At 43.3% G+C, this 69,737-nt stretch overlaps 8 protein-coding genes across 9 annotated transcripts; 2 read left to right on the forward strand and 6 right to left on the reverse strand.

Annotated features, from left to right (window-relative positions):
- Positions 1-10,635: 10,635 nt before the first annotated feature.
- Positions 10,636-20,141, reverse strand: dnaja3b (DnaJ heat shock protein family (Hsp40) member A3b). 2 transcript variants are annotated; one of them, XM_012833865.3, is made up of 12 exons: positions 19,871-20,141; positions 18,984-19,120; positions 18,591-18,674; positions 17,987-18,184; positions 17,306-17,458; positions 16,767-16,914; positions 16,363-16,427; positions 14,949-15,077; positions 14,392-14,507; positions 12,742-12,833; positions 12,021-12,136; positions 10,636-11,588 (listed from the first exon to the last, which is right to left on the reverse strand). In XM_012833865.3, the coding sequence occupies exons 1-11, from the start codon at positions 20,070-20,072 to the stop codon at positions 12,030-12,032; spliced, it is 1,431 nt and encodes a 476-aa protein (XP_012689319.2). In that variant the 5' UTR covers positions 20,073-20,141; the 3' UTR covers positions 10,636-11,588; positions 12,021-12,029. The 2 variants fall into 2 exon arrangements, with proteins under 2 accessions (XP_012689319.2, XP_012689320.2); XM_012833866.3 differs by lacking the exon at positions 12,021-12,136.
- A 461-nt stretch (positions 20,142-20,602) lies between these two features.
- On the reverse strand, positions 20,603-23,179 carry LOC105896343 (heat shock 70 kDa protein-like). The gene is made up of 2 exons (XM_012823090.3): positions 23,056-23,179; positions 20,603-22,651 (listed from the first exon to the last, which is right to left on the reverse strand). The coding sequence occupies exon 2, from the start codon at positions 22,641-22,643 to the stop codon at positions 20,700-20,702; it is 1,944 nt and encodes a 647-aa protein (XP_012678544.2). The 5' UTR covers positions 22,644-22,651; positions 23,056-23,179; the 3' UTR covers positions 20,603-20,699.
- Positions 23,180-24,735: 1,556 nt separating this feature from the next.
- On the reverse strand, positions 24,736-26,891 carry LOC116219761 (hatching enzyme 1.2-like). The gene is made up of 7 exons (XM_031563591.2): positions 26,823-26,891; positions 26,645-26,726; positions 26,397-26,537; positions 26,193-26,310; positions 25,617-25,795; positions 25,450-25,531; positions 24,736-25,324 (listed from the first exon to the last, which is right to left on the reverse strand). Exons 1-7 carry the CDS (start codon positions 26,889-26,891, stop codon positions 25,135-25,137), a joined length of 861 nt encoding a protein of 286 aa, XP_031419451.1. The 3' UTR covers positions 24,736-25,134.
- A 1,983-nt stretch (positions 26,892-28,874) lies between these two features.
- On the reverse strand, positions 28,875-32,897 carry LOC105899170 (hatching enzyme 1.2). The gene is made up of 7 exons (XM_042703854.1): positions 30,972-32,897; positions 30,788-30,866; positions 30,540-30,680; positions 30,336-30,453; positions 29,760-29,938; positions 29,593-29,674; positions 28,875-29,467 (listed from the first exon to the last, which is right to left on the reverse strand). Exons 1-7 carry the CDS (start codon positions 31,032-31,034, stop codon positions 29,278-29,280), a joined length of 852 nt encoding a protein of 283 aa, XP_042559788.1. The 5' UTR covers positions 31,035-32,897; the 3' UTR covers positions 28,875-29,277.
- A 120-nt stretch (positions 32,898-33,017) lies between these two features.
- On the reverse strand, positions 33,018-34,875 carry LOC116219730 (hatching enzyme 1.2-like). The gene is made up of 5 exons (XM_042703853.1): positions 34,683-34,875; positions 34,479-34,596; positions 33,903-34,081; positions 33,736-33,817; positions 33,018-33,610 (listed from the first exon to the last, which is right to left on the reverse strand). Exons 1-5 carry the CDS (start codon positions 34,840-34,842, stop codon positions 33,421-33,423), a joined length of 729 nt encoding a protein of 242 aa, XP_042559787.1. The 5' UTR covers positions 34,843-34,875; the 3' UTR covers positions 33,018-33,420.
- Positions 34,876-40,264: 5,389 nt separating this feature from the next.
- On the reverse strand, positions 40,265-42,991 carry LOC105905815 (heat shock 70 kDa protein). Its single transcript, XM_031563557.2, has 2 exons — positions 42,839-42,991; positions 40,265-42,418 (listed from the first exon to the last, which is right to left on the reverse strand). Exon 2 carries the CDS (start codon positions 42,408-42,410, stop codon positions 40,467-40,469), a length of 1,944 nt encoding a protein of 647 aa, XP_031419417.1. The 5' UTR covers positions 42,411-42,418; positions 42,839-42,991; the 3' UTR covers positions 40,265-40,466.
- A 1,563-nt stretch (positions 42,992-44,554) lies between these two features.
- On the forward strand, positions 44,555-47,702 carry LOC116219755 (heat shock 70 kDa protein-like). Its single transcript, XM_031563556.2, has 2 exons — positions 44,555-44,717; positions 45,496-47,702. The coding sequence occupies exon 2, from the start codon at positions 45,497-45,499 to the stop codon at positions 47,438-47,440; it is 1,944 nt and encodes a 647-aa protein (XP_031419416.1). The 5' UTR covers positions 44,555-44,717; position 45,496; the 3' UTR covers positions 47,441-47,702.
- Positions 47,703-49,219: 1,517 nt separating this feature from the next.
- Positions 49,220-52,029, forward strand: LOC105896340 (G2/mitotic-specific cyclin-B1-like). Its single transcript, XM_031563826.2, has 9 exons — positions 49,220-49,373; positions 49,503-49,601; positions 49,673-49,753; positions 49,954-50,139; positions 50,316-50,474; positions 50,560-50,796; positions 50,880-51,020; positions 51,103-51,213; positions 51,584-52,029. The coding sequence occupies exons 1-9, from the start codon at positions 49,353-49,355 to the stop codon at positions 51,701-51,703; spliced, it is 1,155 nt and encodes a 384-aa protein (XP_031419686.1). The 5' UTR covers positions 49,220-49,352; the 3' UTR covers positions 51,704-52,029.
- The last annotated feature ends 17,708 nt before the right edge of the window (positions 52,030-69,737 follow it).

A 69,737-nucleotide genomic window follows, 5' to 3' on the forward strand; every position in this document is an offset into this window, starting at 1 on the left:
AGGAGGTGGTGGCTGAAGAGGAGGTGGTGGAGATGCTTGAATATGTTCATGTGGAGATGACTTCGAACGAGAGAAGCATAAATCATCGATAGATTTTTTTTGATCTGGTAGCGCAGACCTGCACTGTGACAGCTCACCATACCACAAAGCTCCCTCACAGGTAAGTATAATGTCCCAAACACTAAACAGACACCGTGTTACACCATATATATATATATATATTTAACTTCCTTGATTGTGTTTTCCAGTGGTAATTCCACTGGTGGCAATTTTCACAGGGCTTCACTGATGATGTTTCCTCCTTTGGCTGAAGGTGGAGGCAAAGCAAAGCCATGATTGGCCACTGTGATTGGCCACTGTGATTGGCCACTGTGCCACAGCAAGAAACATTAGTCACAAGAGATGTTTGGCATAAACCAAAACCCAATGCACAGGCCCTGCCCTTGGACCCTAATGAAAAAGGATGGTCCTGGGTGTGCACTTCTGTCGCTGCCTCTCATTGGGTCCATCTGTAGGAAAATTCCATCAATCAACTTCATTTATTTCTCTCCGCACGGAAATGCTGCCAATTTGTATCTTAGGACTCAACCAATAGCAAGCTCTGTCAAGCCACTCATTCACTTGCATTCATTTCTAAGAGCCATTACAGTGTTGCACCTTTGCTCCCAAATGGCAAACTTCCCACAGTGGTAACGCACATGCGAGCCACCCGGCTCATCAAAGGAGGGGTGGAGTGGAGCTGAGGGGAGCGCAGGGGAGCGCAGGGGAGCGCACATGAGGGCAGAGCAGGAGAGGAAATACACGTGGGGAGACAAGACAATTTATGGAGGGATTTGATGGGATTTCCAGTTTGGTATCTGAGGATGGGTCAGAGGGCTAGGGTGGGGTGGAGGTTGCAGTAAAGCAACTAAACTACGAGCATGCACACACACACACACACACACGCACGCACGCACACACACACACACACACACACACACACACACACACACACACACATAAACATACGCACACACACGCACGCACACACACACACACACACACACACACACACACACATACACACACACACACATAAACATACGCACACATACACACGCACACACACACACACGCACGCACGCACGCACGCACGCACGCACGCACACACACACACACATATAAACTTACGCACACACACGCACGCACACACACACACACACACACACACACACACACACACACACACACATACACACACACACACATAAACATACGCACACACACACACGCACACACACACACACACACTCAAACACACGCACACACGCGCGCACACACAAACACACACAGACAAATACGAGCACACACACATACACACACGCACACACGCACGCACACACGCTCACACGCTCACACACACACACACGCACACACGCTCTCACACACACACACACTCACACACACACACACACACGCTCTCATGCAAACTGCCGTGCGGCACCCTAATCTCTGACCAGATGTGTGCCTGGGAGCGAGCCCACGCCGTGTCAGCACCCTTAACATCCTTCTTCCTCCACTCTCCTCTTCTTCCTCCTCTCTCTGCTTCCCGACCACCTTTTATCTCTCGCAGCGGTCTCAGCCTCAGTCTCAGCCACCTGCTGTCAGGGAAAAAAGCATTTGAGGCCAGACACAAACGAGCAGAAACGGAATGGAAGTTCGGGGGAACTAATGTGAGTAATGTTGCAGCTGAGCCATGCATGACCTATATCGAGTGCACCTCGGAAAAACAAATAATTTACAGTATCTTTTATGACTAACCCAGAGACTAATACTGAGACCTCTGCATAACTATTAGTCTGTATAGCTCTAGTTAAAACTCGAATGACAGTTCGATGTTGTATGACAAATATTCCCCTACAGTTTTCTGTCTGTCTGTTCATTCAAGTAGGTCGTTGGTTCAGTTCCTCCACGTTAGAACAAAGGAATAGTCTGTGCCGCACTTTAAAGGCACCACGGCGGGGTTGTGATGGATGAACTTTGAGCTCGCGCCAACCGTCTCCCATTCCTCAACCCCGAACAGGTTCCCCTCTTGTTTTGACAACGGCGCGTTATTGTGACAGGCGTCACGTTCCGGTGCCAAGCGTGAGGAGCGTGGGGGGGGGGGGTGCAGGGGGGTTAGGGGAGGGGGGCGAAGGGGATCCTTCAAGTGCCGGAGAGGAAGTGAACTGGGAAGCGTTCAGACCGTGACAAAGACCCCAACAAGATAAACACAAAATCAGGTATGCGAGTCTCGATTCGCACGGACAAAGCAGCACTCTCTGGAACCACTCACTGCCCAGAAATGTCTGTTGTTCTTGGCCATCCAAAAGCCCATTCCCCCCCCCCCCACCACCACCACCACCTCCACCACCACCACCACCTCCAACACCCCGCCCCTCTTTTTCTGTCTTCCCTCGCCTGCTTTCAGTCCATTGAGATACACCAGGGCCCAGAGTCAGACCCACAGCTTTTAAAAAGTGAAGTGTGACCTCTGCTGAGTGGAACTTGGTCCACCCCCCCCCCCCCTTCCCCTTTCCCCTTTCCCCCTTCCCATGACTATCCAAAGAGATCCCAACCCCTCCCATCCAAAGGCACAAACCTCTGGTGGTCCTGATTGATCTAGCAACACTCACAGGTCATCCTGCATCATCCAGACAAACGAGACTAACTGACCCATAGCTAGAGGGCCTGGAGAAACAACCATACCCCCCCCTTACACACACATAACCCCACAGGCTCTAACATATAAGGCATTTCAAACAGAAGGGAGGAAGGTCAGACAGGGTGGATATACTACCTGTCACAGAGTTTTGGGACGATAAGCCCCAGGGCTTTTACCTGGGCCTTTTGGTCTTGAGGACAACCCCATTGTGTCAGGTCTGATGGGAAAAGATATGGGACTTCCCGCGAGAGGTGCTCCCATCTGATAACTCTTTGTTGCCCCACTTTGTTCCAAACGGGAGAGAGGATGGGAAATCATTGACCCCCACAGCTCTGTGCTCTGGTCACATTTGTTGATTTGCAGGGCACTGTTTTCCCTGGCTGTCTAGCGGGGCTCAAAATACCCCCCTAGCACACACACCCCCGACTGCTTTTTCCACGAGCTTGTCCCTGTTACTGTTTTTCTGTAATTATATTTACTTTCTTAAAGAGACTTTACTGTCATTACCAAATCAATCCTAATCTGATTTTCTATTTACTGGAAATTCTCATTCGATGATGTTTGCGTTCTTAAAACAGTGTTATTGGTGTTGGAATTCCGGATTCTCAGTGCCAGTGAGCAAATCACAAGTTCTCGAGCACCAACAGCAACACTGTATGAGGACAAATATACATAAAATTAGTCAAAACGGGGTCTGTGACTGGCGCCTCCATGGCTGCTTGTCTGTGCTGGCTCACCTCCATCCCCCCACTGGCTGGGCTCAGATCACCCAGTCTCTGGCTATTTCTCCCATCACAGACAGTGAGTCCCGTGGAGAGCAGAGTGGTGCAGTGAGCCCCGACATGGGTGAGTTCCCCTCCGGGGGGTGCGCAGTGATTTTGAGGGGCTGTTGCTCTAACCTGAAAAAGGGCCCTAGTGAATAACGTTCAGTGCAAAGATCTTCCCATTCGCTAGCCAATATCTTGTGATGTAAAAGTTCAACGTTCATTTCTTGGATGCACACCACATTTTAGGAATTTGGTCCAGGGGGGCCTGCAACCGACAGATTTCAATATATCTCAAGAACGGCTTAAGAAGATCGATGTGCTTATATTTGCATTTGGCTTACTCAACAAAATGGTTACCTGTGGCCAATCAAAATTCATCAGCTAATAAATGCTTGTGTGAAAGGCCAATCTAAATGGAATTATGTAGGCTCATTAATAACGGCATATTGAAGCTATTTCAAACAAATCATCCATAAGACATCACTACAACAACTTACACCATGTGTTCCTCAGTTCCTATGGTCTGATCTTCAAAGTTCATTTTGACATGATCAATGATTGCTGCTTGTGTTTTTTTATTAAATTAATGTATGATAATACATACTCCTATACGCGTACAGGAGGTAATATAGTGTTACTGCTTCACACCTTTTTTAGTGTATACAATCTAACACAAAGTTTAGTTCCTTACATTTTTGGAAACCTAGGGATCTTTCCTATTTAGCACTGACTGAGTAAATAACCTTGGTGTATTGATTCAAAAGATTGGTAGGGTCTGAAATATATGGGAGTCAAAATGTGGGAACGGTAAGTAACTGCACATTTTTTTTTAATTACTATTCACTGTGTCTTCAGAGAACGATGAAATATGGCTTAACATTACATTACATCTTAAGGTCAGAGTATTTTTCAAGTCTTAGGACTAGAGGTTGCATATTGTATCGGTTTGCCAATACAGGGGCCACTTTACATTTACATTTAGTCATTTAGCAGACGCTTTTATCCAAAGCGACTTACATATGTGTGACTTACAATGTATACACATTTTACATTTGCACTGATGGCACACTGCACATCAGGAGCAATTAGGGGTTCAGTGTCTTGCTCAAGGACGCTTCGACAGGGAATCGAACCAGCAACCTTCTGATTACTAAACGACTTCTCTACCACTGTACCACTGTCGCCCCTACAGTTTAGACACTTAGCAGTCCGTACTGGTGTCAGCCTCCTCATATGAGTTTTGCCCATATAAGTTCCACAGTGTATTTTTGTGACTGCTAGGAGACATGATGTTGTATCTCGAGTGTCAGTGATTTGCTTACCTTATCGAGTTGACGATTCACTTTGTAGATGTGATTGAGGAAGCCTTTGAAAGGAAGAAGCTAAGGTGTGCAGAACTGGTAGAGGAAGTGAGGGTACAAGGTTGGCAAGCACACACAAGACCAGTGGAGATAGGTGTTAGAGGCTTTGTGGCTAAATCAACCACAGCACTACTCCTGAGGAGGTTTAACCCCCAACTCCCCCACCCCTTACCCTGGATAGCCTGTGCCATGCCAAAGTATACAGAGATTGATGTTTAGATAATTAGGTAGTGCACCGTTCAGACACTGAGATATGCATGTGAAATCTTTTTGAGGTGTATCCTGAGATGTATCTGTTGTTATCTGGTATTGCCATGTGTCCTAACACATGGTGAGTATGGAGGGGTTGGGTCTGTGTCCTAACCCATCGTGAGTATGGAGGGGTTGGGTCTGTGTCCTAACCCATCGCGAGTATGGAGCTGTTGGGTCTGGAACTCTTCATCCTGTATATCTCACACTTCCAATACAACTCAGAGTCCTGTCATCAGCAAAACAAATCTGGAGTACAGCGAACTGGTGGACCACTTTGTGGCATGGAGTGCCTTCAGTCAGAGGATCCTTCACTCCGCTGCTATAGGGACCGTTACAGGAGGTCATTCCTGCCCGCGTCAATAGCCAGCTACAATGAATCCCCATTGTGCTAAGAGAGAAGACTCATCCTCTCAGTGGCAATACACAATGCACAATTTACATTACATTTGCATATTAAAAGCAATATTATTTATTTATTTATTTATTTTAGCAATCTCAGGCACATCTTTGGCGTGTCTTTGGCAGGATCGCAACGCAATGGCCGACCGTGTGCAACATGCCCACATCGGTGGCATCCCTTTGACTGGCTCGCTGCTCAGCCCACATCGGTGGCATCCCTTTGACTGGCTCGCTGCTCAGGACACTGCAGGGGTTCCATGCTGCCTGACGAGCCGCCTCCATCTCCTCCTTGCTCTCACTCAGCTCAGCTTGTCTCACTCAGCTCAGCTTGTCTCACTCAGTGTTTCGGCCCTGAGAAGAACATTTGACACCCTCCACCCGCTCCACCCGCTACACCCACTCCACTCTCCACTCCAGGGAGGGCTGGGGGAGCTTAGGGCGGATGTGCAAAGAGGTGCAGGTCAGCTGCGTAAGTGGCCAAGCTCTCTCTTTCACTTCTCCGGCAAGTGACAAGCTTATCCTGGGCTTCATCAGCAAACACCTGGCGGCCCAAGCAATGCGGGAGGAATCCTGTAATGATGGGCACAGCTTGCTTGATCCACTTACACTAGCGCCACCTGTGCTCCTGTGTATAACTGAAAAAATCCGAAATGTATACTGTGTACCTAACCAGAGAGGGACAGGTGGTTATCATATTTGATGAAATCTTGACATATTCCCATAGTCTTGAAAGGAACAGTGGCTTTCTCTGGGATAAACTTGATAAATTCCATGGTTCAATAACAGTGTAATCTGGAGAACTTGGAAGCTGGCAAGCTAGCCCACATAGTATTAGAAACAGCTAACATTAAGGTTAACAACCATTCTGTCTATGTCAGAAAGCAACCTCCATTATCTTTGACTAAAGAAAGAAGTACTTACCTCAAAACTCAACAGGCTGGTTTCATTTTAGACTAAACCAAATGTTACCATTGTAGGCTAATGTTACAGGCCTACAAACCTAAATACACGTAGGAGTATTTAATGGAGGAAACCAACGTTACGCTTTTCGTTTGTGTCCTTTGTTTCCACTTAGCCCAATATTGTTTTATATCGGGACACCTCGGCTGCCTTTACCCCTTAGATTACTTTATTCCTTACTTAAATCGTACCTTAAGACCCTGATGCATGGAAATGTAAATCTTAGCTGTGCTTGGGTCGACGGGCTAAGCTGAGCGACGCCATTCTTATGGAAAAACAGCAACTGCTTCAACCCGGGGGACCTGTAGTGTGAGAGTAAAATGACAGCTGACAGCAGAAGTCGCTAGCGGGATCTATAGTGCTGTTGTGGACATCTCTGCACAGGATTCACTTGAAGCCATGACGACTGCAAAAACCTTTACCAGTCAAAGCACAACAGCACAGCACAGTGATTTTCTCTTTTAAAAGGCATCATTTAGTCAAGTTTCCATCCACCCGCTGGACTTCGAACAACTGGCAGTTTTGTTTTGGATGTGCTGACGGAGGCAAAATTATGTTTTTTGGTCACTTCATTCATGTGGGTTCACTGTGTACCCGCAGATACACACAAACATCCACGCTCACGCGTCCAGACAGAAGACAGACACACACACACACACACACACACTCTCTCACTTACCATCTACATGTGCGGGTGGGAATGGTGAGCAGAGGGTAATTTGTTGCCGGCCTCTCATCATCCCAGGAGTCCCACTAAAAAGCCTTTAATTATAGCTGAGGCCGTATGGTCTGCAGTGGCCCATGCTAGTCTAGCAGACCCGGGCAGATGAGGGGGAGGCGTGGGGTGGTTGACCACGGGTCTGGTCATTACCCTGATCTATGACACAAACCTCCAGCCTCCAAGACCAATAGCATGGCATAAAAGGAGAAGCAAAACCTCACCAATGCTGTTGATTGTATGACACAATCATCCCACAAAGGTCTCCATTCTCCGGCGGGGAGAAGGTGGGGCTGAGACGGTGCAGTGTGGTCCCCCTGGTGCTGTGGCCTGCCTCAAGTCTGGGGTCTCACCATGGAGAACTGAGGCAGGGCAGTGGTGGAATGGAACCGTTACCAAGCCACATGTCAGTTTGCCTCCATCCTCTCTCGCTCTCTCTCTCTCTCTCTCTCTCTCTCTTCCCCCTGTTTCTCCACCTCCGTCCAGTCGCCACTGGGGTAATCATTTACTGCAGACAAGACACTTTGAGCCCTAGAGGCCACACATTCACAGTCATTTGGCAAGGCTTAATATTCAAAGCAACTATAGGCACATTAAAGGCATGTTTTTACAAATTCTCAGTATTTGTGCTTCTTGGGAACTCTATCGGTGGAGTTGATTGCAGACAGCTGTGTGGCTGTGCTCCCATGCAAAATTGGATTATTTTCATTTTCAATAGTGAGTTCAAACTCATTTTTTTAAAACCAGTCTTTCTATGGGAAGAAATTCGCTTTTGGATGTTTACTGCTACAGCTCAATCACCCATAGCAAAATGATTCTATGTACATGCTTCCTCCTTGTATCGGATGGGATAATCCACTCCAAGGGGTTGATTAGCTATTGGGAGTAACCTTGTGAAACGATGTAGCTACGCATTTAGGCATTCATCAAAAACTGACAATGTGTGGATAAGAATATGCGTGTAAAGAATATGAAAACAAATGCCGGCATGAAAAAAGTTAAGATTCGATTCCTGGGAGGACTCCGTCGCCACTGTTCCAATCAGTGCCTTGGGAAAGACACACAGCTGCATTGAAGCACATAACACAAAGTTTCAGTGCTTTATTAGTGTGTGTGTGTGATTGATACATAGAGACAAAGGACACAGAGGAGTAGTGTGTGTGTGTGTGTGTGAGAGAGAGAGAGAGCGATAGAGAAAAAGAAAGAGAGAGAGAGAGACAGAGAGAGATAGAGAGAGAGAAAGAGAGACAGAGAGACAAGCCTGTTCCGCTCATCTGGTTGTTGTGACTTTACTGAGCGTGTTTGTGGGAATAGCCTCTGGACAGACAGTCAAGTGTCTGTTCCCGAGTTCTCAGGCCTCTCGGGGGTCAGAAGGGAGGGGACAGTGACGAGGACGAGCGTGAGAGCATCAGCCACTGTCTGGTTGTGTCTGGTGTCAGCAGTGTTTACCGGGGTCACTTCCTGGATGAGGTGCCATAAGTGCAGGGCAACAGCTCTCCGCTCAGCACCATGCAGCATGTTATTGCCCCAGGATCAGCAGTATTGCCTCTGCGGGTTGCCACATTACGCCCTGTCCACTGTGCACGCATCACAGGGGAAATGAACACCTCACTCTGAGCATATGAGATTTTCAGAAGGGCTCAAGATGCAGGCCTTATCCCTCCCTCTCTCTTTCCCGCTCTCTCTCTCTCTCTCTCTTTCATCTCTTTTCCTCTCTCCCCTCCTCTAGCCAGTGCGTCTCTCCCCACCTGATTCCCTCGGAACTCTTCTGGCCTTCCCTCTTTCTTTTCTTTCCCTCCGCTCCTCCTCCTTCCTTTCTCTCTCCCTTTCATCTCTTTTCCTCTTTAACCTCACTGGGTTGCTCCCCACCTCATTCCCTCTCAGTACTTTTGGCTTTCCCCTATCTTTCCTTTTCTCCCTCCCTCCCTCCCTCCCTCCTTCCTTCTGCTCCCCCTCCTTTCTCTTTCTCCTCTCCCGCTCACAGGTGGCTGCTGGCCCCGGGGCCAAAGCTACCGTGCCTTATCTCCATCTATCAGCGTCCGTCGGCTTCTTGAAAGCAGAGAGCAGCGGCTCCCTGTGTCTCCGCTGACACCAGCCCCCGCTCTGTTTTGGAGATGATGCCGATGTTTTGGAGACGGGCTTTTGACTGGCTTTATTATTTACAACAAAAAAAAAAGAAAAAAAGTTTTCGGGGGGAAAAAAAAAGTAGCTCTGTGTTCTTGCCCCCTCTTCAAAAGCCTTATTCATCGTTTGGGAGAAAACAATCTGCCATACTTACACATCCAAAAGGTTATGAGGCACTTGAGGTTGGCTTGTCAGCTGCTCGAGAGGATCTGTGGTGAACTGATCCAAGTGGTTGACAGCTGGAGTGATGTGCCTGTGTGTGCTTGCGGCGTGGTTTCGCAGTGATAGAAACAGAGAAAGAAGGGATATAATCAGCACAACGATGGAGAGAGAGGGCAAAGGGTTTTCACCCTGGGGGTTCGCCATTGTCCAGTTATAAGCTTTGGCCACTTACATAAAGCAAGACACTCACAGGTCTACTGTCCACTAATCTACGGAGTAGTTTTACACAGACAACTCATGTGTATGAAATCTGTCAAGTGCAGCTGTGGAATACTGGGAAATGTAATGCTATCATCAAGACTATCGAGGCATTATCAAGGCAAAAACTGAGGGCCCAAACTAACTAATGTCCCTAACTAATGTCCACTCAATAGTTATAAAGAGCACCATAACCTTAAGCAGTGTCACTGCTCATCATGTTGAAACAACTTAGAGATCCAGTGGTGTGTGTTCACATTCACTCTTGACATTTACAGGTGTTCATTTAGCAGACACGTTTATCCAAAATAGAGTGCAGAAGAAAGAGCAGAGGTCCGCCCAGACGTATGGGTGATGTCCAGCTCTACTACTCAAGCTACTCTGACCATAGATAATCAAGTTTCAGTATCAGTGCTCGGACATTTCCAAAACGGAGACGCGCATAGCGACCACATCCGCTAGCTTACATGCCAAGAGGGTGCCAACAACCTGACGCAACTCTTCACAATCGTTGTCTTCATCGCCGGCACTGAATCTACCTCATGTGGGCAAGGAGGAGACGCTGTCTGTGCCACAAGTGGATGTTGGAGGTTTGAAAGAGGGCGAGGGCCTGCTGTTCAACATAGTATTTACACTGCTGAATGGCAAATGGCAAAGGCATAGAATGACTACATTCCAAACAGTCAGGCACAGCTGGGATGCTGTTTTGATGGTTACCATGGAGACGATAAGGAGCAGGCTGATAGATAGACAAAAGAGCACCAGAGAGAGAGAGAGAGAGAAACAAGCGGAGTTCTCTGGCTGCAGGATACATAAATATTTTTTATGAACTATTTTCTGCCTCTTTATTCTTTGTTCTCATAATCTGTAATTAATCATTCTCCTAACTCCGTAAATGCTCCCATATTGTGGTTTAATCCAACATGAAATAAACTGGGGACCTCCCAGGAAGACCATCTGCCAAGGTCATACAGGCAAATTCCAATCTTTTATTCCAAAACACATTGTTTTAATGGCTGGATCTTAAACATAGCATGCTATTGTTTTCCTCTGTAACTAAACTAACCAGTAAGGTTTGATCCTGAAATACCGTGAGACAATATACAATCCATTAGCACCACCTAGTGGCTACTGCTTTGACATGAAACACTTTGTTGAGTTTCAGAGATGCCAAACAGTGGTTCACTTTCTTCATGCATTTTTTGATGGTTTAAAGACATTTTAGTTATCCTTAGTTTAATAACCTATATTAAGTTAAGTTTAGGCAAAAATCATCTTTTTTATGCAGAGGATTTTTATTAAATGGTGTGCTTTTCCAAGAAAAGAAAAAAAACATTATCACACAAAATATATTAAATATGTACACATTATACAGAATATATTAAAACACCACACAAATATGCCTAGATTTTTGCCATTTATATAAAACACCTTTCAGTCCCACAGTGTAAAGTGAATGCTTCCAAAGACATATGGTACAGTACTGCCCCTAGACACTCCAGACCACTCCAGCCATAACATCCACCTTCAACAGACCTTCTGCCCTCCTCCTCCTTCCAATCCTTCATGAGGTACTCAGTTCTCTCCTGATCTCTCGCCCTCTCTGGATCTCTCGCCCTCTCTGGATCTCTCGCCCTCTCTGGATCTCTCGTTCTCTCTGGATCCTCTTCACCAGTGCGTCTCGGCTCTGTTAGGGGCACTGTAAACATTGCGGTGTGGGCTGGGCACCCGTCCACCGGCTGGGGCTGCCCATCTGGAATCGTCACCCTTTTACGCATGTGTGCCCACCACCACTCCCCTGCCGGCGCGGCCGCGGAGGGCGAGGGAGGGCCGAGAGGGATGGGAGGGAGCTCTATCAGCCCCTCCTCTTGATTAGCCATGTTTGGTACCTGCAGGTCTCTTGCCTAGAGAGAGGAAACGGAACAGTTACATAAATCACTGCCATCCACGTCTAACGATGAAGAGTGCTGTGAGTGCTTTCTGAGTGCTTTTTTCAGTGCTGATGTCAGTTAGTTAGTTCAGTCGTAATTACCTAATTAAGTCGTAGATTTCATTTTACTTAACCCATTCCATTTTGTGCACTGTTTAGTTGAATTCCCTTCTATTTATTGTTCTACTTAAATATATCTTACGTTCTACTCATGCAATGTCTGTAAGATGACTAGTATCTGATGAAGACAGGAACCCCAAGACCTTAACTTTCTATTATTATAGATATTATCAATATATTACTATTTATATTTTGCCCTTCATTGTATATTAAATGTATACATGTTTATATTGACCCACCCATTTTGATTTAAACTCCCCACTGCCTCATTATACAGGGGTCTCACCTGCGGCAGTCAGCTGAACATGTTCTTCAGCTTGGAGAAGAAGCCTCCTTCCTCCTTTTTCCCCTCGTCTTTCTTGCTCTGCTCTTCTCCTGAAGACTCGCTACTCTTTGCCCTGGCTGGGGTACAAACGAGACTAGTCACGCCATCTGTCACCACAAGCTCAACACTACAAGGGAGAGGGAAAGCTCAACACTCCAAGGAGAGGGAAAGCAAGAATTTGGCTCATCTGTTTTAGATCCCCCTGAAAGGTTGCTCTTGCCCTATCAGCTTCAAAGCAACATCATCTGAAACCATTAAGATTTTTTTTTTCAAAGGCTGTAGCTCATTTTGCATGAGGTAAAAGCTGATGTGCATTCAACACTTAAAGTAGAAGCAGATGTGAGCTTCGCCACAGATTACCACAATTATAATGAAATATGTTGGCACTGCAATCAAACATTTTGGAGTGATCTGTTTCCTGAGCTCATCGGAGTGGAGAGTTATTTCTATTTGGGGGGAATCAGCATTCATGTCTGTGTTGGTGTGAGCATGCTGCAGTCTGGTGTAGTTGTGTGTTCGTCCTAGCATACAAATCTGTGTTGGTGTGAGCGTGCTGCAATCTGGTGTAGTTGTGTGTTCGTCCTAGCATACATGTTTGTGTTGGTGTGAGCGTGCTGCAGTCTGGTGTAGTCATGTGTTCGCCCTGGCATACACGCACACAACCCCCCCCCCCCCACTCTACCTGCTGGATTGACACCAGTGACGGTGCCCTGCACATCCACCTCCTCCTCAGCATACTCCAAAAGGAGGGACCTCTGCCTCCGACTCAGTTTTCTACACAAGATGGAGGGGAGGCGAGAGAGAGGGAGAGGGAGAGGGAGAGGGAGAGAGAGAGAGAGAGAGAGAGAGAGAGAGAACGTTTATTTATATAGCACATTTCATACACAGAGGCAATTCATGTGTGTGCTTTACATAAATCACAGCAAAAGGAAGGCCCAAAGGAAAGGACAAAAAGAGTGCAAAAGATAAAAATGTAAAAAAATATATAATTGAAAGAAAGTACATAAAGTAGTAATAAAACAGTAGTAATTAAAATATATTCAAAATTAAAAGACTATGCACTGTACATATTTAAAATATAAGTAATATAATTAAATTCAAAGTAAAGTGCAGTAAGAATAGAATGCAATTTTCAGAGCACAATCATAGGCTCAGGTAAAGACAAATGTTGTATCCTGGATTCAAAAGCTGCTACATTTGGGGCACATGTAAGATCTTCATCAGTTTGTTCCAGTTGCATGACAGCTAAATGCTGCTTCACCTTGTTTAGTTTGGACTCTGGGCTCTACTAGCTGACCAGATATGGTCCTGAGCTGATATATATCAGATGTATTCTGGGCCCAAACCATTCAGTGATTTATGGACTAGTAGCAGCACTTTCAAATGTATTCTGACAGTGTAATGTGCTGTTTTCTTGGTCCTGGATAAAGATGCCAATCTGATTCCTCTAGAGTATTGTGGTTAGTTGAATTAAATTGTGGCATAGTCGTCAAATTATCCCTAGGTGGTCTTAAAGATGGCACAGTTTCATCGTTTGACTGTGTGGTGAAAGGAAAAGGCCTTTACTTGAAAGGCAAGCAAATTCATTTAAAATTCATTTTTTAAAAAGCAAACAAGTTAATAAAATGTATCGGTGGAAAGAAGTTCTGGGGGTATCTGTTTTGGGGGGCGTTTGTAGGCTTGTCAACCATAACAAAAAGAGTACAGGTGTTGTTGATGTTCCTGTAAATGAACTTAGAGACATTTTCTGACACTCTCCCATTGAGGACAGTAGCACTGCTGCCTTCTGTGAACCACGTCTCACTAAAAAAAAGAAAATCTAAAATAGTAGAATCTTATGTCATTAACTAAAAATGATTTGTTGGCCAACATTATGTAGAACTAGCTTTGTAGATCATAGGAGCTCCTGGGACAGTCTGCAGTTCACATGATACAGGTAAGGGATTAGACTGGTTTACCCCTGGTAAGTCAAGTGGACTTAAGATGAATGCATTTACATTTACATTTAGTCATTTAGCAGACGCTTTTATCCAAAGCGACTTACATATGTGCGACTTACAATGTATACACATTTTACATTTTACATTTACACTGATGGCACACCAGGAGCAATTAGGGGTTCAGTGTCTTGCTCAAGGACACTTCGACAGGGAATCGAACTAGCAACCTTCTGATTACTAAACGACTTCTCTACCACTGTACCACTGTCACCCCAATTCAAAGTTGGAATGCATCTGATTCTTTCTATTTCTAATCAACAATAAATGAATATATACAAATCCCCCATAATATGTCTCTGCTGGAGAGTAAGTATGGTCAACATCTCTCTTACTTTGGGATTCTGATCTTGATGTGGACGTAGTGGTCACCAAAGCTGTAGCTGTTCACTCGCTGGATGCCCTTGCCCTGCAGTCTGACGCGCTGGTCTGGCTGCATCCCAGGAGGAATCTGATGGTTTCAAATGGCCACAAATGACTTTACTCCATAATATAGTATTCACTTTCACACCCTAAAATTGCTTTTAAGTTCACTTAACAGACTAACAAGGAAGCTCGGTATGGAGCTATATATTACGCAACATGTTTTGACATGCCTGCAAGAGAGGATTATTGTACTAGCATGGCAAGATCACTGTTTAAGGTACTTTAAGCAGAACCTTTTCACAAAGCACTCATTACAGCAGTCTTTATACATACTAAATGACACTTTTGTAGTATATGTTAAATGTAACTACGGTTTCACCCCCCATCAGATAGGATACCAAAGCTAGGACAGCTGTGCAGTTTGTCCTGAAATGAAACTTCTTCTCTGTTCTTGGTCAAGTCGCTCCATGAACAGGGCATGAAGTGAAAGCAGAGTAAGTGTCCCCCATGTAGTTCTCAGTCCCACCTCTATGCTGATGGGGTCGTGCAGCCCCTGCGCTTTGGCCGAGCCCCCGAGGATGGCCTGTGCCACAGAGATGTGCACGTCAGAGTGGATGTTAGGGCCTTCACGTCTGAATACCGGACTCTTCTGGACCTAGGCGTGTGAGGGAGAGGGAGAGGGAGAGAAAGTTGTGTCATTATGTCAAGAGTAATTTCCACAGGTACTAATCCATTGCACCTTGCTGGCCAAGCATGCATCAGACGACAGGTAATTGCTTAAGAGCTCCACTGAACGTTCTTGCAGTAGTCTTATTGTTGATAGTGGCTCTCCAACTTCAACTCCAAGTCAAGTCAGCTTTGACAGATTATCTCTACAATGTTCACATCCATCGAAGTAAGGGCTTTGCAATGGCAAAGCTAGTACTGCTGGGATAACAAGGATTTCAAGGTCCAAAATGGAATGGAACCGCTATTCAAAGCTAATGACTCCCTGATCACCAATGACCAGCGATGAACATGTCTAGTAGTTTAGTACTGCCTTCACAATGAGTCTGAGAGTACAACAGAGAGTAAAGCTGAAGGCTGGTGCTGAGGAGACAAGCGTTGGGAGGGAGGAAGCTAGTCTGAAGGAAACTGCAATACACAAAACAATCAGATAGCTTCTGCTTGTGCAAAGCACGCGAAAGGTGTGAAGCTGGTAAGGGTGCACAGGGATCGAGGAACTTCAGATGTTAAGATGTTAATGGGTATGACTCCCTTCCTTACAGCACATAAAGGTTTTCCCTAATTAACAGCTTATAAATAGCTGGGTCAGCACACAATAGTAAATCAATGAGATTAAGAAACCAAGCAGATGAGGATTTCAGAGAAAGGAGGCTACTCTAATTACATTTACTTAATCCAAAGTAGTGCCGTTAGCAAGACAATAGCCTCTGCACCAAGTGCATCATAAAACTACTCGCTAACTCCTTTGTTAAAGACTATAAAGTGGCAAGAGATAACTCATTCTCAGAAATGATTTGAAAAGGAAATGTACAAATTAGGCTTAAATTTAGTACAGTAGACGTCCACTTATCAGAAAAACGCAACCCCCACATATACAGGGAAGAGCCTTTTCATATGTTTGGGTGCAGCATCAGCGCTCATGCCAGCATGGGGACAGAACAGGAGGTCTGAGAAGCAGGAGCAGGACCATGTGCATCGGCAGCTTATTTGATTGTAATGTCAATACAATACTTAAAGCTGTCTCCCATAACTATTCAGCGCATGCCTAATCATAAGTGGAAATAAACGTCAGTGTTTAACTGAAACAAGGTATAACACATTTCTTAAAAAATAGACTTTTTTTTTAGCTGATAAACTTTGCATCAGCACCGTGACTCAATGACGAGCGCCGCCTGAGTAGGAGACACCAGTATTAACCATGAAGACAGACTCACTCTAAACGTGATGTACATCTCCTTCTTCCCAACCGGCATCCGTACAGTCTGCCCGTCATCCACACCTGAAACAACCATGACAGACACGAGTCAGACAGCTACTCAAAATGACTTCAAGTACTGCTGTTGAAGGAAGAGTACGTCTGACTAACTACGGCATTACGCATTTACTTTAGTCATCATGATGAAATATGGAGATTCAGCTAAATGAATGTTTTTCTAGCTTTTTACCAAATAACTCCAGGTAATGTTTGTTATTTCTCCAAACTCTGCTGTTTGAATGCACAAATCACTTCAGCAGCATGGAAGCCGACAGACTGAGAAGTTGAGCCGTGGCACATCGAGTTATCCTATGCTACTCCACCATCTACTCCACCGTTTTCTACCGACCGGCGGCGCCTCACCTGCCGGTACAGGCACCACGACTGTGTGCTTCTGTGTGGTCTGGCCGCTGCTCCGGCACAGGACACAGGGTGTGATGATGATGGAGCCGCGGCCTCCACAGCGACGACAGGTGGTGCGCATCATGAAGGGACCCGTGTTCACGGACTCCTGTAGAGGGCAGCAGAGGGCGCATTAAAAGCAAACCTTCATTCAAAAACACACAGCGCACAGAGCTGGGACACTAAACAATTTCTTGTTTTTTACAACTATTTTCAAACATTAGCAACATAACTGCACCGAACAGGGAGCCACCTTTAGCTGCATGTGTTACATTATTATTTGGCAAGTTATGACTATATAGCTGGTCAAACATGATGATTAAGCTTTCATATACATATAATAACAAATCCTGTCCCATAACCCATGTGTGGTGTACCTGATATCGAATAGCTGAATGATCATTACTGAACAGGAATGGACTAGTCATAAGTACATCAATTTGAAAGCGATGATTAGACGCAAAAATGGAAGGCCCCTTAAATGAAAAGTGCTTCCTCACCATGCCGGTGCCATTGCAGTAGTGGCAGTGCTGGACTTTGGTGCCAGGCTCACTTCCTTTGCCGTCACACCGCGGGCAGGCGTCCTCGACGTTGACCGTGATCTCCTTGTTGACACCCTTGGCGGCCTGAGTGAACGTCAGCTCCATCACAAACTGGAGAACAAAAACAGAGAGGGACTTGAAGTTTTCCCAGCAACATGAACCATCACTCACCATACTAACTGACGGTCAGAAATGATGTCCCTGTAGCTCAACTGGCACAGTAGGGTGCTCAACTCCATTCCCGGGAGGCACCCAGAGATTAAAACTATACCTTCCCTATAGTGCCAATCACTTTGGTCAGGTGTGTGCCCAATAAAAAAAAAAGGCAAATTAATCTGCACTGAACTACCAGAAGTGCTGTAATTAGCAATGAGCCATCAATCTTCTGCAACTCTTCCTATAGTTCAGTAGGCAACAGCTGCAGCCTGCAGCCTTTTATCTTATACACATTTAACAATCAATATGTTGACACAGATTTAACTTATAACTGCATGGATATGGTTGTTCTCTCTGTGTTACTAATCATGATATGCACTTGATTTCTGACTGTACTCAAACTTGGGACAACAAAGATCTAGTTTTCCCTGCCTCTGCCGGGGCCTATAGTTCTAGTGACACGTCAGTGGACACAGGACAGACCTCTGGAGGCTGCTCGAATACGGAGCTGAAATCTCCAAATCCCTGGGCTCCACTGAAATCGCCAAAGATCTTGCGGAACAATTGCTCAGGGTCCACGTTGGAACTTCCTCTGTACTGCTGTTCTCTTCTGCTCTGGCTTGGGCCCTCAGCCGACCCGTACGTGTCATACTGCACCCTCTTCAGCTCATCACTCAACACCTGGGGGGAGAAGTTAGAAAGTGCCACATGACATAAAAATGTTTACAGCGCATGTTTGAAAAGGTGCAATCTATATAAAGCTTATTATTATTTGTATTATTATTATTACATAAAAATGTATAGCAGTTGAGCTTGTCGACAAGAAAAGGAAAAAGGCTCAGAATCTGATGATCATTGAGTCCCTGCAACAATTCACCTCCGCACTAGCTGATCTATAGCAAATAAGAACACTTAGTGATTTTAAAAGTCCATTCAGATAATGAACTAAGTAGCTTAATTTGATAAATTAAGAAGCCTGCATTTCATTGTACCTCTTCCGTTTTTCTTACGGTGCGGAGGGATTTGCTATGGCTGCGGTGTGTAATGATTTGGGCTTCAGCCATTTCTACACTGCAGGAAAGTTTACCTCATAGGCCTCTGCTAGTTTAGCAAACTTCTCTTTCGCCTGAGGATCATCTGGGTTGGTGTCTGGGTGGAACTTCTTTGCCATCTGAGGGACAGAAACGCAGTAGTTATAACACAAGTCCAGTAGAAAACTGTAAGTCTGAATACTCCATTCTGTCTAAAACTAGTCTAAATACTTCTTTCACACATTGTGATATAAATTATATACAGATGATTCAAATTACATGTTCATCACCAAAGGTGATAATGTCTGTAACTTTTACTTCCTGTTCATAGTCTGATGGCAAAGAAATAATGAAGCCATCAAAATCATTCATTTGTAACACAACCATAAACCACAGTTATAATGTAAGACTCTAGAGCCTGCAACTTTAAGAAACAAATATGACCTCACCTGGTAATACGCCTTCTTGATTTCCTTCTGCGAAGAATTGCGAGGAACACCCAACACTTGGTAAAAATCCTCCTTGTTCTGGCAGATGGCACTAGTGTGGAAGGACTGGGCACTCAAAACATGCCTGGCCTTTGACCCTACAATCAATGAAAAATAGCTAGGCTAAGTTCCACAACTCAATCAGTTGACAAACTACAAGGGACTGGCATTTTTGGATTACACTCACAAGAATGCAACACTGAAGTTTCATCGTGTACAACATACAACAAAATATACAGTTCTCAAGATGTTGGCACGTTAGAATTTCTAGCAAAATTACAATAGGATTTCAACTGTAAAACGGACATGGCATGCATGACTGTCACAGTATGGCAAATTAATTCACATAAGACTTCTCAAAGCATGGAAAATTCTCTCACATCAGTCCTCATATAAGCCCATATGTCTTTACCAGTTAGGTGTGAAGGCTCCCCTATCTCTACTACCCGTTTCGAGCTTACAAAGGTAGCTATATATTGCTTCGCATAAGTGTTCACCTACATCATCAAATATAGACCTCCCACTGCTTAGTCATCACAAGGCTGGTTGCGTTCGATGAATGAAACAGATCTCCTGTACTTATGGGGCAGACTAGGCAGTTTGTTCAACTATGTTGCCCTTGTCTAGGTTAAAGACTGTTGCATCACCTTAGCAAAATGATGGATTGCTAACGTTAACTGACACCTACTCAGACCACCTAAATTAATGGCACACCAGGCATTTACGCCATTTTTTTCTGCCTAGCGAATAAATAGAAAAAGTTTACTTGATTGCAAATCATACTGAGATCTCAGCACTTCAGCATTAGCTTACTTGCTAGCATAGAAACTATTAGCCAAATTGCTTACATGACAGCCTCCTCAATGTCACGCTGCTTGCCGCTTTCCAACATCTCTCGTGTCCAACAGCTGAATAATAACGCATTCCCTTAGATGACAGGACCTGCCCATCGAAGTAAAAAGTACTGACAATACGAGATACTTTAAAAGGTCCTGGAGTTAAGGCAACTGATATTAACCGTGCCGCACGATTAGCTGTGGACGCCGCCATCTTTACGGCTTGAGCACCGGGGAAGTGTACTGCGCATGTCAAAGACGCCAGCTGGATCTGGTTGAGGGCAACTATGTGTTAGGTTACTATACTCTGGGTCTCAGAAAGAAAGAGAACAATATCACCGTATAAAAGTGTTACATACATTAACATTAGGTATCAGAAGTAAGTCACACTATCAAATATTGTCAGTTCTACCATAAAATTATTTTATCGTTTAACCATATGACAACTTCATGACCATTAAGCCAGGTAAAAAAACTACCTTAATACCAAAGTATCATAGTTTAATTGTTTATAATCAGTATCCGCATAACCCCCCTTCATGGTTCCTTTTGTATTACCTGTAGATTTGATTTATAATTGTATGTTATGTTTATGTTGAATTGAAATTGGTATACAATTAGTATGAAAGACACCTGAGTTTTCATTTTGTAAATGTTTATTATTCATGTTCAATGTGAACATGAATGCATGCACTGACATTTATTTCCATTTAAAGAAATGAAGACAAAAGTTACAGGCACTGCATCAATATATTACCAGGTAACAGTATATAGTAGTACAAACATGTGTATTATTTATAAAGAATGATTAACTTATGTGCATTTTGACCAGTCACATACTCTAGTCTACCTCCTCAATGGTGGGCCCCTGTGAACTGGCACCTGCGCCGCTGCATGCCTGGGCACCACAGCCTCCTGCTGGCATTCCTCCGGGCATTCCTCCTTGGTACAGTTTGGAGATGATGGGGTTGCACATCTTCTCCAGGTCCTTCAGCTGGTGCTCATACTCGTCTTTGTCGGCCAGCTGGTTGTTCTCCAGCCAGGAGATGGCCTGGTTGCACTTCTCCACAACTGTCTTCTTGTCGTCCTCACTGATTTTGCCTTTCATGTTCTCATCCTCAACACTGCTCTTCATGTTGAATGCGTAGGACTCCAAGGAGTTCTTGGCAGCAATCTTCTCTCTCTGAGTGTCATCTTCTGCTTTGTACTTCTCTGCATCCTGTACCATTTTCTCAATATCCTCCTTGCTCAACCTGCCTTTGTCATTTGTGATGGTTATTTTGTTCTCTTTGCCAGTGCTTTTGTCTGCAGCTGACACATTGAGGATTCCATTGGCATCAATGTCAAAGGTCACCTCAATCTGAGGGACACTGCGTGGGGCCGGTGGAATCCCTGTCAGCTCAAACTTGCCCAACAGGTTGTTGTCCTTGGTCATGGCTCTTTCTCCCTCATACACCTGGATCAGGACCCCGGGCTGGTTGTCTGAGTAGGTGGTGAAGGTCTGGGTCTGTTTGGTGGGGATGGTGGTGTTGCGCTTGATGAGGGCAGTCATGACACCTCCAGCCGTCTCAATGCCCAGAGACAGGGGGGCCACATCCAGCAGCAGTAGGTCCTGGACGTTCTCAGACTTGTCACCCATGAGAATGGCAGCCTGAACTGCAGCACCATAGGCCACTGCCTCGTCAGGGTTGATGCCCTTGTTCAGGTCCCTTCCATTGAAGAAATCCTGCAGCTGCTTCTGGATTTTGGGGATTCTGGTGGAACCTCCCACCAAGACAATGTCATGGATCTGTGCCTTGTCAAACTTGGCATCTCTCAGGGCTTTCTCCACAGGCTCAAGGGTTCCCCTGAAGAGGTCGGAGTTCATCTCCTCAAAGCGAGCTCTGGTGATGGAGGTGTAGAAATCAATGCCCTCATAAAGAGAGTCGATTTCAATGCTGGCCTGGGAGCTGGAGGACAGTGTCCTCTTGGCCCTCTCACATGCTGAGCGCAGCCTCCTCAGTGCCCTCTTGTTCTGGCTAATGTCTTTCTTAAATTTCCTCTTGAACTCCTCCACAAAGTGATTCACCATGCGATTATCAAAGTCTTCCCCACCCAGGTGAGTGTCTCCAGCAGTGGCTTTGACCTCAAAGATGCCATCTTCAATGGTTAGGATAGAAACATCAAAAGTACCACCACCTAGGTCAAAGATGAGGACATTACGCTCACCGGTCGTGCCTTTGTCCAGTCCATAAGCAATGGCTGCTGCCGTGGGCTCGTTGATGATCCTCAGCACATTCAGTCCAGCGATCACGCCAGCGTCCTTGGTGGCCTGGCGCTGGGAGTCATTGAAGTAGGCAGGAACGGTGATGACTGCATTGGTTACTTTCTGTCCCATGTAGGCCTCAGCAATCTCCTTCATCTTGACCAGGACCATGGAGGAGATTTCTTCTGGGTTAAATGTTTTGTTCTCACCTTTGTACTCCACTTGAACTTTGGGCTTTCCCCCATCACTGATGACTGTGAAGGGCCAGTGCTTCATGTCAGACTGAACAACGGAATCATCAAACTTTCGTCCAATGAGACGCTTGGCATCAAAGACGGTGTTGTTGGGGTTCATGGCCACCTGATTTTTTGCAGCATCACCAATCAGCCTCTCTGTGTCTGTGAAGGCCACATAACTCGGGGTGGTTCTGTTGCCCTGGTCGTTGGCAATGATCTCCACTTTTCCATGCTGGAACACCCCAACGCAGGAGTAGGTGGTACCCAGGTCAATACCAATGGAAATACCTTTTGCTGATGACATCCTGATTTCTGAACAAACACAAACACAAAATCAGAGTTTGTATTGATATTACTGATATACTATCAACAGTATTTGTCCCCCTGCCTAGAAATTGTCCAGATATATTAATTAAAAGACAATACACTGGTCATAAACTTTTGCTTTTGCCCTCCATAAATGGGTTTTCTGTATTACGGCATCAGTAGTTTATAAGCCTACATACAATTCAAGTTATTTTATGTTGGCTAATAACCTACTAATACTGGAGTTAATGTTCAATGTTGTTGTAGCCCATATAGCATTTGTTTACATTTCTTAATTAGACAAGTAAGATTTTATACACAAATCACTGCTATAAATAGACCAACACTACAAAACCATCCACTCGTATGCCTGCAGTAAAAATATTTCAAGTAGTATAATCTTTACTCACAGGTATTGATTTGATCTTGTCTGGTGTCTTGATGGCAAATTTGCTTGTAATTATTTCTCCTCTCCTTCTTCAGCTCTGAAGTAACCGCTGCCTTCTTGATCACTTTCGACTCTGACTAAACTCTTCCCAGCAGTTCCTCTATATACCTCAGCGCAGCGCACTCCAGCAGTTTCTGGAACGCTCAGCCAACTCCAGCCAATACAATCTTGGCTCAGTCTGCACTGACCAATAAGATTACAGTATGTAGTACCGATAGGAAAACCCACACCTACACCAGCTGAGACTTCCAGAAGTTGTTAGAACATTCTTTAACACATTCTCGAATTCGTTCAAGTGACACAACATGCGTCAAATAGATCGTGTTGAAATTAAACAGATAAGAAGTCCAGGCTAAACGTTTTAAAGAGTAGAAACGGACCATTTAATAAATCGCATTACGTCCTTGTAATTATTTACGTATAGGCTAAGTGTAGGGTAGACCTAGTATTGGTAGAGTTTTTGCTTTTAACTTTACCACAAACTAAAAAAACTACGAGGACAACTGAAAACATGTGATTTTTCATATATTACTATTGTTTGCTTACTAAGTGAGGATCCTTCAGAATAAGATGTCGCTCAGGATCTTAGTGTAGTATGTCTTCACTGGACCCTTTCCGTTTTTTTGTGTATGCTATAAGGTGGGAAGATATATGTCAAGTTTTTGAGGACAACGGAAAATAGGAAGGGCTATCTTTTATTGTTTCTATCTGCTCTTATTTAGGCCAAGTGGGCTACATCTATCTTTCTTGTGTTGCGGCCAGATTTTGTTTTGTTCTTTTCATTCTCAGACTTGGTAAGTGTCGATTGTAGACTCCATGTCACCATGTCTTTAGGCTCATACAGTTGTCAGTCATTCATTATGTTTAGATCTTCTGTAAAATTCTCCGATACGAACGATAGAACGATACTTCCTCTCCATATAGACCACATGAAGGAAGAGGGAAGAAGGACGAGTTTTTAATTATTATTATTATTATTATTATTATTTATTGCAGAAAAAGAAACATAAACACTATCATGATGTTAGCTTCAGACAAACATTTGCACGGTATTTCAGATTATCAGCTTAATGCCAATTTATAGTGATAGTGTAGTGTTTGTACAGGTTTTTAATGCATTTATAAATATATTGCCAAAATGCAACAGTTAAAGGCGTTAGATTACTTTGATCAGTTTCAGCACTCCTGACTGTGTTTGCAAGGCAAGTCTGTTGGCTGTTAGCCAGTTAGCATGCTAGTTTTAGAAGAAAAAAACTGCCCTGTCTCGTAAGGGCATAGTCTACTGGACGCTTCCCATATTGTGCCCACACTCTGCGCCTATTCCTGTTCCCATGTTGAAGATGCTACGGAGAGCCCATCATGGGCAAAACCCCACTGAACCCATATAGAAGCTCCGTAAGTTAGCTCTCATGAAGGGCCCATGTCTTATAGTCGACCCACAGAAGCGAACATGGGCAATCCCACAGCACAGACATATGCTAATAGTCAACCTATACTGGGCCACATTGACTAATGATCCTGAGGGCCCATCATGGCCCATCCCACAATGGACCTGTGTGGGATTTCCATGGATGAGCCCTTGTGGACGATTCCACAGAGACCCCACTGGGGCTCCGTATAGAATTTGTATGACTCTGCCCACAGAAAATCTGAACTGGGCCCACATATACATGCTTGCTCTCTTAGTTCCATAACTTGTTGACATTTTGGCTCATATTTCTTAATGTGAACTGTTGTGCGCCTGTTCTTTTAAAGAAGGATACTGAGAGGATATGTTTCTGATTCTGGAAATAGATTATTTTGCCATATTGCATGAAAATAGTAGAGCAACAACAAGACAATGAGTTATTTTCAGTCATTTTATTTTCCAGTAATATCAATATGACAGTGGTGATGCTCACAAGACATATACATATTCATCTGTCACATTGTGTTCTGTGATCAAGACGTCATGTGGTGGTACCAGACTGGGACAGCATCAGTTTGGGTTTGGTTCTGTTTGGAAGAGGAGAGAATTGTCAGAATTGAATTGCAGTACTCATCATTTCAGAAATCTCAAAGTTATATGATGTTTCACCATATCATACAGGAGGTCATACTCACAGCATCCATAGAGTTTGTTGATCCTCAGGATGTCAGTGGTGGACATTCCCTGTCTCTGTCCAATTTGAACATTTGAGTTTGGAATGGGAGTGATTGTCTCCTTTCCATTCTGGACTGTGAAAGCAGTTCTACAGAAGGAGATGTGGACAGTGATTTGTAAAAGTTTTATAAAACATATTTTTTATGTAGTAATGCGAACAGGTAAAACAGCTCTTGGTGAATACGTTTTATTCAGTGGTTCCCATTTTCTTACCTCCCATAATGCATCACAGAAGAGTAGTCATATGGAGTGTTCAGGTTGTTGGTCTTTTGTTTCTGGAAGTTGTAAACCATTTCTGCCAAAACAAGGAGAAGGGTCTCAAGGTCTTCATTCATTTCAGTCGGTCTGAGTAAGAATTGAAGGTGGGGAATGCAGCTTACTTGGGTTGATGTAATTCCAGTTGATTTTCACATACTGGTCTCTGTCACTCCTGGTTTGCTCATGGTAGAAGCCCAGAGCATGGTTGAGTTCATGCTGGATGATGCCGTGGTAAACACAACCGCTCTTTTGGAGGGAGACCACCTGTTTGCCTCCTGTCCTCCCAAGGCTGGAGAAGCACCTGAGAAAGATGGGCGGAACAATGACAGCAACAGTTACAACAGGGTGTCATTAACTTATATTAGTGTATGTATTAATTACTGTAAGTTTGCTTTCATTTGTTCACAGAATTATGATTTACAACCAGGATGTGTTTAATGACGTTATGTTACTTATTACCAGTCAGTCACACACTAATCAGCATTAATGAATATTAGTAGTAATTCTGCAGGTAATGCCAAACTGGTATTCATTTAGTAGTGGTCTTCACTGGTGTCATTACATTGGATCTTTACATAAAAGTGTTACCAGCAAGATAATTAGTGTGGGATTTACATTTAAGGGAGAAAAGCTATGCTCCAGGAAGCAGGTGTATGTGGACGTAGACATTTTCAACACTCTACAGTCGACAAACTCACCCATCTCTGTTCTCAATGCTGATGTAGTCACTCTGAGTCGAGCGAGCAACAAACTGAATACAGGTTCTACCGTTGAAGGTTGCCATGGCATTTTGAATTTTCCTCTGATCAGCGGATGCTGAAAAGCACAACAAACATTAAGCACCAATGGGGGTGCTTTGAAATATATATATTGCATATTAAAAAAATACAACAAATACTTACAAAACTGAGAGTTGACTGTGTAGGGGACCTCAACTTTCCCATTAGAAGACTTCTTCCATAAGCAGTTGTTGTTCCAGCAAGCCAGAGCATTCCTGGTTCTTGGCACAACAAGATCTCCTTCCATTAGAAACTCACTGGAAGCTGAAAGATGAAATGTCATTTTTAAAGTTATTCTAGTGACACTGTAAGTGTATGCAAACGATCATTTAAATGAAGCAGTTAAATAGTTTAAATAATGAGAAACAGACCATTATTGGTTGCCAGAATCTGTGTAGTTATGTCCACACTGTCAGGCTCCTCAAAGAAAATCTCATTTTCATCTCCGTCCTCCTAGAGACAGATAAAATCCAAAAGGTGAAGATGAAACGGTACAAACAAACAATTACTATTTAAAGATAGAGTTCTGAATATCTCAGGCATTCTTACCATGACAGGCAGAGCCTTGGACAGGCCAAGCAGCAGCACAAGAAGGGAGATGGAGGCTCTGAGGTCCATGTTGCTTCAGTGTGTGGAGATGCTGTAGACGGCTCCTTCACTGGGGCTCGGTGTGTGAGACCCATCTCACCTGATCTTTTATACAGCCCTCCACAGGTGTGTCTGCAGGGGGATTTAGGCCTGCTGTGAGGGTCAGGTGTCTAATGGAAGCTCTTATGGGAGGACACCACCACCTTTCCCAGAAATTCAACGACTGAACAAAGACATGATGGTGAGTTTATTTGTTTTGATCACCTCGAAGATGGCGTTAGCCTCTGACAGTAGTGACATCTTGAAACATGGCCTTAACTGAGAGGTGTTGTTTGAAGACATGCAAGGGCAGCTTATAAAGAATAACTAGATATTATTACCAGAAAATATCTGCAGAGAAATTCTTACATCTTTTAAAATTTTGAAATACTCACAAAGATGTCCTCAGAAATCCAACCACTGCACTAAGGCATAATATTCTGTTTATTTGTCTTCATCATCTCTTAAAATCTCTACATTTTTAGAGAAGTGTCAAAGTAAGGTGTGCCTTGGTAGTCAAAGACACACAAAGCCATGCTGCATTCATTTAAGAGATTATTACTGCAGACTAACTGTACTCAGGAAATGGAACCGTACCAATCAACAAGATTAGACTTAACCATCTCTTCTGATTAAATGATTTCAGACCCTTAAATGAGTGCAATGTCTTATATTAATAAGATGTAGTATGCAGACTAAGGTAAGCACACACGGCATGAGACAGAATTATATTACTCTCCCAATAACGGTCTTTTCAAACGATTTCTGAGAATTGTGGAACTTTTTCCAAGGTTCTGGAAAAGTGGGAAATCAAATCTTCAATGTAACTTTCTTTCAACTATCAGTCATGCCCTGGCATTTGGAATAAACTTGTTAATGTACGATTGCTTACAATTAGAGTGCACTATCTGTAGGTCTTCTAACCTATTCAGTGGCATTGTTGACTAAATTCATATCATACAAATGTGTTACAGTATGCGAAAAAGTATAAAAAAAATATTTGATTTTATATATTATTTTCATATTCGTATATCATCTTTTCTGTGTAATGTATTTTAAGTACCAATGAGAAAAGGTCAATGATACATATTATTATTGTGAAAGTGGAAGACTTGAATTCATTGTCCCATGTGAGCTAGACAGTGAATATTGTGTACTCTGATTTCTGTAATTCTGATGAAATCCTGTGTTTTGTGGAGCACTACTGTGTTTTAGCCCACTGCACCACCATAGAACGATACTTCCTCTCCATATAGACCACATGAAGGAAGAGGGAAGAAGGACGAGTTTTTTATTATTATTATTATTATTATTATTATTTATTGCAGAAAAAGAAACATAAACACTATCATGATGTTAGCTTCAGACAAACATTTGCACGGTATTTCAGATTATCAGTTTAATGCCAATTTATAGTGATAGTGTAGTGTTTGTACAGGTTTTTAATGCATTTATAAATATATTGCCAAAATGCAACAGTTAAAGGCGTTAGATTACTTTGATCAGTTTCAGCACTCCTGACTGTGTTTGCAAGGCAAGTCTGTTGGCTGTTAGCCAGTTAGCATGCTAGTTTTAGAAGAAAAAAACTGCCCTGTCTCGTAAGGGCATAGTCTACTGGACGCTTCCCATATTGTGCCCACACTCTGCGCCTATTCCTGTTCCCATGTTGAAGATGCTACGGAGAGCCCATCATGGGCAAAACCCCACTGAACCCATATAGAAGCTCCGTAAGTTAGCTCTCATGAAGGGCCCATGTCTTATAGTCGACCCACAGAAGCGAACATGGGCAATCCCACAGCACAGACATATGCTAATAGTCAACCTATACTGGGCCACATTGACTAATGATCCTGAGGGCCCATCATGGCCCATCCCACAATGGACCTGTGTGGGATTTCCATGGATGAGCCCTTGTGGACGATTCCACAGAGACCCCACTGGGGCTCCGTATAGAATTTGTATGACTCTGCCCACAGAAAATCTGAACTGGGCCCACATATACATGCTTGCTCTCTTAGTTCCATAACTTGTTGACATTTTGGCTCATATTTCTTAATGTGAACTGTTGTGCGGCTGTTCTTTTAAAGAAGGAAGGATACTGAGAGGATATGTTTCTGATTCTGGAAATAGATTATTTTGCCATATTGCATGAAAATAGTAGAGCAACAACAAGACAATGAGTTATTTTCAGTCATTTTATTTTCCAGTAATATCAATATGACAGTGGTGATGCTCACAAGACATATACATATTCATCTGTCACATTGTGTTCTGTGATCAAGACGTCATGTGGTGGTACCAGACTGGGACAGCATCAGTTTGGGTTTGGTTCTGTTTGGAAGAGGAGAGAATTGTCAGAATTGGATTGCAGTACTCATCATTTCAGAAATCTCAAAGTTATATGATGTTTCACCATATCATACAGGAGGTCATACTCACAGCATCCATAGAGTTTGTTGATCCTCAGGATGTCAGTGGTGGACATTCCCTGTCTCTGTCCAATTTGAACATTTGAGTTTGGAATTGGAGTGATTGTCTCCTTTCCATTCTGGACTGTGAAAGCAGTTCTACAGAAGGAGATGTGGACAGTGATTTGTAAAAGTTTTATAAAACATATTTTTTATGTAGTAATGCGAACAGGTAAAACAGCTCTTGGTGAATACGTTTTATTCAGTGGTTCCCATTTTCTTACCTCCCATAATGCATCACAGAAGAGTAGTCATATGGAGTGTTCAGGTTGTTGGTCTTTTGTTTCTGGAAGTTGTAAACCATTTCTGCCAAAACAAGGAGAAGGGTCTCAAGGTCTTCATTCATTTCAGTCGGTCTGAGTAAGAATTGAAGGTGGGGAATGCAGCTTACCTGGGTTGATGTAATTCCAGTTGATTTTCACATACTGGTCTCTGTCACTCCTGGTTTGCTCATGGTAGAAGCCCAGAGCATGGTTGAGTTCATGCTGGATGATGCCGTGGTAAACACAACCGCTCTTTTGGAGGGAGACCACCTGTTTGCCTCCTGTCCTCCCAAGGCTGGAGAAGCACCTGAGAAAGATGGGCGGAACAATGACAGCAACAGTTACAACAGGGTGTCATTAACTTATATTAGTGTATGTATTAATTACTGTAAGTTTGCTTTCATTTGTTCACAGAATTAGGATTTACAACCAGGATGTGTTTAATGACGTTATGTTACTAATTACCAGTCAGTCACACACTAATCAGCATTAATGAATATTAGTAGTAATTCTGCAGGTAATGCCAAACTGGTATTCATTTAGTAGTGGTCTTCACTGGTGTCATTACATTGGATCTTTACATAAAAGTGTTACCAGCAAGATAATTAGTGTGGGATTTACATTTAAGGGAGAAAAGCTATGCTCCAGGAAGCAGGTGTATGTGGACGTAGACATTTTCAACACTCTACAGTCGACAAACTCACCCATCTCTGTTCTCAATGCTGATGTAGTCACTCTGAGTCGAGCGAGCAACAAACTGAATACAGGTTCTACCGTTGAAGGTTGCCATGGCATTTTGAATTTTACTCTGATCAGCGGATGCTGAAAAGCACAACAAACATTAAGCACCAATGGGGGTGCTTTGAAATATATATATTGCATATTAAAAAAATACAACAAATACTTACAAAACTGAGAGTTGACTGTGTAGGGGACCTCAACTTTCCCATTAGAAGACTTCTTCCATAAGCAGTTGTTGTTCCAGCAAGCCAGAGCATTCCTGGTTCTTGGCACAACAAGATCTCCTTCCATTAGAAACTCACTGGAAGCTGAAAGATGAAATGTCATTTTTAAAGTTATTCTAGTGACACTGTAAGTGTATGCAAACGATCATTTAAATGAAGCAGTTAAATAGTTTAAATAATGAGAAACAGACCATTATTGGTTGCCAGAATCTGTGTAGTTATGTCCACACTGTCAGGCTCCTCAAAGAAAATCTCATTTTCATCTCCGTCCTCCTAGAGACAGATAAAATCCAAAAGGTGAAGATGAAACGGTACAAACAAACAATTACTATTTAAAGATAGAGTTCTGAATATCTCAGGCATTCTTACCATGACAGGCAGAGCCTTGGACAGGCCAAGCAGCAGCACAAGAAGGGAGATGGAGGCTCTGAGGTCCATGTTGCTTCAGTGTGTGGAGATGCTGTAGACGGCTCCTTCACTGGGGCTCGGTGTGTGAGACCCATCTCACCTGATCTTTTATACAGCCCTCCACAGGTGTGTCTGCAGGGGGATTTAGGCCTGCTGTGAGGGTCAGGTGTCTAATGGAAGCTCTTATGGGAGGACACCACCACCTTTCCCAGAAATTCAACGACTGAACAAAGACATGATGGTGAGTTTATTTGTTTTGATCACCTCGAAGATGGCGTTAGCCTCTGACAGTAGTGACATCTTGAAACATGGCCTTAACTGAGAGGTGTTGTTTGAAGACATGCAAGGGCAGCTTATAAAGAATAACTAGATATTATTACCAGAAAATATCTGCAGAGAAATTCTTACATCTTTTAAAATTTTGAAATACTCACAAAGATGTCCTCAGAAATCCAACCACTGCACTAAGGCATAATATTCTGTTTATTTGTCTTCATCATCTCTTAAAATCTCTACATTTTTAGAGAAGTGTCAAAGTAAGGTGTGCCTTGGTAGTCAAAGACACACAAAGCCATGCTGCATTCATTTAAGAGATTATTACTGCAGACTAACTGTACTCAGGAAATGGAACCGTACCAATCAACAAGATTAGACTTAACCATCTCTTCTGATTAAATGATTTCAGACCCTTAAATGAGTGCAATGTCTTATATTAATAAGATGTAGTATGCAGACTAAGGTAAGCACACACGGCATGAGACAGAATTATATTACTCTCCCAATAACGGTCTTTTCAAACGATTTCTGAGAATTGTGGAACTTTTTCCAAGGTTCTGGAAAAGTGGGAAATCAAATCTTCAATGTAACTTTCTTTCAACTATCAGTCATGCCCTGGCATTTGGAATAAACTTGTTAATGTACGATTGCTTACAATTAGAGTGCACTATCTGTAGGTCTTCTAACCTATTCAGTGGCATTGTTGACTAAATTCATATCATACAAATGTGTTACAGTATGCGAAAAAGTATAAAAAAAATATTTGATTTTATATATTATTTTCATATTCGTATATCATCTTTTCTGTGTAATGTATTTTAAGTACCAATGAGAAAAGGTCAATGATACATATTATTATTGTGAAAGTGGAAGACTTGAATTCATTGTCCCATGTGAGCTAGACAGTGAATATTGTGTACTCTGATTTCTGTAATTCTGATGAAATCCTGTGTTTTGTGGAGCACTACTGTGTTTTAGCCCACTGCACCACCATAGAACCATACTTCCTCTCCATATAGACCACATGAAGGAAGAGGGAAGAAGGACGAGTTTTTTATTATTATTATTATTATTATTATTATTTATTGCAGAAAAAGAAACATAAACACTATCATGATGTTAGCTTCAGACAAACATTTGCACGGTATTTCAGATTATCAGTTTAATGCCAATTTATAGTGATAGTGTAGTGTTTGTACAGGTTTTTAATGCATTTATAAATATATTGCCAAAATGCAACAGTTAAAGGCGTTAGATTACTTTGATCAGTTTCAGCACTCCTGACTGTGTTTGCAAGGCAAGTCTGTTGGCTGTTAGCCAGTTAGCATGCTAGTTTTAGAAGAAAAAAACTGCCCTGTCTCGTAAGGGCATAGTCTACTGGACGCTTCCCATATTGTGCCCACACTCTGCGCCTATTCCTGTTCCCATGTTGAAGATGCTACGGAGAGCCCATCATGGGCAAAACCCCACTGAACCCATATAGAAGCTCCGTAAGTTAGCTCTCATGAAGGGCCCATGTCTTATAGTCGACCCACAGAAGCGAACATGGGCAATCCCACAGCACAGACATATGCTAATAGTCAACCTATACTGGGCCACATTGACTAATGATCCTGAGGGCCCATCATGGCCCATCCCACAATGGACCTGTGTGGGATTTCCATGGATGAGCCCTTGTGGACGATTCCACAGAGACCCCACTGGGGCTCCGTATAGAATTTGTATGACTCTGCCCACAGAAAATCTGAACTGGGCCCACATATACATGCTTGCTCTCTTAGTTCCATAACTTGTTGACATTTTGGCTCATATTTCTTAATGTGAACTGTTGTGCGGCTGTTCTTTTAAAGAAGGAAGGATACTGAGAGGATATGTTTCTGATTCTGGAAATAGATTATTTTGCCATATTGCATGAAAATAGTAGAGCAACAACAAGACAATGAGTTATTTTCAGTCATTTTATTTTCCAGTAATATCAATATGACAGTGGTGATGCTCACAAGACATATACATATTCATCTGTCACATTGTGTTCTGTGACCAAGACGTCATGTGGTGGTACCAGACTGGGACAGCATCAGTTTGGGTTTGGTTCTGTTTGGAAGAGGAGAGAATTGTCAGAATTGGATTGCAGTACTCATCATTTCAGAAATCTCAAAGTTATATGATGTTTCACCATATCATACAGGAGGTCATACTCACAGCATCCATAGAGTTTGTTGATCCTCAGGATGTCAGTGGTGGACATTCCCTGTCTCTGTCCAATTTGAACATTTGAGTTTGGAATTGGAGTGATTGTCTCCTTTCCATTCTGGACTGTGAACGCAGTTCTACAGAAGGAGATGTGGACAGTGATTTGTAAAAGTTTTATAAAACATATTTTTTATGTAGTAATGCGAACAGGTAAAACAGCTCTTGGTGAATACGTTTTATTCAGTGGTTCCCATTTTCTTACCTCCCATAATGCATCACAGAAGAGTAGTCATATGGAGTGTTCAGGTTGTTGGTCTTTTGTTTCTGGAAGTTGTAAACCATTTCTGCCAAAACAAGGAGAAGGGTCTCAAGGTCTTCATTCATTTCAGTCGGTCTGAGTAAGAATTGAAGGTGGGGAATGCAGCTTACTTGGGTTGATGTAATTCCAGTTGATTTTCACATACTGGTCTCTGTCACTCCTGGTTTGCTCATGGTAGAAGCCCAGAGCATGGTTGAGTTCATGCTGGATGATGCCGTGGTAAACACAACCGCTCTTTTGGAGGGAGACCACCTGTTTGCCTCCTGTCCTCCCAAGGCTGGAGAAGCACCTGAGAAAGATGGGCGGAACAATGACAGCAACAGTTACAACAGGGTGTCATTAACTTATATTAGTGTATGTATTAATTACTGTAAGTTTGCTTTCATTTGTTCACAGAATTAGGATTTACAACCAGGATGTGTTTAATGACGTTATGTTACTAATTACCAGTCAGTCACACACTAATCAGCATTAATGAATATTAGTAGTAATTCTGCAGGTAATGCCAAACTGGTATTCATTTAGTAGTGGTCTTCACTGGTGTCATTACATTGGATCTTTACATAAAAGTGTTACCAGCAAGATAATTAGTGTGGGATTTACATTTAAGGGAGAAAAGCTATGCTCCAGGAAGCAGGTGTATGTGGACGTAGACATTTTCAACACTCTACAGTCGACAAACTCACCCATCTCTGTTCTCAATGCTGATGTAGTCACTCTGAGTCGAGCGAGCAACAAACTGAATACAGGTTCTACCGTTGAAGGTTGCCATGGCATTTTGAATTTTCCTCTGATCAGCGGATGCTGAAAAGCACAACAAACATTAAGCACCAATGGGGGTGCTTTGAAATATATATATTGCATATTAAAAAAATACAACAAATACTTACAAAACTGAGAGTTGACTGTGTAGGGGACCTCAACTTTCCCATTAGAAGACTTCTTCCATAAGCAGTTGTTGTTCCAGCAAGCCAGAGCATTCCTGGTTCTTGGCACAACAAGATCTCCTTCCATTAGAAACTCACTGGAAGCTGAAAGATGAAATGTCATTTTTAAAGTTATTCTAGTGACACTGTAAGTGTATGCAAACGATAATTTAAATGAAGCAGTTAAATAGTTTAAATAATGAGAAACAGACCATTATTGGTTGCCAGAATCTGTGTAGTTATGTCCACACTGTCAGGCTCCTCAAAGAAAATCTCATTTTCATCTCCGTCCTCCTAGAGACAGATAAAATCCAAAAGGTGAAGATGAAACGGTACAAACAAACAATTACTATTTAAAGATAGAGTTCTGAATATCTCAGGCATTCTTACCATGACAGGCAGAGCCTTGGACAGGCCAAGCAGCAGCACAAGAAGGGAGATGGAGGCTCTGAGGTCCATGTTGCTTCAGTGTGTGGAGATGCTGTAGACGGCTCCTTCACTGGGGCTCGGTGTGTGAGACCCATCTCACCTGATCTTTTATACAGCCCTCCACAGGTGTGTCTGCAGGGGGATTTAGGCCTGCTGTGAGGGTCAGGTGTCTAATGGAAGCTCTTATGGGAGGACACCACCACCTTTCCCAGAAATTCAACGACTGAACAAAGACATGATGGTGAGTTTATTTGTTTTGATCACCTCGAAGATGGCGTTAGCCTCTGACAGTAGTGACATCTTGAAACATGGCCTTAACTGAGAGGTGTTGTTTGAAGACATGCAAGGGCAGCTTATAAAGAATAACTAGATATTATTACCAGAAAATATCTGCAGAGAAATTCTTACATCTTTTAAAATTTTGAAATACTCACAAAGATGTCCTCAGAAATCCAACCACTGCACTAAGGCATAATATTCTGTTTATTTGTCTTCATCATCTCTTAAAATCTCTACATTTTTAGAGAAGTGTCAAAGTAAGGTGTGCCTTGGTAGTCAAAGACACACAAAGCCATGCTGCATTCATTTAAGAGATTATTACTGCAGACTAACTGTACTCAGGAAATGGAACCGTACCAATCAACAAGATTAGACTTAACCATCTCTTCTGATTAAATGATTTCAGACCCTTAAATGAGTGCAATGTCTTATATTAATAAGATGTAGAATAGATAGAATAGATAGAAAAGCCTTTATTGTCATTGTATTTATACAACGAAATTTTGAGTGCTTCTCCTGTTGGTGTGACGAGGGACAACATATAACACAACAACAACATATAACATAACAATACTACAACTATCCAAAAACAGTAGGAACAGCCCCCCAAAAAATATATATATACATTAAGAGTAGAACAAAGTGCGGTGGCATAGACCAAAGTTAATCAATTAATACAGCTTTGTTTATGCACATGTGTAAGGTGACCGAGATGGTATGTGACTTGTAGTCAATAAAGTGCTTAGTGTTTAGTGCATGTCGGTGTTTAGAGTTCTGATGGCTGTCGGGAAAAAACTGTTCTTAAGACGCGTGGTCCTTGCTCTAAAGGATCTGTACCGTCTGCCTGAGGGCAGGAGAGTAAACAGGTGGTGGCCTGGGTGAGAGGAGTCTTTTAAGATGTTATTGGCCCTGCTAAGGTAGCGGGAGCGGGCAATGGATTCCAGGGAGGGCAGTGAGCAGCCAGTGATTTTTTGTGCTGTGTTGATGACCCTTTGGAGGGCTCTCTTGTCTGCTGCGGTGCAACCGGAGTACCACGCCGAGATGCAGTAGGTTAGTACACTTTCGATAGTGGTGCGGTAGAAGGCCACCATCAGTTTACACTCCAGGTTGTAGTATGCAGACTAAGGTAAGCACACACGGCATGAGACAGAATTATATTACTCTCCCAATAACGGTCTTTTCAAACGATTTCTGACAATTGTGGAACTTTTTCCAAGGTTCTGGAAAAGTGGGAAATCAAATCTTCAATGTAACTTTCTTTCAACTATCAGTCATGCCCTGGCATTTGGAATAAACTTGTTAATGTACGATTGCTTACAATTAGAGTGCACTATCTGTAGGTCTTCTAACCTATTCAGTGGCATTGTTGACTAAATTCATATCATACAAATGTGTTACAGTATGCGAAAAAGTATAAAAAAAATATTTGATTTTATATATTATTTTAATATTCGTATATCATCTTTTTTGTGTAATGTATTTTAGGTACCAATGAGAAAAGGTCAATGATACATATTATTATTGTGAAAGTGGAAGACTTGAATTCATTGTCCTATGTGAGCTAGACAGTGAATATTGTGTACTCTGATTTCTCCCCAGGGCTGGCAGGCGGCGGTGACGGGGAGAGGCTCAAGAGTGGAGCTGCAGCTGCAAGGCGGCTGTTCTCACTCACAGAGCCCACGGCTGGAGGCGCACTCGGTCCTACAGGGGAGTTAGCACCGGATGGAGCCGGTGCAGCCCCCTCGGCGTCCTTGCGCTTCCAGAGCGCAAGGCGCCTGGTAGCCTTAGCTAGCGGGAGGCTAGCACAGATGTCACAGACAGGGTCATCGCCCGAGATCGCGACCACTGCATGGTCCCTGACGGTCGCGGTCACCCTTGACACGGGTGTGCCCGCAGTTGGGGTAGTGTCTGGACATCTTTTTTAATCTGAAAGTAGAGAGAGTATTAAAACACAAGCACACTATCAGCAACGAACACGTTGTTAGCAAGCTAGTAGGCTAGTCAGAAACTTAGCCAGCTAGGCAGCCAGGATAGCAGCTACTACTTCCAAAATTAAGTTGAGCCAACGAATTTTGCAGCGCCCTGAGCTAGTGAGGGTTAAAGAACCCGGATAACTCACCAACCCGTAGAGAGCAAAAGCACACAAAACTCTTTGACTTTTGGTAGCGTGAATGGATAAATGCTTCGATTTAGGCAGGGCCGGATTAACAATTTTCTGTGCCCTGGGCAACAAGGCTCAAGCCCCCCCCCCCGGCCAAACAATCGCCAAGTCGCTATCATCAAGATCATATAGCCTACACTTCTATACTATCAGGCTTCTGCATGGCTCAGTGGAGATGTATGTGTGTACAATAGCCTCAGCATAAAGTGCATGCATTTAAAAGACAAAACAGATACACAACTGTGCATAACTTTTTACAATGAATCTTTCACAGAACTTAGTGGCTTGATGAGTACTTATTAAATGTTTCAATATGTAGCCAATTAATTATCTGTTGACTGCAACAGTGAAATAAAGCAGACAGCTAGGGAAGCCTTAACTTAAAACCAGAGAACATTTTAAAAATGCAAAAATGTGAAATTATCACTAGCGATGAAGCAGGCAATTAGTGTGTATTGAGTAAAAGTAAACCATTGGCTACACTGTTGCTAGCATCACTAACGTTAACGTTAGCTGTTTCCACAGCCACCACAGGTGAAGGAGGGATTTCAGCGTTTCCATCGCCTTTTCTCAGAGGGCATTGATTTGGAGTAAAAAGAATTGTCTATTTTTGGTACATGTTTCAATCATGACTAGTGTCATGTACCATACTGTTATGTCGCAGTGAACTGCGACAAGGAACTAGTAGCAAAGTTGTAAAAACACTAAAATTGTATTAAGAATGGCCTTGAATAGCTGATACACTGGTTATGTACCTCATTTGGGTTATAAAAGAATGAAACCTGGGAAGGAGTTGGGTAGTTTCCCAGCCATTTAAAACTCAGAATAGCAGGTGTAAAACAGTTATTGAACCATTTCAGATAAACTCATACTCTCATAACACTCTACTCCATCTGACGAGACCCACTCTCAGCTACAAGTTCATTGCTGATCAGGGCCTTGGGAGGCCTCAAAAAAGGAAACTCACTCTTTTCACAAACAATCACTGCAAACTTGCACTGCAAAGAAAAACGCCTTGCCACTAGTGTAGTTAGATGCATTCCTTTCAAAGCTAAAACCAATGAGAGACTTGCATATACATATTAAACATTCATGAAAGTTGAACAGTGTTGAAGTATCTCTAGTTAGTTATGGCAAGTCTCAGGACAACAACATTTCAGTGATGAAACCTACTGGGTCTCAACCGCTTCAGCATATTCAGTCAAACAACACAAGCATGCACACTGAAGTTTAACTTGAGCATTATCAATGAACTTTCGTGAGAAATAGATTGAAGTCACGTCTGACCAAAGTTGTATGATAGAACTGTGAAGTATGGGTGCCGGATGGGACAAAATAAATGGTCTTGGCCAATAAGGTGTCTTTTTACACGCCGGGGAATATTTTATTTCATGGTTAATTCTTTGTTGATGTTTAGCACAATGAGATATACCGTATTTGTGTTTCAGGGTTTGTCTTATGATCTGTGTATTATTTGATTTTTGTGTATACCCCCTTTTTTATAAATGGTGCTGGACACCTATTTATATTTGTTCACTTGTTCTGTCTAGGCGGGAGTCTTGTCAGGTATGTGTATGTGTGTAGACCTTGAAACTGCTTTAGGGGCTTAGCAGGTTTTCTGGATATTTTGAAGAGTTTAATAAACCAATATAACTTTGAACCCCTCACTCTGACTGAGCTTTTGGCCATGTCCACATATAGACGGTAACCCGAGGCTCGGTCCGTCACAGCCTGGAATGAATCATACGTTTATCCCTGATGCCTTCCTTTAAGTGTCCTTAAGTTTAGGCATCATCCCACAGCAGATCCTGACTCATGACCCACACATGGAGACTAACTGCCCTTCATTGCCTGTGCAAGTGAAGTGCTTATGAGATTGTATGAAAAAACCGGAGTACTGAAATTCTAACAGTGCCTGAAATCTTTCCAAATGATCATATTATATTCAAAATTTCTATCTCTTCCTACCTCAGCACACTGCAGTAACTGCGTTCATAACTTCTGTCTCTCAGAATTCCAGGAATTGCTCACATTTTGTCTTATTTTGTTAAAATCCACGCCCAGTTACACTAAAGATGATGGTGGTCCGACAATGATGTATCTTAGTCCATCAAACCACAATGGCTTTTGTTTATGTGTCGCCCTCTGTGAGGATGTATGCATGTGTAGCATGTGCCTTTGTGTGGATTGTGTGCAACTCTGAGGCCTGTTGGGCAGCTCCCAGAGCGAGCTGGGTGTCAGACTGATTTAGCCCGTTTTAAGGTTCTCCGTGAATAAAATATAATATAGAATAAATATGGGCATTTGATGTTTGTAAAATTAATATTTCATTTTATATTAAGCTATATATAGCTGGACTTTGTCCCCACAAACAGGAGTTATACAAGAAACATTTATGAATACAAGTCTGAGAAACAACATTGTCTCTTTTGTACAACACTTAGGATAAAGGCGTCTGCTAAATGACTAAATGTATAAGGTCATCATGATTAATGTGTTAACTTACTATACAATAACATAATTATTGAAAAATGTTACATATCGCTGCTTCACCAAACTACCCCTTCTAATCAGTGGAGCTTAACCAGTTAAGAATCTTTTAATGAGAGCATTATTGATTTTTTATGAAGATTTATTTACATTTAAAGTGCAAACAGACAAAAGTGTTTTTAAAAGAACAATATAAACATCTCAAAATAAGGAATTGATGAAAATGAGGTCAGAAAATTGTTACATATAAAATTATCCCTTTAACATTCATTTAAATTTTTTTACAAATATGAACACTGTATCAAAAGCAATATACCATTTTTAACCATTGAATGACTGTCTCTATAATGAATCTCATGTGCATTTCTCTCTGTATTCCAGAGTCCACTTTAGTCCACCTCCTCAATGGTGGGCCCCTGTGAACTGGCACCTGCGCCGCTGCGTGCCTGGGCACCACAGCCTCCTGCTGGCATTCCTCCGGGCATTCCTCCTTGGTACAGTTTGGAGATGATGGGGTTGCACACCTTCTCCAGGTCCTTCAGCTGGTGCTCATACTCGTCTTTGTCGGCCAGCTGGTTGTTCTCCAGCCAGGAGATGGCCTGGTTGCACTTCTCCACAACTGTCTTCTTGTCCTCCTCACTGATTTTGCCCTTCATGTTCTCATCCTCAACACTGCTCTTCATGTTGAATGCGTAGGACTCCAAGGAGTTCTTGGCAGCAATCTTCTCTCTCTGAGTGTCATCTTCTGCTTTGTACTTCTCTGCATCCTGTACCATTTTCTCAATATCCTCCTTGCTCAACCTGCCTTTGTCATTTGTGATGGTTATTTTGTTCTCTTTGCCAGTGCTTTTGTCTACAGCTGACACATTGAGGATTCCATTGGCATCAATGTCAAAGGTCACCTCAATCTGAGGGACACTGCGTGGGGCCGGTGGAATCCCTGTCAGCTCAAACTTGCCCAAAAGGTTGTTGTCTTTGGTCATGGCTCTTTCTCCCTCATACACCTGGATCAAAACCCCGGGCTGGTTGTCTGAGTAGGTGGTGAAGGTCTGGGTCTGTTTGGTGGGGATGGTGGTGTTGCGCTTGATGAGGGCAGTCATGACACCTCCAGCCGTCTCAATGCCCAGAGACAGGGGGGCCACATCCAGCAGCAGTAGGTCCTGGACGTTCTCAGACTTGTCACCCATGAGAATGGCAGCCTGAACTGCAGCACCATAGGCCACTGCCTCGTCAGGGTTGATGCCCTTGTTCAGGTCCCTTCCATTGAAGAAATCCTGCAGCTGCTTCTGAATTTTAGGGATTCTGGTGGAACCTCCCACCAAGACAATGTCATGGATCTGTGCCTTGTCAAACTTGGCATCTCTCAGGGCTTTCTCCACAGGCTCAAGGGTTCCCCTGAAGAGGTCGGAGTTCATCTCCTCAAAGCGAGCTCTGGTGATGGAGGTGTAGAAATCAATGCCCTCATAAAGAGAGTCGATTTCAATGCTGGCCTGGGAGCTGGAGGACAGTGTCCTCTTGGCCCTCTCACATGCTGTGCGCAGCCTCCTCAGTGCCCTCTTGTTCTGGCTAATGTCTTTCTTAAATTTCCTCTTGAACTCCTCCACAAAGTGATTCACCATGCGATTATCAAAGTCTTCCCCACCCAGGTGAGTGTCTCCAGCAGTGGCTTTGACCTCAAAGATGCCATCTTCAATGGTTAGGATAGAAACATCAAAAGTACCACCACCTAGGTCAAAGATGAGGACGTTACGCTCACCGGTCGTGCCTTTGTCCAGTCCATAAGCAATGGCTGCTGCCGTGGGCTCGTTGATGATCCTCAGCACATTCAGTCCAGCGATCACGCCAGCGTCCTTGGTGGCCTGGCGCTGGGAGTCATTGAAGTAAGCAGGAACGGTGATGACTGCATTGGTTACTTTCTGTCCCATGTAGGCCTCAGCAATCTCCTTCATCTTGACCAGGACCATGGAGGAGATTTCTTCTGGGTTAAATGTTTTGTTCTCACCTTTGTACTCCACTTGAACTTTGGGCTTTCCCCCATCACTGATGACTGTGAAGGGCCAGTGCTTCATGTCAGACTGAACAACGGAATCATCAAACTTTCGTCCAATGAGACGCTTGGCATCAAAGACAGTGTTGTTGGGGTTCATGGCCACCTGATTTTTTGCAGCATCACCAATCAGCCTCTCTGTGTCTGTGAAGGCCACATAACTCGGGGTGGTTCTGTTGCCCTGGTCGTTGGCAATGATCTCCACTTTTCCATGCTGGAACACCCCAACGCAGGAGTAGGTGGTACCCAGGTCAATACCAATGGAAATACCTTTTGCTGATGACATTCTGATTTCTGAACACACACAAACAAACACAAAATCAGAGTTTGTATTGATATTTGTATTGATATTACTGATATACTATCAACAGTATTTGTCCCCCTGCCTAGAAATTGTCCAGATATATTAATTAAAAGACAATACACTGGTCATAAACTTTTGCTGTTGCCCTCCATAAATGGGTTTTCTGTATTACGGCATCAGTAGTTTATAAGCCTACATACAATTCAAGTTATTTTATGTTGGCTAATAACCTACTAATACTGGAGGTAATGTTCAATGTTGTTGTAGCCCATATAGCATTTGTTTACATTTCTTAATTAGACAAGTAAGATTTTATACACAAATCACCGCTACAAATAGGCCAAGACTACAAGACCCTCCACTCTTATGCCTGCAGTAAAAATCTTTCAAGTACTATAATCTTTACTCACAGGTATTGACTTGATCTTGTCTGGTGTGTTGATGGCAAATTATGCCTCCTCTCCTTCTTCAGCTCTGAATTAACCGCTGCCTTCTTGATCACTTTCGACTCTGACTGAACATTTCCCAGCAGTTCCTCTATATACCTCAGCGCAGCGCACTCCAGCAGTTTCTAGAACGGTCAGCCCACTCAAACCAATAAAATCGTCGCTCGGTCTGCACTGACCAATAAGATTACAGGATGTAGTACCGATAGGAAAAACAACACCTAACAGCTGAGACTTCCAGCAGTTGTCAGAACATTCTCGAATTCATTTCAAGTTACACAACATGCTCCAAATAGATTCTGTTGAAATGACACATATCAGAAGTCTAGGCTACGGACCATTTATTAAATCTCGTCACGTCCTCGGAATCATTTTACTTTAGGCTAAGTGGTACTCCGAGTAGTTGGAAGAGAGAAACTACTAGGCTATTTGAAAATGTGATTTTTCAGATGTTACTTTTGCTTGTTTACTAAAAAAATGGATGATCCTTCTGAGTCAGAAGTCGCTCAGAATCATTTTCGTGTAATGTGTCTTCCCCGTACCCTTCGAAGTTGCAATCGTTCCTTCTTTCTTTCTGTAGACTAGCTATAGGGTGGGAAGATATATGTCGAAATGTTGAGTACAACGGAAAATAGAAAAACAATATTGTATTGATTCTACCCCCCCTTATTTTGGCCATGTAGGCTACATCGATATATATATATATTTTTTTCATTCTCAGACTTGGTAAGTGTTGATGATAGACTCCATGACCCATGTCTTGAGCTCAAAAAGTTCTCAGCCATTAATTATTTATAGCTTATGAAATATTTTCCCTTCTTTTATGAATGGGTCTGTCACCAGAAGTCAGTAATCTGACAGGAGTCCAGGTGAAAACATGCTTTCACTGGTTGTATTGGAGGAGCTACACTAAAGTGAACACACATCGCCCTCCAGCGTTGGATAGGCCAAAGAGGTTTCATTGTATAAAAAAAAAACTGTAAACTGAGCTACAGCAGATGAAAAAAAACGTGTAGCCTAAATCTGACGAAGAGAGTTTTTTTAATGAAAGTCAAACAATAGTGTAATCATTTTCGTATCCCGTGACAGTAGCCTAATCTTAGATGTAATAGCATAGTCTTAAGTCTCTTTTGCCATTCAGAGTATTGCTGCAGCATTGGGGTTTGCGCTCTAAAGCTCCGAAACACTGTGGCATAACCACAGTTTCCTGATAAGAGAATTCATAGGCTGGGTAGTGACCAAATGCTTAATAACTAATTCCTGGTTGAACGTTTTCATTCCTAAACTTAAATTACTTGAATGTCTGTTCTTATTTTGAAGGGGGCGTCATAAAGGGCAAAACAGTAGTTTAGCTGTGCAAAACAGACCAAGACAGACATCGCTTAGGATAAGATTAACAGTGTGTAATGACTTTTAATGTGAAAAGGAAATGAGAGGGTGATAAATTGGGAAAAAATGAAACGTTTGAATAACAAACGATTAACCTCCGTTTCCACGTTTATGATTTTAGCTCGTCTTCTGGCCTGTCGAAATATGACGTCTTCTTTACATAACTAGTTGACTCAAGACTATTCTACAAGGTTCTAGAAGTGTTCCGGCTGCTCTTGTTTACATAGGCTACTCTGCACAGTAATTGGTCAATATCAGCTGAGCTCTGCTCCTATTGGTAGAGACTGCAGAGCTTTCCAGAAACTGCTAGACTGTAGCGCGCGGAACTATAAAGTCAGTGAGCACAGTGTACGTTGGATAAAGATACGAAGTCCGAAAACCATTCCAAGTTTGGAAGAAGAGGGTCTTTTTGACGTTAAAATCTTCTACAGCACAGACGACCAAACAAGTCAACGTGAGTCGATTTTCTCTTAACTTCTATGTGATGAGCGTTATTTCTTGTAACATGCATGGTCATAGTATGACCAACGTCAGATAACATTAAACATGTATCATAACGTTATCATGACGTTAGCTAACGTGATATGGTATGATAAGGGTATTAGCCCGCTGAACATTATTGGTTGCCAAGTTCACGTTACCGTTGGAGCGTTAGTATGTTTTCAGTTAATGTTAGTTAACGTTAAATACACTGCAAATGTCATATAACATAACCGATGATAAAAATGTAGCCATTGTAGCCCTATCGGTGAATGAAAATAGATTGAATGTGTGGAAATAAAGAGTTGTCGTTTGCCTTATCACTAAAAATACACACTCCAAGCAGTGCCACTGCTGGGGACATTTAAACGTCTCCTTGGCAACCAATGAGCCCTCCAGAGTTAGCGAGACAGCCAATATTGACAGATCATGATGCCAATTTCTCTCCTGCATTTTGAAAACTGTCATAGATCTTTTGGTGTGGTCGCTGTGTTAATAGGCTGTGTTAACTGACCCTGCATTAAATAACGAACAGTTACATTTACCATATTACAGACACCACAATGCCTTCTACTATTCGGCATGACTTGTTTAATTAATTTAAAGAAAAACACGTTTGAAAAATGTACAGAAAAAAATATCCACCAAGCTGTAATACTAAAACAAGAATCTTAAAAATCTCAGGAATGTAATAATTTACACTAATAACACTAAATTCTACTGGTATTGTTTTTTCTTTCTCCCAAAATCAGGATGTCATCAGCAAAAGGTATTTCCATTGGTATTGACCTGGGTACCACCTACTCCTGCGTTGGGGTGTTCCAGCATGGAAAAGTGGAGATCATTGCCAACGACCAGGGCAACAGAACCACCCCGAGTTATGTGGCCTTCACAGACACAGAGAGGCTGATTGGTGATGCTGCAAAAAATCAGGTGGCCATGAACCCCAACAACACCGTCTTTGATGCCAAGCGTCTCATTGGACGAAAGTTTGATGATTCCGTTGTTCAGTCTGACATGAAGCACTGGCCCTTCACAGTCATCAGTGATGGGGGAAAGCCCAAAGTTCAAGTGGAGTACAAAGGTGAGAACAAAACATTTAACCCAGAAGAAATCTCCTCCATGGTCCTGGTCAAGATGAAGGAGATTGCTGAGGCCTACATGGGACAGAAAGTAACCAATGCAGTCATCACCGTTCCTGCCTACTTCAATGACTCCCAGCGCCAGGCCACCAAGGACGCTGGGGTGATCGCTGGACTGAATGTGCTGAGGATCATCAACGAGCCCACGGCAGCAGCCATTGCTTATGGACTGGACAAAGGCACGACCGGTGAGCGTAACGTCCTCATCTTTGACCTAGGTGGTGGTACTTTTGATGTTTCTATCCTAACCATTGAAGATGGCATCTTTGAGGTCAAAGCCACTGCTGGAGACACTCACCTGGGTGGGGAAGACTTTGATAATCGCATGGTGAATCACTTTGTGGAGGAGTTCAAGAGGAAATTTAAGAAAGACATTAGCCAGAACAAGAGGGCACTGAGGAGGCTGCGCACAGCATGTGAGAGGGCCAAGAGGACACTGTCCTCCAGCTCCCAGGCCAGCATTGAAATCGACTCTCTTTATGAGGGCATTGATTTCTACACCTCCATCACCAGAGCTCGCTTTGAGGAGATGAACTCCGACCTCTTCAGGGGAACCCTTGAGCCTGTGGAGAAAGCCCTGAGAGATGCCAAGTTTGACAAGGCACAGATCCATGACATTGTCTTGGTGGGAGGTTCCACCAGAATCCCTAAAATCCAGAAGCAGCTGCAGGATTTCTTCAATGGAAGGGACCTGAACAAGGGCATCAACCCTGACGAGGCAGTGGCCTATGGTGCTGCAGTTCAGGCTGCCATTCTCATGGGTGACAAGTCTGAGAACGTTCAGGACCTACTGCTGCTGGATGTGGCACCCCTGTCTCTGGGCATTGAGACGGCTGGAGGTGTCATGACTGCCCTCATCAAGCGCAACACCACCATCCCCACCAAACAGACCCAGACCTTCACCACCTACTCAGACAACCAGCCCGGGGTCCTGATCCAGGTGTATGAGGGAGAAAGAGCCATGACCAAGGACAACAACCTGTTGGGCAAGTTTGAGCTGACAGGGATTCCACCGGCTCCACGCAGTGTCCCTCAGATTGAGGTGACCTTTGACATTGATGCCAATGGAATCCTCAATGTGTCAGCTGCAGACAAAAGCACTGGCAAAGAGAACAAAATAACCATCACAAATGACAAAGGCAGGTTGAGCAAGGAGGATATTGAGAAAATGGTACAGGATGCAGAGAAGTACAAAGCAGAAGATGACACTCAGAGAGAGAAGATTGCTGCCAAGAACTCCTTGGAGTCCTACGCATTCAACATGAAGAGCAGTGTTGAGGATGAGAACATGAAGGGCAAAATCAGTGAGGACGACAAGAAGACAGTTGTGGAGAAGTGCAACCAGGCCATCTCCTGGCTGGAGAGCAACCAGCTGGCCGACAAAGACGAGTATGAGCACCAGCTAAAGGACCTGGAGAAGGTGTGCAACCCCATCATCTCCAAACTGTACCAAGGAGGAATGCCCGGAGGAATGCCAGCAGGAGGCTGTGGTGCCCAGGCACGCAGCGGCGCAGGTGCCAGTTCACAGGGGCCCACCATTGAGGAGGTGGACTAAAGTGGACTCTGGAATACAGCGAGAAATGCACATGAGATTCATTATAGAGACAGTCGTTCAACTGTTAAAAATGGTATATTGCTTTTGATACAGTGTTCATATTTGTAAATGTTTTTAAATGAATGTTAAAGGAATAATTTTATATGTAACAATTTTTGACCATTTTCATCAATTCCTCATTTTGAGATGTTAATATTGTTCTTTTAAAAACACTTTTGTCTGTTTGCACTTTACATGTAAATAAATCTTCATAAAAAATCAATAATGCTCTCATTAAAAGATTCTTACCAGTGTTAAGTTTAAAATAAAATATTTGATCATGTGGTCAGCTCCACTGATTAGAAGGGGTAGTTTGGTGAAGCAGCGATATGTAACATTTTTCAATAATTATGTTATTGTATAGTAAGTTAACACATTAATCATGATGACCTTATACATTTAGTCATTTAGCAGACGCCTTTATCCTAAGTGTTGTACAAAAGAGACAATGTTGTTTCTCAGACTTGTATTCATAAATGTTTCTTGTATAACTCCTGTTTGTGGGGACAAAGTCCAGCCATATATAGCTTAATATAAAATGAAATATTAATTTTACAAACATCAAATGCCCAAATTGATTCTATGTTATATTTTATTCACGGAGAACCTTAAAACGGGCTCAATCAGTCTGACACCCAGCTCGCTCTGGGAGCTGCCCAACAGGCCTCAGAGTTGCACACATTCCACAAAGGCACATGCTACACATGCATACATCCTCACAGAGGGCGACAAATAAACAAAAGCCATTGTGGTTTGATGGACTAAGATACATCACTGTCGGACCACCATCATCTTTAGTGTAACTGGGCGTGGATTTTAACAAAATAAGACAAAATGTGAGCAATTCCTGGAATTCTGAGAGACAGAAGTTGTGAACACAGTTACTGCAGTGTGCTGAGGTAGGAAGAGATAGAAATTGTGAATATAATATGATCATTTGGAAAGATTTCAGGCACTGTTAGAATTTCAGTACTCCGGTTTTTTCATACAATCTCATAAGCACTTCACTTGCACAGGCAATGCATGGCAGTTAGTCTCCATGCGTGGGTCATGATTCAGGATCTGCTGTGGGATGATGCCTAAATTTAAGTACACTTAAAGGACGGCATCAGGGATAATCGCATGATTCATTACAGGCGGTGACGGACCGAGCCTTGGGTTGCCGTCTATATGTGGGTACGGCCCAGTCAGAGTGAGGATCCAAAGTAATATTGGTTTATTAAACTCTTCTAAATAGCCAGAAAACCTGCTCAGCCTATCTATAAGCAGAGGACAACATTCAGCAGATTCAAGAAAACCTGCTATGCCTCTAAATAAGCAGAGAACAACATTCAGCAGTTTCAAAGTCTACACATACCTGACAAGACTCCCGCCTAGACACAAGTGAACAAATATAAATAGGTGTCCAATCAAATACACATATCATAAGACAAACCATGAAGCACAAATACGGTATAGCTCATTATGCTAAACATCAACAAAGAAATAACCATGAAATAAAATATTCCCGTCTCCCTGTTACAGTTGATCTTCAAAATAGCCCCCAATGAAGCAACGTTATTTGTCAGTCACTCATCAGTAATGATATCGGTTTCTTGGTGTCCTATTCAATGGAATTAGTTAATGCCGATTAACAGTTCACAAATTAAACAGACAGTGGCAAAAACTATTGGAAATGACGCCTAATCTATCCTATGTCACGTGCTCTGCGATAGAAGTAATCAGGTCAGGTGTGCTTCAAATCTTACACGTTTGATGCAGCGAATCACGTTTGAGAAAGAGACTATTTAAATTTGTTTTAGAAGTGTGGTGACATACTGATTGTTTGCAAACGTATTAACCTTCTCCTGGATGTTACGCACGTCTCTCTGCAATGGCTCTCCCTATTACTCGAGTAAGTGGTCTAAGGGATAACTTTAGTTTGCGTAGTGTTAGTTGTGATGTACTGTGATGGTATAGCGAGAAGAAAGAAATCGATGATCTTTTCCAAAGTTTTGTAGAAATTAACATTTATTTTTTTCAGCGAGCTCAAAACCCTGTTGTAGGCCCAATCAGGTCCTTAAGGTCGAGGCAGGTGTTTGGCGTTCTTGCCAATCATGCAGTGGCAAGGCCAGCCGTTAAAGTAAGTTTTGATTTGAATCAGTTTGTCTCTTCGTTAAAGGCCAGCCGTTAACTCTGATGTAATTTGTGTAGGATGTGAAACGAGCACCTGTGAAGGGAGAATGTAAGCCCACCCAATTTCACAGCCAACCTGTCCCAAAGCTTGAAGCAAAGGTGAGGTTTTTTTTTGTAACCCAACCCAAGCTAACGTCTAGCTTTGTGGAATTTTAAGTTTTTATTTTTGAGGAACGAGCCACACGCTCAATATGCTCAATAACTGGATCGCAACGCTCTGGTCTATGGGTGATGTGTCAATTGCCAATGCAATTGGATCATGATTAGAGCTTTTCAGTTACTTGTACTCTTACCCACAGGTTTTGTCCGTCCCAGCATGCCCTGTGCCCATGGAGATTGATTGTGCCACATCAGATGACCTGTGCCAGGCCTTTTCAGATACTCTGATTGAGGACATCGAAGATGTGGATGCAGAAGACCATAGCTATCATTTGCTCTGCAGTGAATATGTCAAGGACATTTACAAATATCTACAGCAGCTTGAGGTTTGTTTTGTTTAAGGCTGGGTTTGTAGTGGGTCACTATGGTAAGAGGTTTTTGATTCCCTCGTCTGATCTAGGGCTCTTTGACCTCATTCAGCATACAGTGACCATTTATTTTTATGTTTACATTCTATTGCGTTATTATTGTTGAAGTCAACCCCTTCCTCCAAATCCTGCAGTCTGACCAGGCAGTCAGGCCAAGATATCTTGATGGCCAGGAAGTAACGGGAAGCATGCGTGCCATCCTTATTAACTGGCTTGTTCAGGTCCATATCCAATTTAAACTGCTGCAGGAGACCATGTTTATGACCGTGGCAATTATCGACCGCTTCCTTCAGGTATGATCGGTCCCATTTGTACTTGTCTCTCTGCTTCTGACGTTGTTGTTATGTAAACCGTTTTTGCTCCTTTTGCACCTGACAGGACAACCCAGAACCAAGAAATCGACTCCAACTTGTTGGTGTGACTGCCATGTTTATCGCCTCTAAGTATGAGGAGAGGTATCCCCCTGAGGTCACAGATTTTGTGTTTGTGACGGACTCGGCTTACACTGCCGCTCAAATCAGAAAGATGGAGATGGACATCCTGAGGGTCCTCGATTTCAGCATTGGACGTCCACAGCCCATTCAGTTTCTCAGAAGAGCTTCCAAGATTGGAGATGTATGTTGTAGGGGAAAGAAAATTGTGTGGTAGTCATCAATCTGCGTTGGTTAAGAACGTGTGCGGGTTTGCATGTTTGATAGGTCACTGCTGAGCATCACACCCTTGCTAAGTACCTAATGGAGCTCACCATGCAGGACTACGATATGGTCCACTTTTCACCGTCTCACGTGGCCTGTGCAGCCTTCGCCCTCACACTCAAACTATACAGCTATGGAGAATGGGTAGGTCACATGTACTCCTGTACCCTTTTAAAAACCTACCTTTTGGAAAGTGACCCTGTTGAAGGTGGTTTCCCTGTTCTAGACTCCCACACTGCAACACTATATGGGCTATGCAGAGGACAGCCTTCTTCCAGTCATGAGGCACATTGCCAAGAATGTTGTCGCTGTGAATAAAGGGCTCACAAAGCATTTGGTAAGTAATTGGGGACTTTTGTAATTGTTTTTTAGTGTTTGAGTTTTCAAAGAAGCATGCTAAGTGATTGCCCGATGAAAGATCTGGTACTTTATGAAAAGGTGGTTTCATCCATAATATTTTCCTCTTGAGCAAATGGGTAATGGAACCACTTTTAATATGCAAACAACTTTTGTTTATATAATCTATAGCATGTAAAGAGATTGAAGAATGGAAATTGTAGATGGACCACATGGTAAATGGTATGGGGACTGTATGACATTGAACACACATTGTTGACTGTTCTATCAAGTTTACGAGTTTCAAGAGTAGGTTTAGTATTTTTTTTGTATTTGTTGTTTTTATATTTCATACTTTATGTATTTTACAGGCAGTGAAGAACAAGTATTCAAGCCAGACGATGATGAGGATTGCCCTCATTTCAAAGCTGAAATGTTCTCTTATTAATGATCTTGCACAAAGTTGGGATGTCCAAAAAGCACCTATTTAGTTCTTGCACATGCCTTCACCAGAGACATTTAAGGCCCTGAAGCATTTGGTGAGTTAGTCTAACTGGGCTGCTATTCATTTTGACCTCAATCTAGTTGCTTTTGGAGCTGGGTACTGAGTGCTTTTTACCTAAAAGTATTTTCCTTTCAGCAGATTTAAATTGCTCTTCATTTTGTTATTAAGGAATCTTAATAACAAAATGACTAACGTTACATCATGATATGTTTTAACTTGTGCTCTACACCAAATGTCTTTGCACTTAAATTTTGAATTGTGTACATACTATGCAGTGTAATATTTTAATAAACCTTTTATATTAATGTGGTTCATTTTATTGTGTATGTGGTCCTTTCACAAATGGCAGTTATGTAACTTTAAAACTGATCGAAAGACATGCCTTGCATGTGTTTCTTTTTTTTTTTTTAATTTTTTTAAGGTGTGTGTGTGTGTGTGTGTGTGTGTGTGTGTGTGTGTGTGTGTGTGAAAAAAAAAAAAATGAAATTCCATGAGTTTAGTCCAAGGCTGCGTGGCAAAATTGCAAAGTAATGAGATCCAATCACTGAGAGCTGCAAGATGTACATTTTGTCAACACAATCCCTTCACCTGGTTGTCTAACATCTCAACCTGGTGAGCGCTAGAGCAGAACATATGATGGAATGAGTTTAGTGTGAATATGGAGAAGAGCAACTCGGTCTTCTCTGTGAGAATTGAGTGGGGTGAAAGGGGAAATAATTCATTACAACATGAATTACCACTGATCTGTCCCGCTAAGTTAGTTGTTCCCAAACGTTTCATGGCAGGCCCCCCTTTGACAATGAAAAAAAAAAATCTATCACATAGTTGCTAGTATATTTCCATGACACTATGTATGTAGATAGTATGTTCCTGTCTAACCTATCCAAATGGGTAAATACTGAAGGTCCTATTTTACTTCTGAATGGTCTTAGGGTATATATTCCCAGGGTATACATTGCCCTCAAATTATTGGCACCCTTTAGTAAAAATTAGTAAAACGAGATGTTAAAACATCCTCATGATCTTTCATTCAAAATATGCACAAAAATTGGCCCATTTTAAGATTCCTTGCAGAGGCTGTTAGGTTTTCATTTCTGCTGGTATTTGATCCAGTCATCATACCATGTTTACTAACAAGATGTCCATGGCCTATGGAAGAAAAACAGCCCCCTCAGCATTTTCATTTTGACAGTGTTCAGTCCGACCACTCGGGGCTATAACCCCCAATATTGTTAGCCTAGCCCCGAGTATTTTCGCCCTGAAAACCGAGGTGTTTATAGTAAAACAACAGACTGTAGACCAAGGCCTAACAGTCTTGACCTGCAGCGTCCGAGGGAGGGGGCAGTAATCCAGCGCTGCGCGGTGTACACCAAATTCGAGGACGCGCGCACCCAGATGAAAAGCTCCCGTTTAAATAAACCGTCTAGCCTTCTTGACTATTTAAAGATTAAAACTCACTGAGCGTGAGTATTACGCAGTATTTTACGTAAGTATTTTACGCAAGTATTTTGATGCAAACAACATGTTCCGTTTACTGACGTGACTGTAGCAAAACAAGCCCTTACACCAACAATTAGTCTACCGTGAACTGATGGTCAAGTCTGTCAAGTAAATGTTTCTCTCTCTCTCTCTCTATTCAATTAAGTTCACATAGACTTGCTGTATTGATATGACTGCGATAAACCTTCTTACCAAAGCACACGTAGGCAACAAAACACATACATACTCTGCTTACGTGTGCAATGGGATAAAAAAGAAAACAAAATAGTTTTCTCTTGTCACGCATAGGACTAATCGTGATCTAGGTAGATATACTTCCCTAACCTACCAATGCCGATCTCTGATCAAATAACAAGAATTTCCAGCAGGCCCATTAATTGTTTTATGGCTGACCGTTTGTTTAATCCATTTATTTTGAATTGCATTCAGATATTATTTCCCCACTGCCTGTTAAGCAAGTTAGGCATTTAGTTCATACAACTTAACATTATATTTTATTAATTGGGCGCCGAGTGAAGTTAGGCTCTAAAAACAGAAAGAGCGATCTGAATGTTATATGTTGCCGCATTTCGAATGCTGTCTATCTATCTGACGTAATTCATAGAATTTTGTGAGGATGCATATGGAACACCGCTATGTCATAGGCACGGATGTTCCAGTTTGTTAATTCCAGTGAAATTTGCTCATTTGATGCGAAACCTTTTTAAGTATCGAAAGCTCAACACGATCTCTCAACTTGAATTACCTTTTTGCTGACAGTATGGAAGAAATAGGCCTGAAAGTGAAGAACCCGTGCCATGTATGTCTGGTAGGATATAACTAACGTGCTTTTATGAAATAATCGGCTTCAAATTAAATCATCACCTTATTAACTGAAACGCCGTTGAATTCATTTCTGCGATTTCGATCGCGAATTAAAGTTACTATCAACACATTTTGTTGCCTATAATATTATATTCTACATTGTACAGCCTTACATACAGGTATCCTATTACTGAACACATTTGTTGGCTACTCTGTTGCTATGTTGTGGATTTTTGTATTCAAATCGCACACTTAACTGGTGTCCATTAGGGTCTTCCATCCATTGGTGCCAGTGGGAAGACTGAAATCCTTTCTGCTGCGAGGAAATGCTCAGCCCATCTCCAGACCCAAAACAGTGAGTCTCTTGAACACTTGAATCCATCCCTACCCAGAAGACATGAATGAAGGGAGATACTCATGGGATAAAACTCAATGTAATGTATTTGTTTACACAGAGGGTCATACTGGGGCAGGTGATGCTTCACTGCAGCTGTCCCCATGGTCCCACTTGGGTTCTTTGCCAAATGAGTCGTTCATACCCATGGATCAACTCTCTATCATGTGAGTTCCTGTAGATTATTCATTGGTTATATCACTGAAGGACTGTTCTCTTTGACATGCACTTTTAAAATGATGCACTATTTGGACAAAAGCGTCTGCTATATACTGTAACCATGACCATTACCATAAAATGTAATTCTCTTTACAGGCATAAAGAGACCATTGGTAAACTGCTGCAGAGGAAGGTAAGAAACAAACTATGCCAATGAATATAGAGTCTGTAACACATCTATGAAATGTCTAATTGAGATGTAATTGGCCTATAATTTACCTGTGTCTGTTCAGCACCTCACCGTGATGGAGCTGATCCAGACCTGTGATGGGATCAGCAGCTGGGTGTTGGCAGCCATCAAAGAGGTGATTCTGCCTGCCTTCACTAAGTATGAGGCTGTAGCTAAGATAAGCATCAATGCCCAGGAGGGGGTTCCCAGGAAGCCAAAACCCTTTAGCAGGAGACAGCCCAACATGCTGAATATGGCTGACCTTCTGGCTGCAGACCACAGTCTGCTGGAGGTGACCCCCAACAGAAAAGTGGATGAGGAGCTTCGGAAAATCGCCGGCAAGATCGTCTCCTCTGCTACGAAAGGGGCTCAGTCCATGATGCAAGAGGCTGCTTCCTTCAGGAAGCCTTCCCCCGTTCAGCGCATCCTCTACCTTGAGTTTGAGGCGGCTGCATCTTTGGGGATCAGGAGAGGCGCACTAAGGCTGGAGAGTCCCACTGAGCGTGGCAGGGATGGGCGTAGCAGCAGCCCTATCAGTGACAGGAGTCTCCTCTTCCTCTCCAGAAGCATTGCTGAGGAAGCGGCCATCACAGCTGACAGCATATATATGGCAGTCCAGCAGGGGCCTACTTACATTTTCCCCAAAGATCTTAGCTGCCAGGTTTATCAGATGCTCCTTCACACCTATTTGGGGAGAATCTCATCTATCCCAGACTGCAGGACAAAGCCCATTCAGGAGAAAATGGCCACCAACCGAGACCTTCACAAGATCTTCCTCTCTGAAGTGAACCTTAACTTCATGGAGAGGGCAGTGAAGAACTCTCTGGAGCTGTTCCTGGGTCTGCCCCTTGCACCTCGCCGCACTAGAGAACTGGATGAAGTTTACGGGTGGATCAATGGAGATGGACAGATGTCGTCTGTCAATGGCGCTCTGGAGGACTCCTCTTTTTGGTCCCAGTCCAGCCTGCAGTGCAGTGAACTGGAAGCTCTGGAGGCCTTAACTGCTGTGGTGGTTAACCAGACCCGTAGTCTCACCCGCCGTGTCAGTCACCAGAAGGGTGAGCAGTCCAATAAAAAAGGGCAAGCTTTTACAGAGTTTATTGTTACATATTTAATGCTTGCTGAACTTCAAAACAACCTTCTTCAAAGAATGTAAATCATTTCTAGTTTCTCAAAGAACAGTATCTTCATATCATCCCCTTCTCTTCACAGGCCCAGCTTCTGTGTCTAAGAGGCCTGACTGTGACCATATAGAGAACGCTTTCTCTGATCCTGGGAAAGTGCTCTTGACCACAACCTCTCAGGTCTCCTCTCATCACAACGTCTCTGACCCATGTGAAGAGAAGTTGACCAGTAGCTCCCAGGATGCCTTACCTGTGCCGGTGAGCAGTGACATCACTCTGCACATTTCTGATGCTGTGTCGGACTCCATGGAGGATGTGAGGAAGAACTCCTCTTCCCCCGTCCCTGTTTGTCCTGACGAGAAGAACGGGCTCTTTCTCTCTGACCCATGCTCTGAGTTGGGCAAACTGAGGGAAGATGTGAAGAAGTCCTCCTCCCCTAAAGTACTCAGGACTAAACGCTTCCGGCTCTTCTCGTCCAAGGTATATGTTATCACTTAGTAAGAGACAAATAAAAAAAGTAATTTACATAGATAAGTCTACTCCTATCATCCTATTAACATGAATAGGAGAACAGGTGTTCCCAGAGACATATAAATACTTATATGATTACTATGAATTTTAGTTCCCTTTTTGCATCTAAATTTCGAAAGCATTGCCACTCTTGGCCTGGATTTCAAACAAGGCTCGGAAATATAAAGCAAACTGTTTTCACATACTAGAACCGATGTTGAACATTGGAACATTTTTGTGGCTCTAACCTTTTTTCTTTAAATATTTGTTCTCCACAGCGCCAAAATGCAGTGTCTCCTTCCAGTTCTTGCCGTAAGTGTCATTTAAGTCCACAAAATGGTTAAAAGTGTGACTGTATGTGTTCTTTAATTAATGTAAGTAATACAAATGTATTAGTTTCATATAGAACCTCCCAAAATACTCAACTCAAAAACAATACACAAGATACTCTACAATTAACTAACAGGCACATCAGAAGGACATAAATCAATGAATGGAGACAATCTCAACTGATCATTTATTTTGGGCATTCTTTACAGATTCTCTGAAGACCAACTCCCAGAGGCCATCTTTCCTCTCCCGCATGACTGCAGCTCTCTCTAAGGCATTCGGCTTCAAGTAGAGACACGGAACGGGACAGAATTAAAAGGACAGCAATTGGATTAGCTTCTTTATATAATGTCTCAGAAAGCTTGGAAGATTTAGGCTGCTGGCCACAAACCCAGGGAGCTAACCATTCGTTTTCCCAACAGATTATTTACATACACTATGACACCTTACTTTCATAAAATGCACTCTCTTCCCAATCTGAAAAATAAATGGAAAATCTTTTATGGAACAGAATTCAATGTGTTGATATTAAGTCAACTCCCATAGTTCTGGTAAACACTGCTTAGTAATTGCTGCTATGACATTTGCACTTAGGCGACCCCTTTGTGCAAACAGTGAAACACTCTTACGAGGCTGTTGTGATAACCCTATTCTGTTTGACTCATTAAATCTATGCCAGCAGTGATGTGTGATTGCTCCAGAATCGTCTGAACCTTTTTAGGAAGATCTTACAGTTGTTTTACACATTTTTAAAGAATAAAACTAAAATATATATCAAATAACAATATGACTGCTTGAAAAGCCATTATCCTACAGGTAGCATTGCAAGATTTAGCCCAGTGTTCCACAAAAATATGAGTATATTTTGGGAGAAAATGGTGGTTCAGATTTTTATGTGTGTTTATCTGTGTATATTACCTTGGTGTGTGTGTGTGTGTGCCCGGTGTGTGTGTGTGTGTGTGTGTGTGTGTGTGTGTGTGTGTGTGTCCGGTGTCCGGTGTGTGTGTGTGTGTGTGTGTGCGCACACACATATAGGCTTGACAAAAGACAGAGAGACACTAGTCACAACCTGCTTCCCATTTGCTCAATTTCTCCTCGCCCGTTGTTGCTTGTTCTCTGCTTGGGGCTCATGATCACTGCCATATGCTTAAGAGGTCACCCTAGCGTAGAGGTCACGGGGTCAGGGCTGTATCGGCAACTTTGAGCTTCACATTGCACAATTACAGAATTGATCTCACATGGAACTTATATTGGCCTAACAAAAACGGAATGGTTTGTTTGTTTGAAGTATCAGATTGTTGAATTTTGACCAAAGGCTTTTATAGAATTTGAAACCGTGCAACATGTTTAACGGGAGAAGGAGAGCCATAACTTTATGTGAAGTGTCATTTTATGGCCACAAGGGGGCCTCGGCGATCTGTTACAGGGGCTAGGCCATGACCTTGGAAACTGACGTCAAAACAGTTCACTTATCGTCTAGTCAGTAGTCTGAGAAATTGATCAACAGGAGATCAGATAAGGTTTCTTTAAAAGTGAACATGATTAATAATGTTATGATGCCCTGAAATGGCTTCTCACAAGTACCCCAAATTTCCTAAACAAACTGTTTTGCAGTAAGGAAGTGAAAGCAGGTCAGAGAGCCTTCATGGAAAACTCCATAATTAATCACCTGAAGTTATAAAATTATAATTATCATTATTAATTTGATTTAAAATATTAAAAGGTCTTGTTCCCATGCGTTTTTCTGGGCTTTCAATCTTCTGGGATGTGATAACAGAGGTTAGTTGTGTTGCAATCATGATTTGTCCAACTCCCCTGGAATTATGTGAAAGAATGTCTAAAGATCTTATAAACATTTAAGACATAAAAGTTCAACTGGTGGTGACAACCAAGAGTGTCTTGGAGAAGGAGTCAGTGGCGTTGCCCTGAATACAGACATGACACAGCCAAAGTGGCTTTGAGACAGAAACAAGTTGTCTCAAGTTTACAAAATGGTCAAACATGCTAATACTGATTGAGTAAGTCCAGATGCTTAAAAGAAAATTACAGCTGCTGGAAAGTCGTGTAAGTTTGAACTCATTGACAAGTTTGAACATGCGGGTTACTGGGGCTGGAAACATGGATCTTATCACCACATGACACGACACTTCCCATTATTCAAGTTATTTGAACCAGGTCAGCATGCTTCATTGAACACAATTGGCGCTCGAATTAAAGAAGTTGTATGATTATACGTTCATTTTTCCCTTCATCGAATTAAAAGAACTATGGAAGACCATGGAATAGACAGACCTACTAACAAAGGATAGGGAGAGGTGGAAGTCCATAGGGTCGTCCCTACACGCCACATAGGCGTAAAGGATGTTTTCCCTACATCCTTAATTTCATGTTTGATCTGTGAAATATGAAATCACGTTTCTGTACTGTTAATTCTCTCTCTGAATGGGATAAATTCATACTTACTGCTACATGACTGAGACACAGCCATTAGTCTTGTGGCTCCAATGCTCCTCTTTAATGGCTCTCTGTGCTCCGGCCTGTACAGTGGCCTTGTACCGTTAAGTATTTCCTCTTATCAGTGACCCTCCTTAACAGGCTGGGAAAGGCTGGGGAAAGCAAAGTAAACATTCTGGTTTGAAGGAATTCATACGCTCCAGCCATGGCACCGTGAGGCTAAGGAGGTGGTGATAGCATTCAGCATTGTGTGACGTACCTTTACTGCAGCCGTAACAATTCAGAGCAAAGCCAGGCATCCAAAACTTCCTACATGCTCAGACAAATGTCCTGTCATTCTGCCGTGTTTACCACAGAACTACTTTTGCAACCAGTTTCACTCACTCACTCATTCATTCACTCATTCATTCATTCATTCATGCATTCATGCATTCATGCATTCATGCATTCATGCATTCATTCATTCAACAGATTAACTCATTGATTGATTGATTGATTGATTGATTGATTGATTGATTCATTCATTCATTCATTCATTCATTCATTCATCGTTTTTATGCCATTCCTCTGTTCTGCCCAGCACGATTTTATTTGCACTGAAAACTCTGAAAATTCACTCTGCTGAAGTGAATGAAGGGTAGGGAAAATGAATTGGATGTCGCCTTATAGTATGTCAGATGTGGGTCTTGTGATGCTCCCGGCGGGCCAAGTGGTGACCTCAGCTACGACTTCAGGGTTTGTCACTGTGAGTGAAGGACTGTGTCAATTTGGCCGATTCATTCCGTCCACCATGCGTGGTTAAAATGGCAATGAAACATGACTCAACATATCCTTGACCAACATGTGACGGATGTGGTGATGAAATCTGCATATCAACCATCCACCCGCACCTTTAAGTTACTGCCTCAGGCGGCGACACTTGCTCCTTTATGGACTCTTGGTTTTTCTCGTGGTTGAGCGGAAATGGCAAAGCATTCCCATTTCACACTTGTGCTAAAATAAGTGAGGATTCGTTTCAGCCATCGGTCCTCTCCGGCCGGGGACTACTTCTGAGGCCGAGGCTGCGCGGAGGCAGTGGGGAGGAGGAGGAGGAGGCGTGGGCAGGAAATGAGGTATATCCATTATCTGCTGGCGTGTGGGAACTCATGGCCCAGGGGCGGCGTGCTGATTAAATTAGAGACGAGGTGCGCAAACCGAGAAGCGTTCACACACACACACACGCACACACTCACACACCCACACACACAGGCACACACACACACGCACACACACAGCCATCCATCCCGCCCCAGAGTTCTGCTGGAATGATTGTGTGCGCGCGAACATCTGTATGCACTCCCGCCATAGGAAGCCCAAAGCATGGCGATCACATCTGTAGGCCTTAAAAGAGAAGGAGAGGGAGGGAGGGAGGGAGGGGCGGAAGGGACCGACTGCAGCTGGAAGAATCTGGAATCCTAGAGCGTGGAATGGCGTGCCGGGTCGCTGAGCTGTTGGACAGGAGCGGAGGTTGAGCGTCTCAGGGGACAGGTGCATACTGTGTTTGCCACTGTCCCACCTCCTGGCTAAATGGGTGGGCTCTTAGTTTTTTTGACCAATTCGATGGGATATTAGCAGAGACTCCTTCTGCAGATCGAGCTGCATTGTTTCCCAGTGTAGTCAGACAGGACAAATCTCTCCCTAAAAATCAAACCGGGACCGTTCCTCCACACCCTTCACCTCCTTTCGTTTTTTCTATTCTATTCTATTGGGACGTGATTTATTAGAGACGGCGGGCCAGGTGTAGTCCCACCCCGTCTGGGCGACTATCTCAACAGTTTGGGTCGCATCCAGCCCAATCAGGGTTTTCCACCGCGGGTTTTGATCCGGTCCCATCGGACTATGATTGCAGACATGCTTATGGGCTGAATTAGGCTTTGAATTAGGTTTTGAATGGGAGTGGTTTCACATAAAAAACACTCTGACAGAGGAGTCTTCACCTCTTCTCAGTTAAAACGGTTCCATGTGGAGCACTATTTCCAAGGCACATTTATTTCTTAAAGCACTACAAAGGCCACAAAGAAGTCAGGCTTCAACTTTATGCACAACTGTTTGGGATGTGGTTGCTGGGTTTTGCGATTGACGGTTCGTTCGGGTACAAACATGCCAAGACCCAAGATACATGTTCTGACAGATATAGTCACTGTTCATTACATACTGTATTACACACACAGACACACATACACACACACACACACACACACACACACACACACACACACACACACACACACGCGCGCGCACCTACACACACACACACACACACACACACACACCAAGCATAGATTTGAAAAGATACCACGACACTCATTCATTTGAATCTGTTTGGTGATGCAACTCTGAAACATAAAACAGATGATCGCTGATGACAGCACAGAACTCCAGAGTCAGTAGAGCTGGTTCATCTCTCTCAGCTTCCTCTCCCAGCCTACAATTAAGCAACACAACATCCAGCCGGGGAGATTACATCCTTTCGTTACATAGTGAGAGTTAAAATAGATCCGCTTTTTCGTGACCATGTGACCATGCTCCCCCTTTGAGGTGATGGGGCCCCAGAATCAGCAGGGGCTCATGAGAATCCCGTCACTCTCCCGTTCCTCATCCTCTCTCTGTGATTAAGAGGGATGTCCCGTGCCCTGTTATATTTGGGGACCGTGTCAGGGGTTGACCATAATTTACGATCAGGAACCCTGTGAGAAAGGGCTTCGCTCCATGTGCTGAGGTGGTCGTTTTCTCTTCCTTTCTTTCTGTCTCTCTCTCTCGACAGACGCCACCCCAGATTTTTGGAGAAAGTTCAGTATCTGCTCAAGTGATTCGCCGACTGCCGACTGGAAGGGTCTTCGCTATAAACCAACTCAGAGAGTTTATCCCCCACACAAAACATCTAGCACCTTCTTATTAGGCTACGCGCTCTCACGGCGTTAAACAGACCACCTCCATGTGCCGCTGATATTAAAATACAGTGCTTTAACTTTTGGGCCAATCCTATTATGAATGTGCTCAGTTTCCACTGGATTTTGGCCACCTTTTTTCATAAAACATAATCGCACCATTCACGTAAAAACCAGAAGACTGCTCCATGACGCATGGCATTAAAATGGTTTCCCTTTGACATTGCCAGTCGCTGTATTTTACAAGGCCTGTTATTGTTAAAAGACGCTCCAGACAATTATTTAAGGGTGGAGGACAGATGAAGCCAACGATGTAATGATTTTGTGTTTTATAGTAGCCTCTAGCTACTTTTCAACAAGCTGGCACTGAAACGAGGTGATAGGTCTCTACCTCAAGTGAGCTGTTCAATATGATGTCTTCTTGCAACAGAGTGCTTTTTGGGTTTTAACTGTTGTGACAGATGGGGCTATAATTGTGTGTGTGCCCAGTAACTGACTGATCTCTTAACTCTCAGACAGATCTGGGCCCATTGCCAACGCACCGAAGCCAGACAGCACTGAATCCACCAATACGATGCGGAAATAATGTCTTGGTTCATTTTCTCACATTCTCTTACAGGACCTTAATGAATACCCCCCCCCCCCCCCCCCCACCCACCCCAACCCCCATGGAAACCCAGCTGGAGCTGGAGCTATGAAAACAGCCCGACCCCTGCTGTACTGACCTCCTCTAGTCATACCCATGTTTATACGGCCATCTTGTGCCCAAACACTCGTAATTATTGATTTACAGCCCCTGCTGGTCCTCGGGCTCGGGACGGAGGCCTGGGACGGGGGAAGGGCCACGCAGGTCAACACTGCCTGGCCGTGACCCCAAAGGAGTCAGCTTTGACCCCCTCTGTCACCCAGTGCATCATAATTACAACCCAGTCTCAACCAATCAAGTGTGACATATCTCTCCCTATGGTTCCTCCACTGTACAGCTCTAGTGAGTATTGTGCGCCCAGAGTCGTCTGACACACCCGATCATTCACTGCTCTCTGGCCGAAAGAAGGCCCTGTTTTATTCGCTCTCCTGCAAGGGCTTTGGGGTTGCTGTTAAACTACTGTGTTCGCAAATCAAATTTGTCAGTAGGCACAGTTTCCTTCCCTGATATATAGTTTCCCCTCAGGCTACCACAATTCCCTTGTGAAACTTGTATTAATTATCACTTGCCATTTTTACTTTTGACTCATGGTAATGGCAATGGGTTTGGATGGGAATAACCACTCTCTCTCTCTCTCTCTCTTTCCCTCTCTCTTTCTCTCTCTGACACTCTGACACCGCTAGTTCAACACCAACCCATGGGATGGTATTTCAATGCACAAGAAAGATCCATGAACTCATTTATTGAGAATGTGTTGTCTGTCACAGTAAGTCTAAGAGAAACTGTTGCAAATGATGAAATACTCCAATGACTCTAAGGGCTGGAGACAAGCATTTGCGGTGGCTTAGTTTGTGTGGAAAAAAAACAATCATGATGTCAGATTGTCACTGCAGGAGGTTTTATTTGTCAGGATTAGGTGATGGAGGATAGTCAGGGGAGAGTCTTTTTACATGTCAAATTTAGGGGTAAAATGACAGTGAAATTCTCTAAAATGATGATGAATCTATCAAATTAGGATACATTTCTCTGACACTGTATCCTAAAATCATTGTGCCTCAATCAGGCAAATGATTATTGTAGTCATTGCAATCTTATATAAATAAACACATAAATGACTATTGTAGATTCACATTGTATTCAAAAAGACACACAAATGAGTGCTTATTGTAATGTTCTGAACATCATATCTATTTTGTGTGTTGGACTGCTAACCAAGAAAAAGGTTTAATAGCGCCTGAAAGCCAGACGGCTGCTGCTGATATAGAATAAAATGAAGTTTTAACGACACGGCATTCATCACAATCTAAAAAAAAACACACAAAAAAAAACAACCGTTCCCTGTTCAGTAGTCTGACTTGACCTGCTGGTATGTTGTTGCGGTGGTCCTTCTCTGGACACCCCCCTCTCCCTGCCTCCCCTCCCCAGGATGAGCTCACCCACTGTGGGGCCTGTGGCCTCCGACACGTGGCTGGAAAGGATGAGCTGAGTGGAGAGTTACTTCAGACGCAGAGGAGGACAGGGAGGATTTGTGCCATCGGATGACTTTATAGGAGGGAGGAGAAGAAGTGGGCGTTTGAGAATATATGTAAAACACCTGGGCAAGTGTGTTTGTGTGTGTGTGTGTGTGTGTGTGTGTGTGTGTGTGTGTGTGTGTGTGTGTGTGTGAGTGTGAGTGTGTGTGAGTGTGTGTGTGTGTGTGAGAGAGAGAGAGAGAGAGAGAGAGAGAGAGAGAGAGAGAGAGAGAGAGAGAGAAAGTGTGTTGGCTGGGCAGTGTGTGTGTGCGTTTGTGTGTCTGGATAAAGTCATTACTGTAAGTGTTTGTGTAAGTCTTTGCCTGCTTTTGCTTACAGTATGTTATATTTGGGTGTGTTGTTTATGTGCTGTATATAACTGTGTGTGTGTGTCTGTATGCATATACTTGTCATTTTGTTAACATTCTCCGAGGTATTGTTTGCCTTTTTATGTTTGTTGCTCCTTTGACTGTGTCTTTGAGTGTGCGCATGTGTGCATGTGTGTGTGTGTTTATGTATGTACTGTATGTGTGTCTTTCTCTGTGTGTGTGTCTTTGAGTGTGAGCATGTGTGCATGTGTGTGTGTGTGTGTGTGTATGTGCGCGCGCGTGTGTGTGTGTGTGTGTGTGAGAGAGAGAGATGGTGGGGGGTATGTATGAGTGTGTTCTCGCATATGTTCTCTTTGAGTAGAGAAATCTGTTTGGAGTGGGCAGGGAGGGGGGAACAGTTAAGTAAATCTGCTACATATTTTCATGTCTCTCTCTCTCTCTCTCTCTCTCTCTCTCTCTCTCTCTCTCTCTCTCTATGAGAGAGGAGTCCAGAGAGAGAGGGCTGAGCTGAGATTGGGCCCCAGCCCCGCTGATTACGACATCAGTCTGCACGGCCCTCAGGGGGGAAATATCAAATGAATCACAGGCAAACCGTGAATGTGCAAAGAGTGGGTTTGTGCAAGGGGGCACTGTTTGTGTGTGTGTGTGTGTGTGTGTGTGTGTGTGTGTGTGTGTGTGTGTGTGTGTGTGTGTGTGTGTGTGTAATTGTGTGTGAGGGAGACAGAGACAGAGAGAGAGAGAGAGCAAGAGAGAGAGAGAGAGAGAGTGAGAGAGAGATGTAACACTTAGACAAATGTGGTTTGAGTTATTACTGTTATGTGTTCGTGTGTACATGTGGCTGCTTGTTACTCCTCAAACCTGCCTGTGTGCATGTCTATGCGCCTGTGTGCGTCTCTCGTATGTTTGTAGACCTTCTAGAACTCTCTCTCTCTCTCTCTCTCTATCTAACTGCATCGTGGGTAGACTTGCGCGTTCGCGGCCACAGAGGTCACGCATAAAAGCCGACACGAGGCCAGAGAGGGTCAGGAAAGCGGACTGAAAGTCAAGTGTGCCGCCAAAATGCTACTCAAAGACTCGGGGAAGATGAGAGGGAAGCGGAGGAAGAAGTGCATGCCTGGCACAGCGGGGGTTATTGTTCCCTTGTGTTGAGACAGCTGCTGCCCTGCTTCTCTCTCCCTCCCTCCCTCCCTCCGTCCGTCCGTCCGTCAGTCCGTCCGCCTGAGCACCGGGCACACACTGCACCCACAGAAACTTAGGATGCTCACACTGGAGAGGGAGAGAGAGAGAGAGAGAGAGAGAGGGAGGGAGACGGGGGGAGGGAGGGAGGGAGAGAGAGAGAGAGAGAGACAGAAAGGGAGAGGGAGAAGGAGGGAGAGACAGAGGGAGGGAGGGAGGGAGGGAGGGGAGAGAGAGCGAGGGGGGTGGGAGGGGGAGAGAGAGAGAAATAGAGAGAGAGAGAGAGAGAGAGAGAAAGGGAAAGGGAGAAGCAGGGAGAGAGAGAGGGAGGGAGAGAGCAGGAGAGAGAGAGAAAGAGAGAGAGAGAGAGAGAGAGAGAGAGAAAGGGAAAGGGAGAAGCAGGGAGAGAGAGAGGGAGGGAGAGAGAGGGTGGGAGGGAGAGAGAGAGAAAGAGAGAAAGGGAAAGGGAGAAGCAGGGAGAGAGAGAGGGAGGGAGAGAGCAGGAGAGAGAGAGAGAGAGAGAGAGAGAGAAAGGGAAAGGGAGAAGCAGGGAGAGAGAGAGGGAGGGAGAGAGCAGGAGAGAGAGAGAAAGAGAGAGAGAGAGAGAAAGGGAAAGGGAGAAGCAGGAGAGAGAGAGAAAGAGAGAGAGAGATGGGGTCTGAGAGTCATCTGTTGCTTAGAGCCTGCATTATTCCACTGTGACAGACAGCGAGACAGAGAAGAATGCGGGTAGAGGGCACACACAGTGTATTTGATATGTTCACAGAGACCATCATGTTTGGTTTGGTGGCACACACTCACACACTAACCCGCACTCTGACACATTGAGAACACACATACTGAAGCTTCTGATGTAAAAAATCCACTTCTGTGTGCGATCTGTCCATAAAACCATCACACTCTGGGCTGGGGGGCGGGGGGGAGAAGAGGCAGGCTCGAGCCGTAGATGCTGTGGGAGCCTGTGGGAGACGTGAGGAGGGCCAAGGCCGCCGTGACACGCAGATACAAGCTGGACAGTATCTACAGCAAACCACCATAACCAACATGAGCTCACTCTACCTCCCCCCTGAGCCAGGACCTCAGAACCACACAGCGGAGGAACACGACCAGCGCAAAACACTCAAATGGTGTGTTTTTCAGTCTGACAGACACACACAGAGCGAGGCAAGGACACGTGCACACACACACACACACGCACACACACAAGCATACACATGCAGGGTGCATACACACACACACACACACACCCACACACACATGCAGACATACACAGAGACCCAGACAGACTCTTTGAGACTGGAAATTTTCAGACTGTCTCCCTTTCTAATTGTGTATTTTTTCAGGAAATGGTCCAGTCACCTTCCGCAACCTCTACAGCCCTTCTCTGGGCCGAAATTGTGTGCAGAAGGCAGCGCCCCGGCCCATTTAGAAAAACAGAAGAGAGAAGAGGAGAGAAGAGGAGAGAAGAAGAGAGAGGAGGAGAAAAGAGGAGAGAAGAAGAGAGAAGCCCACATGTGCTGACAAAGCAAAGCAACCTCCTGGAAAACAGGCAGGGCCCACTCAAGAAAGATGGAGATGGAGAACCACAGGGCGAGAACATTGAGTTCAAACCCATCCATTGTGCCCTACATTAAGTCCTTATAAGGATGCAAATGGATTGAGAGCGGTTTTGAATGCATTTAGTCACTCTCGATTCACTTACCAACTCAATATTTCCCAATGGGCGAGTATCTAAAAGCAAATGCTCGATACAGCATCGATACAGAAAACCATTCTTCACAACTATTATGAAAACATTGACTGAAGGGTTGTCTTGCTATCATTTTATGGCAGGTTGTAGCCTATTACACTAGTAGTCTGGTTTTGTTGTTTTTGTTTGTTTTTGCAAAGCACCTATAGCTCAGAGGTTTAGCACCTCTGCTGGCCTGAGTCATAGCAGTTTGCCAACTAATAATAACAATAATTAATAATAATTTATTTTATTTGTAATGCACTTTTCATTCAAAAGAATCTCAGAGTGCCAACATATTAGAAACTAACTATAATAATACAATAAAATAATAGAATATAATAATAATAGAATAGAATAGAATAGAAAATAGAATAGAAAAGCCTTTATTGTCATTGTATTCGCATACAACGAAATGTGGAGGGCTGCTCCTGTTGGTAAAGGGATGATGCAGATAGAAAGGTAGGTCATTGTTTTCTTAGATTCATGAATTCTCACCATAAAATATTACATGACAAGGCAGCGGATGGCACTTAAAAAGCTTATAATGTTCTAACATGAGTTCCGTCACTTTTATTAGACATACATTTGGGATTTTCCATAGTTGTTAATTTGTTAGATACTGTTCCTAGGTACTAGAATTATTTCACTTTAGGTGGGTGAAAAGTAATGGAATGTATCAAACAGCTGGCAGAGGTCCCATTTAATGTCTACTGGGATGTTGCAGAAGTGTTTCAACACATCCACTTGTCAGAAATAAGGTTGCTACTGTGTTCTCTAGAACTCACAAGATTTAATACTTGTCTCATAAAATAAATGCTCTCAGGGGACTTTCAGAAACCAAGATAGTATTGCAGTTTTGTTTGGAATTGTTGCCAGCTTTTCAAAAAAGCCTCACAGAAATAAGAACGTTGTTAAATTCATTATCAAATCATTTCAACACACAAGTTAAAACTTTATGAAATGGCAACCACACCCATTTTGTCTTTTGTCTTTTGTGATTAGATACTAAAAGCAATGCACAGATCCATAAAGACCTCTGTTATGTGACATTTACGGACTACAGCTAAGCATACAGAAAGTATGTTGGAAGTATTTTGGATTTCAGAAAGAACACTAATAAGACAGTTTGAGTGCAAACTTGAGGCTTCCTGAAAATGAATGTTTCTTTTCTGTGCTCTTCAGTGAGGGACCCATCATGATGGATGCGAGAGGAGAGGAGAGGAGAGGAGAGGAGAGGCGAGGAGAGGAGAGGAGAGGGGGGTTGTGGTGAGGATCTGTCACTGGGACGGGGTGGAGTGGGCTGGGATGCGATGTGGGTTCCTCAGCTTTGTGGGGACGGACTTGCGCATTCCCAGGATAAACAGGCACCCCCGCTCGCAAGACACACACTCTCCATCCTTACTCTCTCATTACGGCCACCTCAAACCAGGGAGAGCGAGAAGGAGAGGAGCTAGAGTTCAGCAAGGGGACGAGGGAGAGAGGGCAGGAGAGGAGGGATGGAGGGAGAGAGAGAGAGAGCGCGAGATAGAGAGAGTGGGAACCGAGATGAAGGAGGTATGAAAAAAAGGATTGGAAGGGAAGTTTAGCGATCAGTGTGTGTGTGTGTGGGTGTGTTTATGTTTGTGTGTGCGGGAGGTTTACATGCGCTATGGATGAGAGATTATCTGTGTGTGAGCGGAAAGTTGCTGAGCGAAGGGAATATAAGGCGGGAGGACGAGTGGAAATAGAGGAAGAGAGACTTTTATCCCACGTTTCTCCAAAGTGACTTACGGTACAGGGAGGGGGTACATGATTCATAGGGTTGTGTATTCCCCGAGATCTCAACACTACTTTACTACACAGATCCACATAGGTTCAGTTGGACGACAAGTGGTTGGCACAGTTGGTCAAGTGGTTGGCACAGTTGGTCAAGTGGTTGGCACAGTTGGTCAAGTGGTTGGCACAGTTGGTCAAGTGGTTGGCACAGTTGGTCAAGTGGTTGGCACAGGTGGTCAAGTGGTTGGCACAGTTGGTCAAGTGGTTGGCACAGGTGGTCAAGTGGTTGGCACAGTTGGTCAAGTGGTTGGCACAGGTGGCTGAAAGCCAACACCGGTGAGAGAGCGACCGCTCCGAACGTCTTGCAATCACCGTTCCTACGTCAGTTAGGCACATTTTATTTTTCACTTTTTTTGCAGAATGGCTGTATTTTTAGTGTA

The sequence above is a fragment of the Clupea harengus genome, chromosome 26 (assembly GCF_900700415.2).
Source record: "Clupea harengus chromosome 26, Ch_v2.0.2, whole genome shotgun sequence".
In the NCBI taxonomy this organism is placed as follows: domain Eukaryota; kingdom Metazoa; phylum Chordata; class Actinopteri; order Clupeiformes; family Clupeidae; genus Clupea; species Clupea harengus.

Coding starts and splice junctions, on each gene's coding strand:
- dnaja3b (XM_012833865.3), bottom strand. CDS start 20,072: ATGGCGGCGTCCACAGCTAATCGTGCGGCACGGTTAATATCAGTTGCC. Junction 16,915..17,305: donor ACTGCAATGGCACCGGCATG/GTGAGGAAGCAC, acceptor TGCCCTCTACAG/GAGTCCGTGAACACGGGTCC. Junction 16,428..16,766: donor CGTGGTGCCTGTACCGGCAG/GTGAGGCGCCGC, acceptor TGGTTGTTTCAG/GTGTGGATGACGGGCAGACT.
- LOC105896343 (XM_012823090.3), bottom strand. CDS start 22,643: ATGTCATCAGCAAAAGGTATTTCCATTGGTATTGACCTGGGTACCACC.
- LOC116219761 (XM_031563591.2), bottom strand. CDS start 26,891: ATGGACCTCAGAGCCTCCATCTCCCTTCTTGTGCTGCTGCTTGGCCTG. Junction 25,532..25,616: donor CTGGAATTACATCAACCCAA/GTAAGCTGCATT, acceptor TTGTTTTGGCAG/AAATGGTTTACAACTTCCAG. Junction 25,325..25,449: donor TCTGTGATGCATTATGGGAG/GTAAGAAAATGG, acceptor CTCCTTCTGTAG/AACTGCTTTCACAGTCCAGA.
- LOC105899170 (XM_042703854.1), bottom strand. CDS start 31,034: ATGGACCTCAGAGCCTCCATCTCCCTTCTTGTGCTGCTGCTTGGCCTG. Junction 30,867..30,971: donor GCCTGTCCAAGGCTCTGCCT/GTCATGGTAAGA, acceptor TGTCTCTAGGAG/GACGGAGATGAAAATGAGAT. Junction 29,468..29,592: donor TCTGTGATGCATTATGGGAG/GTAAGAAAATGG, acceptor CTCCTTCTGTAG/AACTGCTTTCACAGTCCAGA.
- LOC116219730 (XM_042703853.1), bottom strand. CDS start 34,842: ATGACATTTCATCTTTCAGCTTCCAGTGAGTTTCTAATGGAAGGAGAT. Junction 34,597..34,682: donor CACAGTCAACTCTCAGTTTT/GTAAGTATTTGT, acceptor TGTGCTTTTCAG/CATCCGCTGATCAGAGGAAA. Junction 34,082..34,478: donor AGCATTGAGAACAGAGATGG/GTGAGTTTGTCG, acceptor CATCTTTCTCAG/GTGCTTCTCCAGCCTTGGGA.
- LOC105905815 (XM_031563557.2), bottom strand. CDS start 42,410: ATGTCATCAGCAAAAGGTATTTCCATTGGTATTGACCTGGGTACCACC.
- LOC116219755 (XM_031563556.2), top strand. CDS start 45,497: ATGTCATCAGCAAAAGGTATTTCCATTGGTATTGACCTGGGTACCACC.
- LOC105896340 (XM_031563826.2), top strand. CDS start 49,353: ATGGCTCTCCCTATTACTCGA. Junction 49,602..49,672: donor TGGCAAGGCCAGCCGTTAAA/GTAAGTTTTGAT, acceptor TAATTTGTGTAG/GATGTGAAACGAGCACCTGT. Junction 51,214..51,583: donor AAGGGCTCACAAAGCATTTG/GTAAGTAATTGG, acceptor TGTATTTTACAG/GCAGTGAAGAACAAGTATTC.